The sequence below is a fragment of the Carettochelys insculpta genome, unplaced genomic scaffold (genome assembly GCF_033958435.1).
Source record: "Carettochelys insculpta isolate YL-2023 unplaced genomic scaffold, ASM3395843v1 scaffold_0039, whole genome shotgun sequence".
Lineage (NCBI taxonomy): Eukaryota > Metazoa > Chordata > Testudines > Carettochelyidae > Carettochelys > Carettochelys insculpta.
The window spans coordinates 119096-188278 of NW_027439076.1; the positions used below are offsets into that span (position 1 = coordinate 119096).

At 54.5% G+C, this 69183-nt stretch overlaps 1 protein-coding gene and 6 non-coding genes across 7 annotated transcripts; all 7 read right to left on the reverse strand.

The window, feature by feature from the left end:
- Positions 1-26993: 26993 nt before the first annotated feature.
- LOC142006073 (C-signal-like) lies at positions 26994-33146 on the reverse strand. The gene is made up of 6 exons (XM_074983154.1): positions 33000-33146; positions 31929-31980; positions 31044-31231; positions 29111-29269; positions 28047-28166; positions 26994-27191 (listed from the first exon to the last, which is right to left on the reverse strand). Exons 1-6 carry the CDS (start codon positions 33144-33146, stop codon positions 26994-26996), a joined length of 864 nt encoding a protein of 287 aa, XP_074839255.1.
- A 4897-nt stretch (positions 33147-38043) lies between these two features.
- Positions 38044-38117, reverse strand: TRNAN-GUU (transfer RNA asparagine (anticodon GUU)). The gene has a single exon. It is a non-coding gene; the product is annotated as a tRNA-Asn (tRNA).
- A 3549-nt stretch (positions 38118-41666) lies between these two features.
- On the reverse strand, positions 41667-41740 carry TRNAN-GUU (transfer RNA asparagine (anticodon GUU)). Its single transcript has one exon. It is a non-coding gene; the product is annotated as a tRNA-Asn (tRNA).
- A 3549-nt stretch (positions 41741-45289) lies between these two features.
- Positions 45290-45363, reverse strand: TRNAN-GUU (transfer RNA asparagine (anticodon GUU)). Its single transcript has one exon. It is a non-coding gene; the product is annotated as a tRNA-Asn (tRNA).
- Positions 45364-52550: 7187 nt separating this feature from the next.
- TRNAN-GUU (transfer RNA asparagine (anticodon GUU)) lies at positions 52551-52624 on the reverse strand. Its single transcript has one exon. It is a non-coding gene; the product is annotated as a tRNA-Asn (tRNA).
- A 10738-nt stretch (positions 52625-63362) lies between these two features.
- Positions 63363-63436, reverse strand: TRNAN-GUU (transfer RNA asparagine (anticodon GUU)). The gene has a single exon. It is a non-coding gene; the product is annotated as a tRNA-Asn (tRNA).
- Positions 63437-66976: 3540 nt separating this feature from the next.
- TRNAN-GUU (transfer RNA asparagine (anticodon GUU)) lies at positions 66977-67050 on the reverse strand. The gene has a single exon. It is a non-coding gene; the product is annotated as a tRNA-Asn (tRNA).
- Positions 67051-69183: the final 2133 nt, after the last annotated feature.

Consider the following 69183-nt stretch of genomic DNA (forward strand, 5'->3'; position numbering starts at 1 on the left):
ACTGTATGCTAATGAGGTGTGGGGAATTTGCATCTGCACCTCATTAGCATATTTTGGGCCATGTATTACCATGCCACTTTCGAAGAAAGTGGCCTGTGGAGAAACGGCCTGGGTGTAGTATTTCCCCAAGCTTAGGCCATATGATTTTTCGGACTCTTTCATTAAAAGCTTATTTTTTACACTCAGACTCTGTGCTTGTGAGTGGGGAAGCATTCCCTAAGCTAGGCACCCAGGGGTGTGTGAATTTCCCAGGCTACTGGGTGGGGACTCCAGCCGGTTCTATGTGAGATGGATGAAAAGGAACCCCTCGATGTTGAACCTGGCCCTGGCTGCTGCTGACTCATTCTGACAAAAGGGTTACTTTACACAGCTGTAGATCCTCTTATCAGACTGAGCTCCTTCATGAGTTCCTCAGAAAATTGAAAGGGTGACTATGCTCCAGTCTCTTTCACAGAGTACTAGAACTGGAAGGGACCTCATGAGGTCAACAAGCCTAGTTCCTTGCACATTACCTTGCATAGCCTCCCCAAACATCAAATCAAAACTGTAGCAGCTTAAAGGCAACATTAAAATGCATTTTTCCCCAAATAAAGATCAGTTGCATGTGTTTGGAGGTGGTATTGGTACAGGAGTCCAGAAGTGTTACAAAAGAAAAGAGAAATTCCAATCTAATTCCTAAATGCTGAGCCAGACTGGAAGGATTCCCTTCCCCATAACTTCTAGCAGTTTGTGGTTACTGGGATGCTTTTCCAGTTAGGCCAAGTCAAAGGTTTTTTTCCCTTTCCAACATTGTTGCTGCCTTCAGTGTAGGTGCAGGAGGAGAGGAGAAATGATGATATCATCATCCTTTGTTTTACGCTTTCCTCTGGGTGCCAGAAAGATCCATGGTGTGTCCCAGAGCCAGGCAGTTCATGGTGTACAGCCCCTTGAGCAGCTGCCTTTCATGGGAATTGTGAACCTGTTGCCTACATCTCCCTTACTGGTGAAGGGTCAGGGATGGTGACTTAACAGCTGACTGGCTGTGGGTCACTCCTTTGTTGTTACTGCAGAGTTAGTCCCTGGGCATTTCTCACATTCACAGGAAAGGAAGAACAAGTACAAAGAAAGAGCAAAATTTTGTTTTCCCAAGTAAGCAATATACATTTGTGAGAGAGAATTTCCTCCCTCTGTGCTTTCCCTTAAGAGAGTGGCCTAATGGGTAAGGTGTTGGTGCTCTAAAACAAGGAGCAGGGATTCAAATCCTATCTGGGGTGAAGGCTACCTTCCCTAATCTGAGTCATGAGATGTATGGGGAGAAGTGATTTTCAAGATCAGGGCAGTTTTTTTTCAATGGGCCCCCAGCTCCAGGGTTAGCATTTCTTTCATTTTTGACGTGCTTGTGGATGCCTTTATGCTAATGAGGTGCTGCATATTCATATCACTGCCTCGTTAGTATCTTCTGAAGTACAACACTATCGTCAGAGTTGCAACCAGCGCGGTGCTCTGCTCTCTCCAATATATCACTCGGCTGCGTGCGTGTGTTCCCTCTGTGTGCTGCCCCAGCTCTGCAGATAGCTGACACAGCAGACTCGAAGAGAACCCCCAATGACCACAGAGTCTAGTAAGGTGCGAAGGCACGTCGGCCAGGTTTATTGCCGTATTGGATACAATAGTAGTTCCCTGTAGATTTCTTAGTCTAAGTCAGGGCATACTACAAATATGCACCCACGGTCAATGGACTCGGCTCAGTCAGTGGCGGGACTTTCCACTGCCCCCTCGGCCGGACCCAGACCACATCCGAGGATTACATTCTTCTACACAGGTACAAACAACTTACACATCACTCCTGACGTATTGAGGTACACCCCTTCTACGTAGTTAGGTGCCGCCTCCCCCTTTGTACATGTCGGTTTGAACAAAACAACTCTATCCATCACATTATCCTTTTGCCCTGTTAGCCGGTGGCCAGGTAATGTGCGGTGAGGTACTCCCCTGGGTCCTAAGCAACCCAGTTTTTTACTGTTAGAGCAGGCAGCTCCTAGCACACTCACCCACGGCCAGGCTGTAGTAACCAAATGGTTAAAGTTCTTTTGTTGTGCCGGCTGTGTTGCAGTGACAAAAGGGTTAACAAAATGGTTAGGCTCAGAGCTTAACTAGTTACAAGTTTATTAAGCTACAGTTATAAGCGTGTGGTTACAAAAGGCTATTGTTTACTTCTTATATGCTAGCAAAGTAGAGGTGTTAACAAGTTACGTTACAATCCAATACAAAGATATCTGTTACCATCTAACACAATGATATCTTGGCACAATGACATCTAGTTACAGAGCTCTAATTCTTTAGCTGTGCACAAAAAAGTCAGAGACCTAGCATGGGTGTATCTTACCCTCTCTGCGTCTCTCGATACCAGCGTAGCCAAGCTGGATCGGTCACTCAATTCCGCGGAAAGACGAATACGAGGTTGGGCGTCCGCAGCTGTGGACCTCGGGAGGCAATCACCTGACCCGACCAGCAGGTAGTTGGTGGAAATGCACTCAAAGTTAGAGTTCTGCTGGACCCATCTTTTATACCCCTTCTGGGTTACGTATTCTCTTTCTTATCTATGGTGCCAGATCATACTGGTCTGTCTTTGTGATGCCAGTTTGTTACAAGGGCATTTCTACTTAGTTTGCACTTGTAAGACAAGAGATAAGCAATTTAGGAGTGCAGGACATTCTTTTGTGCGGGCGGGGCACGTCCCCTTCTGGGTGATTGTGTGTGCGCATCATATTGATCAATGCCAGCTGGGGTGATTTCTGTGGGTCCCCCCCCCCATGTTGACAGTCTGGCCTGTTAGCCTTCTAGCTGTACTTTCTGCTTCTCAGGGTCACGATAAGCCAGCATATCTGGGCCTCAATGAGGGCATCAAAGACTGTGCTGTCAGCAGCCGTTTCCATGCCCTGTGTGCTCCTCAGTGTGGGGGGGCAACGAGCAAGCTGGCTTGTAAGGGGGAGACTTTGTCTGGCTACATGCCCCTGTCATTGGGATGTATTGGCCATTCTGTCTTACCTGGGGGATGTTCCAGGGTAGGGAGTTCTGGTACCAGGTACCTGCCATACTACCCTTTTGCCTCTGTCATTGGGATGGATTGGCCTATTCTTTCTTATCTGTGCAGTGTTCCGGGGTAGGGAGTTCTGGTACCATGTACCTACTTCAATATTCTAGGTAGATATGTTTATGCACCAGCAACCCTCTTCTTGCCAACTTCTGTGAGCAATGCATTCCTTGAGCTCACAGCTGCACTTTGCTTTCTGTTAGCAAAGTCTTGACCATTACTTTGGTTCAGGCCTAAGGCCTCATACTGGGCCTGTACTTACTACAAATGCTACCACAGTATGGCCACAGCCTGTGTGTATCAGATAGAAGTGGGGTTGTGGGGAAGGAGAGTGGAGCTGCTTGAGGAAAAAGCTGATCTGGAAAGTGGGCCACACTGGGAAAGGAAGACATTCAAATCTGTGGGCACTCAGGAGTGTGAGGCTCCTGCTACCACCTTCCCTCAGCCTGCAGGAAACTGATGGAGTGAGCTCTCTCCCCTCTGTGGGAGCACGAGCACCTGGTGGCCGGGCCTCACTCGCAAGGCAGAATGACCATACACTCCATCTTGGAATGCTATCATACAGCGGCGGGAAGGTCTGAAGTCAGGCCAGGAGAAAGAAATCAGAAAGTTGACAAGTAGTTGGAGAGTCCCCAAAGAGAACATCCTGACAAGCAGATAGTAAGCCCCCAAAAAGAACAGCTGGGGCTAGTAGCTGGAAGCCCCCCAAAGAGAACATCTTGGTTGTACAACATCAGAGGGTCTCAGGGGAGGTTCAGAAAAAGACCAAGGACAGAGGAAATCTTGTAACATGTTCTAACAGGCCGGGAGGATAGAAAGCCCAAATTAGGTAACAAACGCTTTAATTGGCCAGGTATCGAACCCCCAAGTAAGAAACAGTATAAAAGGTGATTTAGCAGGAATAAGGGGGTGGGCTCCTGGACACAAGGCGGAGGCTAGCAACTTCCAGTCCGGACAGCAGACCCCGGCCTGATCACCCGGACGTCACCACCACGAAAGGTCCCAACCAAGCCGTATCTCTGACTTGAAGGGCCGCTGTAACGTAGTTATTGGTGAGATGTGGGAGCATTGGATGTTATTGGTAAGTCACATGTAATTATATATAGTTATATGTAACCTAGTATTTAGCTTATGCCAAATAAATAACTATCTATATATATATATATATATATAACAAGTGTTAAGTAATTGTAGTTACAAATAAATAAATAAATCACTATTGGTAAATACCACTAGCTGGTCTAGCTGGGTCTGTATAGAGAATTATTGGGACTTAGAACAGCCACAGGGCATTGTGGTGTTCACAATCGGAGTGTTATTGTTTCTGGTACTCATAATACTGTGGAAACCTAGGTTTTAAAGTGAATACACTGAATCACATATTGCTGCTACACTATATCAGGCTGCTATAAAGGTGGGGTGGTTGGTCCTGGGCCACCCGACTCCCCCCGCTGTATCACACCCCACGCGCACCCACGGGACCCGGAGTAGGTCGGCACATCGTCATGGCGTCACGGACAGGATGTCAAGGGTCTTATCCCTTGGGACGTGGATGCCCGTGGGAGTCAACAGGGAGGGAGTCAAAGCCTGAGGAGTTATTTTATCATGCTCAGTTCCATACATTGGAAACCGAGCAGGGAGGACAAGAGGGACTTGATGTATGTCTGTTTGATAAGGGGGATGACAGGAAGTATACTATGAGAGTGTCAGTTGAGAGACTGGCTTGTGTCTTAAGAAAACACCCAGGGTTGAGGTTTTATCCCAGGGAGGAAAAGAAGCAGTTGCAGTTGGAAGGGATACAGAAACCGCTGGATCCCAAGCAGAATCAGATGCATGCTTATAAAGTGTTTTTAGGATGTGTAGAGAGAGCTACAAAAGAAAAGAACCCGTGGTTTCCGAAATATGCCTTGGAAGACGGGGGACAAGCACATAGGTTGCTGGTAGAGACAGCTGAGGAGTGCTGGGAAGCGCGAATAGCTCATAAAGTAAAAGCAGATGATCATGACCCAAGGCGATTGTTAAAAATCGTGGCAGAGAAATTTGTTAAGTTATTATGCACCCTAGACACATCAGAAGGATTGGCTAGGTCGTTGGTCAGGGAACAGGAAAAGACATCTGCTCTGGAGAAAAAACCAGGAGGACTAGGGGAAGTAGAGAAGGGGGGCACCCAGATCGGGGAGTCAGCTCCTCTTAGAGAGCCACCCCCCCCATATCCCCCAGAGGTGATTGAGTCAGCGGTCCCCTCAGCCCCGACGTTGTATCCAGATTTCAGGAAGCTGAAGGAAAAGGGGGAAGGACCGAGTAGCATAGGAAAAGGGGAACGTGAGCAGACTATGGCTGAAGGGACAGGAGTAGTACAAGGATTTCCTATAGCAGTCACACGAACAGAGCATGATCAAACCGGGGGAACAACTACTAAGATTGTGTTACGGACCCGGACCCTGGGGGAACGGAAAGAGTTATTAGACAGCACTAGCAGAAAACCCGGTGAACCGTTGCCTCAGTGGTTAGGTCGGTTAGTATTACAGTTTGGATCAGATCTAGTAGATAAAGAAGAGGCTAGATATTTAGTGCGAAACTCTCGATGGTCAGGGGGTGTTGCGAATAGCCGGGAGATAGAGGATAACACCCAATGGCCCGTCACTGTCCCAGCTGTCGTCTCCTTGATGACAGAAGGCACGTTACAAATGTTTAACATACCGTTGGGATCAATTAGGACTGAGGAGGAGCTGATAAATACCATTGCTGGCATGTCATTTATCATGTGGCAAGCTCGCCAACACCCCTTAGGACTAACTGCAGCTCAGGCTAACAATCCCCGTCCTTATTTGTTTTTGGCAGACCCGTCTCAAGTACCCGTTAGTGCAGTAGCTGTTGAAGGGGCTGGTGAGGCAGCAGGGGTTACAGCAGGAGATCTCATGTGGCTGCAGACAGTAGTCGGACGTCCTTTGGGTACTTTGTTTACGGTCACAGGCAAACTCAAGTTTCCAACAAGCGTAGGGGAAACAAAAGTCCTAGCAGCAAGCGAGAGCAGGCAGAACCAAAAGCAAGGAGAGGGAGAGCAAAAGTTTTCCCCCCTTGAAAGGGCAGTATTTGGGTTCTTGCTGAATAACAGCAATCTTACAAGAAGTAAACTGAGAAAATTGAGTCCGGAGGAGCAATTCACCTTGGCAAAATCGAAGGGTTTTGTCCCTTACGGAGACAGTGAGAAGGGGAAGAATGGGGCAGACGACAAGGCAAAAAACGATTAGGGGTTGCTTCAGACAGGGCCGTATCTGAAGTAACCGAGCTTAATCGAGACACAAGGCCCTACACTAAAATACATATAGAAGGGGAAGTAATCAGATTTTTGTTAGACACGGGTGCACAGGTTTCAGTAATTAAGCCATCTGTCCCACACACTAAATTAGGGAAAAAATTATGGGTCCAGGGACTGCACAAAGTAAAAGCCGCAGAAATGGCTATGGTTAAGGTTAAAAGGGGTAATAAATTTTATAAGGTTAGAGCTATTATAGGGCATGAAAATTTACTAGGGGTAAATGAGATTCGACGACTGGGCCTGAAGACATTAATATGGCAGGCCTTACCAGTAAAATTAGAAAGTGCTTCAGTGCATAGTCCAAAAGTAGTTAACGGGAGTCCGTGGAAGTTCAAACTAATTCCTACCCCAGAGGAAGGGAAAGGGCATATAAGAACTTTATTAAAGAAATTGCTGTCAGAACAAAAAATAGAGTTAGTACCAGAGTCAAGGTTTCTGTCTCCCGGGTGGGGAATAAGGAAGCCAAGTGGTGATGGGTACCGGCTGGTGGTGGATTACAGACAGGTTAATGCACGAGTAGAAAGGGTACAATTTACAACACCATACACCTTACCGGAACTCTGGAAGATGTTACAGTCTAAGAAACTAAGATATGGGGCGAGTATTGATCTTAAGGACATGTTTTTTCAAGTCCCCCTAAGGGATGATCAGGGCATCTTAAACTTTTCAGTGTTAGGGAAATTATATAAATGGAAAGTTTGCCCTCAAGGCTATGTTAACTCCCCAGCAGTGTGCAGTTTAAAGTTGACGGAGACTTTAAGTAAGATAAAGGAGGAACCGGGAACGGTTGTGTTAAATTACGTAGATGACATTTTAGTTGCCGGAGAGGAGAGGGAAACCACACAAAGGCTTCTAAATAAGGTATATCAACAGTTAAAACTGAATGGATGGCAGGTCAGTGAAGATAAGTCGTCCAAGGTCGTGCAAACAGAGTTCTCTTTCCTGGGCCTGCAAATAGACTCTGATGGCATTAGGCCAAGGGAAGGAAAAGACAGACGATTAAAGGAGTGGGAAAATAAGCATCCTGAGAATAAACAACAAGTACAACAAATCTTAGGAGAATTAAACTATATTCGACAGTTTCTCCCCCTAGAAATTAATTGGCAATTAGGCTATTGCAGAAAAAAGTCACTAAGAAACACCCATTTTATTGGACCACAGAGGATTCAGAGGCGTTGACAAAACTTATTAAAGTTAGTAACCAGCCGTTAACCCTATCCAGGGTGAAACAGGAGATTCCCATAACTATATGGCTGGCATGGACCGCAGACCATTTTTTAACCAGGATAACTCAAAGGGGCAAGATAATACATTTGGAGCAATGGAGCATAAATGGATCAGAACGAAACTATGGGCCGTTAGGGAAGCTGTTGTTGGGACTTGCACACTTGCAATTCTGGTCAAAGGGGCATGTAGGAATTATAGAAGCTCCTTTAATAACTGCATTAAAATGGATTACACCGGACTGCCCTGCCCTGGATTTTTCCGGGACCCTGCGCACCTGGGCACAACTAACAACACAGGCCCAATATTTTTGGGGAAATTGGGAGCTTAAGGATCAAATTAATGAAATGGAGGATATAACTACCCGCCCTGTGTTTTGCGAAGCAGTAGGGCAACTGTGGATAGTTACAGATGGGAGCACAAAGGGAGAACAGGATAGAGCAGCAATGTACTGTGTAAAGTGTGAAGCCGTAAAGGTTAAAGCATTGCCTTTCAAGCACGGAGCTCAGCATGCAGAAGCTGAGGCATTCTTTATGGGTGTAGAACATGCATTGGAGAAGCATTCACCAAAGGAGGGGTTAATTATGGGAGTTGATGCACACTATATCATCCTTATAGCTACGGGTAAGGGAACTGCAGATTTAAATCGAGATAGGTGGGGAAAAATGTTACAAAGTGTTAGGGAAAGGTATCACCGAGCATATATAGTGCATATACGGTCCCATAGGCCAGATACCTACTGGGCTCATAAATTTGTGGACGAACAGGCACAACAGCCCATTGTAGTAGGGGCTAATAAGGTTCCAAAGGAGGAAGTGCAATGGTTAGCAAACTGGCTACATAATGAATGGGGACATTATGGGGCTAGAAAGAACTATCACCGATACCAGCGGGAGATAGTGGGGAAAACGGAGATACCGCTGAATATTTGGGAACATGCAGGACGGCAGTGTTTTGTGTGTCAATCAGAAAAATCCATGGGGACGATCGCCCATGACAAAGGTGCTTTTGCAGCTGAACAATTCAAACTGGGAACAGTTTGGCAGGTTAATCTAATGGGACCATTAGAAGGGGCCCGTCAATACCCCAAGGGGCTGGTAATAGTCGATCTGGGAAGCAGACAAACATGGGTCTTGCCCTTGCGAAGGACAACAGCCAAGGAGGTAATAAGAGGCCTTGAAAAGGCAGTGGCACATTGGGAAATACCCACAGAAATTCAAACTAATGGGGGACCACTGCATGCCAACTAAAACAGTGGCTTACATTTTATAACATCAAACATCATGTTCATTTACAATACCATCCCCAAAGCAATGGTGTAGTAGAACGAAAAATAGGGGTACTGAAATTAAAAATTAAAACAGAAAACAAAGGAAAAGGTTATAAGGGATGGGATTTAATTTTGCCAAAGGTACTTATTAATTTAAACCAGCAAACATCAAGGTGGCCAAATTTGCGGCCCAAAATCCCAATGCCGTGGCAAGGAAAGTTTGCGGCAAAAGAGTCAGTATGGGTTCATATACCCCAATTGAAAGGATCAATCCCAGAGGAGGAAAAGATAATACGACAGGCCCAATACCCTAATACCTATTGGGTAACTCGCTTACAGCACAAAGGGGAAGTGCTGGTGCATCACAATTGGCTTAGCAGAAGATAATTTGTAACATATAATCTAACCATATGGCCAGGATAATTTTCTGAGCCTAATGTGTTTTATTACAGATCAGCCTAATTCATGCTGGGAGCGGCAATCCCATATGGAAATCGGCAGCACGAAACTCCACCAATACTGTTAAATTATGGGCAGCTGCATTCGCAGTTTTAGCCAATGCCACTGAATGTGTAGTTTGTACTAACAAAGTACCCTCTGCTAATGAGGCTCCATTTCGATTGGACCCTGTGTTTATAAACAGTTCTAATTTCAGTTCTACTAACCTCGGATATTTCCCCAATTATCAAGAAAGAAATTCCAGAGCAAGTACACTTATAACGTTGGCTATAATGGATACCCCTGCCCCAGAAGGAAGTTTTTGTTGGGACTTTCCGCGTTTACATGAGACAATATATCAATGTATTGGAGAACAGCAAGAAGATTACAAGCCAATTTTTGTTGGGTTTCAACAAAACTGTAATTTGACGCTTTCGCTGTTTAAGTTATATAATCATTCAAATATAAATGTAACCGATAATTTTGTTAACAAGAATAATACCCATTGGTTATCGCTTGCAAATGTGTGTAATAATGATAAGTCGCATCCAGCATTTTTTGCAGCCAACGGGGTTTTTCGGCAATTGGATATGGTTGAACGGGGGTGTAATATTACCAAATACTCCACTAAGCACTTTAATGCTACCATCATAAACCCCATGACGTGTTTGGGTCACTCACCCAAAAGTAAGGCCAAAAATATGCAAAATCAGGGTGTGCTGGGCAGATGCCCATGGTGGCACAGGTTTAATAATACACGGCCACAGGCCAAAGTTCCTGACCACATAAGTGGATAAAACAAAACAGCTTACCCCCAGCCTGGTTTTGGATTTGTGGGAGTCAGGCTCATTCAACGTTGCCGAAGTACCCTATCAGTCGCTGTACTATAGGAAAACTAGCAATTTCTGGTGGCACCATTTATACCAGAAAGAATTCCGAATCACAATTTATAGGCCGGAAAAAGCGAGGTTGGACATCGGATGGTTGGGTTGCTTTTAAAACTTGGGTATCAAAAACAGCCCAAGCTATTGTTAGCTTTAATCCATTAGGTAACCTAGTTATGCAGGAGCAAATATTAGCTTTAGGCGTAAGTATAGAACATTTAGGAAATAAAACTGCAGAAGTGTTAGGGTTAACAAATGATAAAATGGAAAAAATTCGTACCTATGTTATGCAAAATCGCTTGGCATTAGATTATTTATTTGCTAAAGAAAATGGGTTTTGTAAATGGCTAGGTAACAAGTATCCACAATTTAATAAACAATGTTGTTTTAAAATTAAGTCAATCAAGCAAAATGTAAGTAATATAATCCAGGATATAAAACAAATCGGTCAACAGGCCAGAAAGGCGGCATCTTGGTGGGACAAATGGTTTGGTGCTATCCCATCCATATTTGGATTGGGAGGGTTAAAACAATTATTTTGGTCTATTTGCATAATACTCATAGCATTATAACTTGTCGTTTCTTTGGGGTGTCAACTTATACGCAGGATAACCTCAATAGGGACTCAGGTCAACTCTCTCGCCCTCCACGCAGATACTGAGCCGTTGTTAGCTGCTAATAGCAGTAGTGATGTGAAGGTATAGGTCCTGCTCGCTCGGCCACGGCCAAAGGGGCATGTGGGAGCACGAGCACCTGGTGGCCGGGCCTCACTCGCAAGGCAGAATGACCATACACTCCATCTTGGAATGCTATCATACAGCGGCGGAAAGGTCTGAAGTCAGGCCAGGAGAAAGAAATCAGAAAGTTGACAAGTAGTTGAAGAGTCCCCAAAGAGAACATCCTGACAAGCAGATAGTAAGCCCCCAAAAAGAACAGCTGGGGGCTAGTAGCTGAAAGCCCCCCAAAGAGAACATCTTGGTTGTACAACATCAGAGGGTCTCAGGGGAGGTTCAGAAAAAGACCAAGGACAGAGGAAATCTTGTAACATGTTCTAACAGGCCGGGAGGATAGAAAGCCCAAATTAGGTAACAAACGCTTTAATTGGCCAGGTATCGAACCCCCAAGTAAGAAACAGTATAAAAGGTAATTTAGCAGGAATAAGGGGGTGGGCTCCTGGACACAAGGCGGAGGCTAGCAACTTCCAGTCCGGACAGCAGACCCCGGCCGTCACCACCACGAAAGGTCCCAACCAAGCCGTATCTCTGACTTGAAGGGCCGCTGTAACGTAGTTATTGGTGAGATGTGGGAGCATTGGATGTTATTGGTAAGTCACATGTAATTATATATAGTTATATGTAACCTAGTATTTAGCTTATGCCAAATAAATAACTATCTATATATATATATATATATAACAAGTGTTAAGTAATTGTAGTTACAAATAAATAAATAAATCACTATTGGTAAATACCACTAGCTGGTCTAGCTGGGTCTGTATAGAGAATTATTGGGACTTAGAACAGCCACAGGGCATTGTGGTGTTCACAATCGGAGTGTTATTGTTTCTGGTACTCATAATACTGTGGAAACCTAGGTTTTAAAGTGAATACACTGAATCACATATTGCTGCTACACTATATCAGGCTGCTATAAAGGTGGGGTGGTTGGTCCTGGGCCACCCGACTCCCCCCGCTGTATCACACCCCACGCGCACCCACGGGACCCGGAGTAGGTCGGCACATCGTCACCCTCCACAGCACAAGCACTCTCCTCTTCCTGCCATGGGCTTTGCCATCCCTCTGCATGTAAGTGACAACTGGTATCTTTTGAGTCATTGATCTTCAACCCCAGCTGGCAAACCCTGCTTCCCCGGGTCCCTTTCCTCCTCCAGTCCAGCATGGATTTACAAATTGAATTTAATTAAACTTTGTCTCTCCAGGTGCACTCCACAGCTTGCCCCCCCATTGACCTGGCTTCTCCCACCCACAGAGCTACCGCTGTTAGGGGAGGCAGATGATTTGTGTGTGTAGGACAGCTCTGTCCCATCTGCCTGGAGCCTCATCAGTGATTACAAAGAAGTAGGAGAGAACCTACAGAAGAATGCCACGTAATTCATCAGGTGTTGCCGGGTTTGTATTCAGTGTCAGTCACTCCTCTATCGGTGCGTCTACAATAGACCCCCTCCTTCCAATGGGGTATGCTAAGCAGGCATGTCGGAGGAGGCTAATGAGGTGCTGCAATGCATATGCAGCACCTCATCAGCATAATGGCCACCCTGGGAACTTCAAAGCTGCTAACTTTGAAGCACTGAGAGGCAGTGTACCATGGGCTCTTCAAAGTACCTGCCGAACTTCCAAATTCCCTCACTCCCAAAAAGTCGACTGCAGTTGCTAGTTCATGGTTCAGAGGTATGGATATTTTGAGTGTGGTATTCCGGTTCCACTGCCTCTCGTTGTGAGAGGGTTAACAGAACCTTTGAAATAGGCCCCCCGTTTGAGATAAGGTATCTCCAAATATGCAAATTGTGTAAGTTATTTTGAGATACAACTGCAGCCTTTCTCTCAGATACAACTGCTTTTCCTTTCAGGGCCTTTTCTCTTCCTAGTTTTTTTTGCCACTTCCAAAACAGCCCATACAGAGCAGAAAGCAGCTGGCCGTACAACACCTGTGTTAGGTGTGGCTGGTGCAAAGTCTCTGTCAAGTCCCACCTGATACTGTATGTGCAGCAAGCAGCAGCCAAACTAGAGCATGTGCCTGGAGCCAGCCCCAGAGCCTCTCAGAGAAAGTGAAAATCCAGCAGAGAAGATGACTAAACTGCACCTGAGGCACTTTGGCTGCACTTGTGGTGAAGACAGGTGCTCAGTGATCCATACTTCTGAGAGTTGTAAAGCTTGTGTAATAAAGTGGTGGTGGTGTAAAGGTTAGGAGGGCTACTTGTCAAGCAGTTTGTCTGGGTTTGAGTCCCAGTTAACACAGCCTACTCTCCTTCCTTCTGTTAGAACTGGAATTGGCATTTTGGGAGTAGATGACCCCCTCCACGGGCCAATGCAGAGTGTGTTGGGGTTCTCAGCTATGAGGCCAAAGCTTGTGGGCAACTTTTAATGGAACACACAACTACTTTAATCTGGCCAAATGGGCCCAGGAAAGGGGAGAATGAGTTCACTGATCACTACGAGCTACAAGAGCCCACCCAGCAGGGAGGTGGGTGTGAATCCCCTGCACATGCATACAGGCAAGTGAGAAGTGGGGAGGACAAAAGGAAACTCAAGCTGCCTTCTGGGGACTGAGATTGCTCGGTTTCAGTGGTGTAATGGTCAAAATACTTTTGCCATTTTCCTGGCTGTGCCTCTCACTGACAGTCAGGGATGGTCTTTGTTGCTGCCCTTTCTCACTTTCCTACTTCGGATCTTTCCCCTCCCCTGGCCTAGAGTCCATCAGTTATGTTTTCCCACCCTCTGTCCCAGGACTGGCTGGGCTGGGCTGGGCTGGGCTGGGCCGGGCCACGCCTCACCCACCGCGCAGAGCTTGTGAAGTCACCATTCGCAGTGTGTGAACAATGAAAAAGTAGATCACAAAATGAGAAGCCTTTCCCCTTTGTCACAAGGGACAGGAGCAAGAGGAGCTGCCTGTGCAGGGCAACCTTCAAACAAACCCAGAAACACTCCTGGGCAATCTCTGAGCTGGCCACACAGCATCACTTTTCCCTTTTCACAGCACAGTTTTCCCATGACATCTTTTAGCACTGACGCTCCTGTTCTTCTTCCTGTGCTGAGAACACCAACTCTGAGCAACCCCCCATTACCTAACTGCCCTCACCCCTTCATATTCCAACCACTGGAAGCTGATGTGAAGAAGAAACAGAAACTGGGCTCTTGGCACCACCACCATTTCTGCACACTCAGAGGAGGAGGCCAGAGCCCTCTCCCAGCAGGCTGGAGACCATTGCCACCCGCTTCTCGTCCTTGCTCACAGCTGTGCACTAAGTGAGAACATTGGACTCTCCTAAGTCTACCAAGTGGCCAAGGTTGGTTTAAACCCACCACCCTCTTGTTATTTGCACAAAGAACCAAATAGCTGAGCTAGCCAGGCCACCTGAAAACTACCTTGGAATTGGCACTTGCAAAAAGGATTCAGGGGCAGAGAAAGGCTCATTAGGAGCTCAGGAACAAAGTGGGTGGGTTAGGAGAGTTGCTCCCCTGTAGAGGAGTTAGGTCAAGTGGCAGAGTGCTCAATCCCTTGTCGTTGTATAAGTGAATAACATGAATTCCAATCTCTTCATTTCTTGGCTGTGTGAAGCTCATTTACAGGCCAGGGCACAGATGGAGCTGATGTGGAAAGACATGCTACTACAGAGTGCTCACGGGCAATAGTCAGCTGGCACAGGGTTATTTTCTCTCCTTTCTGGGCAGGTGGGGATAGAACTGAAGAGAAGGAAATCCTCTTCTGCTCTCTGAGGGTGACAGATACATCAATTGCTTCCCTGTAGAGCCGAGGACAAGAAAAGAGTTGTCTTGCATAAGGCCAGGATCTCCAAGGAAACACAGAGAGAGAGAACAGAGCCCTGGCTGGACATCTCTTGGGATCATGATTCTAGCTATTTCAAAAAGCCATTTTGAAATAGGTGCCTTAAAATGTGCTCCATTGTTTGTAGATGCTGTGTGGCAAAATAGCTGGGCAATATTTTGCCATCCATGTTGTGTGTAGCTGTGCAATATCAGAATCAGCTGTTCTGGAACGGCTTATTGAGGAATAATGCTGCTTTGCAGGCTTTGCTTTGCCCTGTGGAGATACAGCTCTGCCCTGCAGCTCTAGAACTCCTGAGGCTGAGGTGATTCCCAACACAGAAACAAGAGCAGCTTCTGTGGCAAATGAGATTATCGCAGGTCCCTTCCATGATGTCCCCCATCAGAGTCCTGCCAGCTGGTGTCATTGGAGGTAATGATACAATAAAGCACTCCCCATATTTCACACACTCTCATGTGATGCCTTTCTCACAGCTTCACCTCAAACCCGCAAGTCTGGTCCTTGCACTTGAACTCTGCTATGTTCCTTGTCCCCCGGTGCTGAAGGAAGTAGGCCCAGGACCAGGGTGACAAGTCAGGGAAGAGCAGGAGGGAGGAGTTGTCACAGGCTGCAGTCCACTACAATTTTCCTCCTCTGCACACCTGGAGATGGGGGCAACTAGTGTTGACAACTCCACGGAGAGACTTAAAACCCACAGAGCACCAAGGGGAGGGGAGGAACATAGCTAAGCCTGGCTGCAGACAGCCACAAAGACACCCCCCATCTGTTCCTAGGCATTTCAAATAAGGGGTCCCTGTCCCCCCACCCTGGTACGTGCTCCTGGCTAAGTCTTGTAAAGCAGCACATGATAAGCCAGGAGTTGGTGGCTAGTTATCATGGCTTAGAGTAGAGCCAAGGTCACTGCAGCTGCAACACAGAGCACTAATCACTCTAGTGTCAGAGTGGCTCTGGAGAGAGGTGGGTGTGAGAGCCTCAGGCACCTGAGCAGGAACTTCCTGTGTGTGCCAGCCTGCCAAAAGTTATGGGTGCCTGGAAATGGCACAGATCACACATCCCATGGTGTAATGAGCAGCATGCAAGACTCTGACTCCTGCAATGTAAGTTGAAATCTCAGAGGGACCTTATAGTCCTGGGTTGGTTTGCTGTAAAGTCCTGCAAGGATCTGGGCCTCTAGCCATAGCCCTTGATTGTGCTTCTTTTTAGAGGAATAGATTAATGTGGTAATAAAGAAATTGCTTAAATATATCGACTGGGATACAGGTTTTGGTTAAAGTGACTGTGGAGTATTCGTTCGGTGAAATTCTGGAAGTTCTATTTTCCTGGGTTGGTTTCCTGTCCTGTCTGGTAAGTATTTCTAAGCTGTTTGTCATTATTTCTCCTCTCTTTTACTAAGCCATAGCATGGGGAAGCACAATCATTTCTCAGCATTCCCAGTAAGTGAAAAGAAGAAGGAACTAAAGTAAAGTCAAACGGCCCCTGTGTTATTTTCTCTTCATGGTGGTTGGATACGTGGGTTTCCTTACCTGTCAAAGTGCTCCCTGTCCCACTGACAGGCATGGGGTGAGTTGTGTGGGTCAGTGTTGCCAGACAGAGTTAGAACTCCACACTCAGAAGGTTCTGGAATTGGAGGGTTTAGATGTGGGGTGCTGCTCCCAGGGGCTCTGTGTCTGTGGATGGATTCAGACTCCAGGCAGGACAGCAGACAGGGCAGCTGCTGTTCTCAGGCCATGTGCCCAGGGTGCACTGGGGTAGCTGAGCTCAGGGGCAGGGGGCAGGCTGGGGTCCCTTTGTCTGAAGCCTGTTGCAGCGGGTAGTGGTGGTGTTCCCCCTCTTCCAGGGAACATGGGCCATGTTAAATGTCGTAATCAGGGGCTCAGGGCAGGCAGAGGGTAGGCAGGATCTGAGGGAACACCCAGCCAAGGTCCCAGGCAGTGGGCACCAATATCTGCAGGGATACACGGCTATGGCCCAGAGGAGTGGGGATGGGGGAGAAGTGATAAGGGTTCAGAGGACACACAGCAGGGACCCAGGACAGCAGGTGAGGGGCAGCAGGAACCAAGAGATCTCCTAGCCAGGACTCAGCACAAGAGGGAATGGGTCACAGAGTCTGTGGTGAGCCCAGGCTGAGTTTCAGGATGGTGGGGGAGGGGGTGAGGTGACACCCTGCTGGGATTCGTGGCGGCGGGGGGCAGCAATCTCTTTCCAGAGGCCATTCCAAGAGTCATTTGCAGTGGTCAGCTAGCTTGGCTGCGTAGCGCATGGGGCGGCTAATACCAAGTCCGTGTATTCAGGCCCAGTGCTGACCAGTAGACAGTAAGAGGGTGTGGGTGTGTTTTCCTTTCCTTTCCTTTTCCTTTACTAGGCAGTAAGGACAAAAGCCATAAAGGAAAAGGGCTGAGCGGCTGGCAGTGAGCAGGCCAGAGACCTGGTGAGAGGAGACTCCAGCATGCACAGGCCTTGTGCAGGGCCAGCCAGCTGGGAGGGGACACCGGCCACCCTCTTTCATAGAATCATAGGGCTGGAAGGGATCACAGGAGGTGACCTAGTCCAGCCCCCTGCCCAAAGCAGCATCAACACTATGTAAGTCATCCCAGCCAGAGCTTTGTCAAGCCAGGACTTAAAACCTTGAGGGATGGAGAATCCACCACCTCCCCCGGCAACACCTTCCAGTGCTTCACCACCCTCCTGGGGAAGTAGCTTTTCCTAACATCCAACCTACTCCTCTCATTCGCTTTCCTCCCCTCTCTCAGCTACTTCCTTCACCTCAGGACAGAAGAGGGACTTGGGCCCTGAGCCCAGCCTGGCCAGCCGCCTTCCCCAGTGGCAACAGGAGATGCATTGGGCAGAGCTCTCCTCTGCCTCATTCGCCCCATTGGGTTGACCTGATGGCCTAAATTCTTACCACCTGCGGTATCCACCCAAATGTTCCCTACAGGCTGTCCAGGCCAGGGCACAGAGGAAGGCTTCATTGTCACCGCTCCAGGCTGAGGAAGTGACCTAATGCACCACACCAAACACCTCACACAGAAAGGAACAGCAGGAGCACTCCCCAAGGCACCAGCCCTCTACAGCAGCTCCATGGGCTTTCTCTGCTCCTCATTTCTCCCCAGTCCTTCTGGCCTCACAGACCCCCTCCCTGGGCAGCAGGGAAGACACACGCACTGAGCTCTGCTGCCCCAGCCAAACATGTACCCCCACATTTGGCAGAGGCTCTTGTGGCATTCTAGAAATCCCACTCAGCCCTATTCAAGCTCCTGAGTTTTACTTCATCAGGCTCAACATGGAGAGCAGGCAACTGTGTTATGGCCAACACTCTGCTCCCAGCTCACCTCCCGCATTCGCTCCTGCCTCTAGTAGGGCAACTCACAAACACACACATTGGGATAGTTAGTGACATTACAGATGATCCTGACTGCTCCTGCCACCTCTGCCAGAGTAGCCACCCTTGGGAGCAGGCCTGGCATGGGGAGGGGCTGAGGGGTAGCTGGGCTGGGGGAGCCAGGAGGTCTCAGGCCCTGAGGCTGCTGCCAGCTCTCTGGAAGTTGGTGAGGATGGTGCTAGATACAGTCATTGGCAACTTCTTTGTGAGTTCTTGGACACCCAAAGGAGCCTGTGAGATTCAGGAACCACTGACTCTTTCCAAAGAGCTTACACCAGCCCCTCCATCCCCAGCTTGAGGGGTCCCCTTTTCTGCCTCCTGCCCCTCCACTTCCATAGGGTGCTTTGGGGTAGATACTATTGGTGGTCAGAATTCAGGCCATAAGAAAAAGCAATTGGAGACAACAGGGCAAAACAAGGCCCCTGCCATAAGCATCTTCTACCTGTGGTGAGGGCTGTAATTAAGGAATATATTTCCCATTGAACTCTTGGTAACAGTACAGATGCTCCAGTGCCACCAGCATGCCAAGGCCATTAGGGTGTTGTGTAAGATTGCCGGGCCAGAATAACTAACACAACACAGATTTGAACCTCTGCCTCTCACCTTGTGGCTTAATTGCAGAATCTGCTTTTTTCCTTGGACACCCCCATTCCCCTTCCCTGAAGCCCACCCCTTTCTGTCTGGTACACCCAGTGATGTTTTAGAGCACTGGGTCCCAAACTTCTTTGCAGCAGGCGCCCCCCCCCCCCCCCTTGATTTTTGAGAAACCCTCACATCTCCACCTCTTCTTTACCATCAGCTAGCCACCCTTTCAACAAAAAAAAATTCAGTTCATCCACACCAGCCACCCACCTGCCTGAGAGCTGCACAGCCAGAGCCACCCACCCAAGCCCCTCACCACTGGATACAGTCACCCACCTGCCTGCCAGCAGCCTGAGCCCCACACTGCCAGGGCCAGCCACAGACCCACCTACCAGCCACAAAAACCAACTGCTTGCCCTCCAGCTGCCCACTTCAGCCATGGGCCAGCCACTCACCCAAACCCCATGCTGCCACAGCCAGCCCCCTGCCCACCATCCTGACCCTTCCAAGCCCCACACTGCTGGGACCAGTCCCCTGAGCCCCATGCTGCTGGGGCCAGCTACCCGCCTTCCAGCCCAAGTCCTACCCTGCTGGGGCCAGCCAGCCAGCCAGCCAGCCAGCCACTAACCTGAGCCCCAGACTGCCAGAACCAGCTGCCAGCCCAAGCCACCTGAGCCCTGTGATGCTGGGCCAGTCACCTAATCCCCACAAGTCCTGCAGGCTAACTGACCTGAGGCACATAAGCCCTGTGAGCCACCCACCTGAGCTTCTCCCCTCCCACAAAGCCAGGCACCACCAACCTCCCCACTCTTATCCCCATCCCCCTCACCTAAGCCAAGTACCCTCAGGCTCCCATCTAAGCCAATCCTCCTCCTGCTCCTCCACCCACCCACATGCACGCACACTCACCTACCTTTGCAGGAATCAACTAGCTTCTTATGGGTGGTTGCTGGTTGCCTGCTTTTTATAGCTGCTCTTGTGGGGGGGAAAAGGAAAAAGAAAAACTGCTGTAAGGGTTAAAATTGTTACTTTTCCACAATAACCAGACCCCCCTCTGTGAGAGGATATTAGGGGGGCATCTGCACCTCTTTGAAGTTGTTACCTTGTCACTTAGAGACAATTTACCCTGAAGACTCCTTTGTTTGGTCATCATGTACCTTTGTTGGGTAAACTGAAGTCAGCAGAGCTGGTGTTTGCAGACAGATCTCAGGAGAACTTGGCTGAGACTTTGGTATGTTAAAGAAGACAATTAACTACCAAACTATCTAAACAAACTGTATAAAAAGGCCTGAAAACTGATTCTCAGGGCTCCCACTTCTCTGGAAGCTGGCAGCCTGCATATATGCAAATAAACTTTCCTTTTGGATCTCTCTCTTGCCTCACTGCTTTGACCTCCAGCCTCGGACCTTTGGGGAACTCTGTACCCCAGGGAAAAGTGGCTTCCCCGACACTATGCAGGGTCACCCATGTAAAATGGCAGGGGCTGAGAGCTGGAAGCAAAGGCCTGTTCTTTGTTCAGGTGGGGAGAATGATGGGGGAGGCTGGGTTGCCTCCTCCCCCCATGAATTTCTTCATACCCCCCCCCCCCCCCCCCAGTGGAGCACATCTCCAGATTTTGGAAAACGATGTTTCAGAGCAAATGTTCCCCCTATGCTCTACTCTCAACCTATCACTAGCGATGACTCGAGCCAGCTCTTGTTCAATGGAAGATGACAGCTCTGAGGGATCCTTGCCAGCCCTTCCAATATTATCAGTGTCCATGGGAAAATTAGCCTCAACTTCATCAGGAGGTGATAGCAATGAGAGCAGCCTTTACCCCAGGTGGGACTTGAACTCACACTTCTTAGCTCAGGAGGCCACTGGGGCATCTACTAAAGCATGTGAAGAATAGAAATTCTCTCTTACATACATATAGTTTTCAAAGCTCAGAAGAGAAAAATTGTTCTCTGGTGATGAAATATGTTGTGAGCCTTCCCCTAGAGCTGTCAGTACTAGCAGTGGGAGTTCACCTGTGCAAGCATGTGAGTGGGTGTACTTGAAAGCTAGGACCCCTAGTCCTTTAATCCAGCAGTGGTATTTAATTCAGTACACCTGAGTGTAACCCCGGGGTGGTCTGTAAAGCCAAAAGGTAAAAGGAAGAGTCCCAGGCTGGAACCCAGCCACCTTTCCTCCTCTGGCACCTGGAGCAGAAAGCAGCTGGTGCTGACAGCTCCAAGGGCAACTTAAAAGCCACAGAGCAGCAGAGGGCCAGGCAAGAAGAGAGGAGGACTATGCCTACACCTGACCTGCAGATAGCCACAAAGAACCTGACTGGCTCACTTCCTACCCCCTGGAACAGCCAATATTGACCCAAGACCTCCCACCAACCAGCTCACAGGGAAGCTGCTGCGGCTGTGGCTGTGGCTGCGGCTGCTGCTGCTGCTCTGTGACCAGCCTTAGGAGATGGCAGAGAAGCAGGGACAGACACCCTAACAGCTCTCTCACTGCTCCCACTCAAAGGATTCAGAAAAGAGGCAGCTGCCCATTTACTGTATGCACTGTCTGGCCTCCATCCTCTTCCTGTAGAGAGTGAAGGCTTCAGTGGACTTTTGCTGGAGTCAGGCCATTGCTTGAGGTAAAAGAGCCCATATTAGGCCTCAAGGCAGACCCAATACAACTGTAATCCATCAATCTTATTATCTAAAGTAAGGCACCATAAACATTAAGCCACAGGTGACAGCTTCTTTCAGACAGGCAGACTGTGTGCTTCTGGGTCATAGAGCCGTAAGGCAGAGACTGTTTGGGAGTAAGAAGCAGAGCTCCCAGTGAGATGTGAATCCCAATTTTAAGGAGCAAGTGCAGGGCACAGCAGCTTGGCAGGGGGCTGTGGGTGGGGCATTGGGGTTCAGGGACAGGCCAGCTGTGGAGGTTGAATGGTGCTCAGATGCCAAAGGGGGAGGACAAAGTGGAATTCTCCTGATGGGCAGAGGATATGTAGCAAAAGCAAAACAGTTAGGATTGTTGGCCTGTTGCTTCCTCTTGTGATGGGAGGGTGGGGACTTTTAAGGAGCCTAGTCAGTTCAGTCAGCAGAGCTCCAGGTTCTACATCTGAGGGACCTTTTCCCTTTTGGTTTTCCTGTCTCTGGGGTCAGCTAAAGGACAACAGGCCGCTTTTGTGCCAGTGACCAGTTTGAATGCACACTGTTGTTATTGCTAACACCACAGTATAACCAGCTGAGCTAGCTGGCATCACAAGGGGCCCTTTCCGGAAGGAAACAGGGGTGGCTGCAGGGATATTGTGGGCTCTGGAATCATCTGGGTGCTCAGGAAAAGTGTTCCCAAGGAGCAGAATTAGCTCAAGTGGCAGGTGGGCAAGAAGGAGGTGTGTTTTCCTGGGCACCAAGAATAATCAAAGTTGTGTTTCTGCCTGGTTTTGTCGCAGGTACCTTTTGTGTGTTAAGTAAATGTGAGAGGCACTACACTACAGGAACTCTCACACAGGCACTTCCCCCTCCCCTCAATTCCATCCCCAAGGCACCACTTACCCTGGCACACAAGGCTGAAGGCCTTAGAGAAATTGGAGGGAGCCCATCACAGGCTCAGCTGCTAGAGCAGAGGACTGCAGCCTGCTCTCAGGCTGGTTGTTTGACTTCTCAGAGGAGGGGAAAATCTCATCCTCTCCCAACTTCCCTTATGCAGATACAGAATAGGATCCTTCATCCATAAAGGTCATGTCTTCAGAGGCTGTTCTAGGAGTTGCTTTGTCTTTGTAACTCTTGACCTTCACACACGAGTGGCCCTGCCAACCTCAGTCCCCTTCCCAAAAGCTTGGCCACCAGCAGGTCATACCAGGATCCTGGCGCCAAATGGAAATTAGGTGGTTGGATCCCCTTGCAGCCAGGGTGTTGCATCCCATCTTCTTACCCATCAGCAGCATCCTGCAGTCCCCTGCGGCCACCAGGCCAACCAGGGAAGTAAGGCAAAATGATGTAAAGAAGTGAGTAAAGTTGAGGGAAGCAGGTCATACTCATCTTGCTTCACAGGGTCACTGGCCATAGTTTATGTCTTGCCAGCCATAGTTAAGAAAAATATCCCGGGGAGAGTTTTGATAGCCCCAGATGTACCTAATTAGGTGCTACGGTAGCTCATTTGAGAGAGTCTTAGACTGATGATATAAAAGTCCTGGTTTAATCCCAGACTTCAGCAGATTTCTTCATTAAAGAGGCTGTGGACCAACTTGTAAGTTCTTGGGGCACCACCACTGCTTTCTCTGATGCTGGTCAATGCTCATGAAAAAAACAGTCAGCCTTTTCTGTGGTGCCTACACGCTGGCATCCTATTCCTTTCTTTTACTCTTCTTCAGCAAGGGGAGGAAAAAGAAGACCCATTTGCTGAAACCTGAAGCAGAGAACTAGGGCATGTCTACACAAGCACAAATCTTCGAAATGGCCATGCAAATGGCCATTTGAAGGTTACTAATGAGGTGCTGAAATGCATATTCAGTGCCTCATTAGCATGCTGCCGGCCGCGGCTCTTCAAAATAGCTTTTCGAAAGTACCTCCATCTGGACGAGCCGCGCAGCAGCTAAACACGGCAGTTTCAAAGAGCCGCAGCTGGCGGCATGCTAATGAGGAGCTGAATATGCATTTCAGTGCCTCATCGATAGTCTTCAAAATGGCCATTTGCATGGCCATTTTGAAGATTTGTGCTAGTGTAGACATAGCTGTAAGGAGAAATTCCTGAACACTCCCAACAGTCCTTTGTGCTACCAGCTGAGCTATGGAAGTCAGCACTTAGCCCTCTGGCCACTCCTGTACCAGGTTAACCATCCACATGTCAGGGCAAAGAAGAGCCCAGCTGAGATTCTTGGGGCACTGCATGTCACAGAAGTTCCCCCATTGAAACCAGCAATAAACACAGCATCTCGTTTCTATCGTGGCACGGATTCCTGCTTCTAAGGCTGGCTTGTGACTCAGCATTCCCTGCTCCCATGAGTTCCTGGACTGAGACAGCCCGTGGTACCTTTCAGTGAGAAACACAAACATCAGCCAGCAGCCTTGGTCGGGGTAGCCTGTCCTGTCCTCACTGGCTGCAATCGACAGAGAGGCCAAAAGAGGAACACGTCGAGTGGTTTGCAGAGAGCAAACTAAAGCTCTGATGGAAGGCAGCTCCAGCATGTGGTAAGGAACATAGCCACAGCGTCTCACTCAACCCTGCTGTGCTTTAGCTCACTCTAGAGCACAATGGCTCTGCTCCCGGGGGTGTACTGGCAGGAGGGGCTTGATGCCCTCTCAGCTGTAGGGCAGGTCACCCACATGCCCCTGAGCTCAGAGCATGCTGGAGGCAGCGAGACAGCTTAAGCAGCACACAGTGTCAGATGGGGGTATATAAATACAGTTGGGGAAAGGGTCCTGAGTCCTGCATCCGATCCATGAGTTTCATCCAAGGCCCTGACTTCCTCTTTTAAATTCGGCCTCCAGATCAGAGCTGTTCCCTTTCCCACTGGGACGGGGAGATGCTACAAAGTGATCTCTTGTGCCATTGCACACGGCTAACTACAGAGAGAACCAAATCCCCCGTGTGCTATGAGCCAGAGTGCTGTTTGAATTTTGTATTGCCAATGATATGAGGCCTGGGCCCTGTGATGGTTTGCCAGTGTCTCTGGCTTTGGGACAGTCCCACTCTCTCAGCTGTGATGGCCAAGTGGTTAAGATATTGGACCAGAAATTCAACAGGTTTCCCTGCTCAGGTTCAACTTTTGCTTGCAGCAAGGTTTGTGTTTCAGTTACAGCCCCCCCTAAGATATGCTGTGTGGGCAGCATGTGTGAGAGGGGAGGCTGAGCTTGTCACTCAAAGGCTGTCCTTGCTGGGGAAAACACTGAGGCTGTGGCATGGTCACTGCTCCGCGCACATGCTGGTTGCTGCCACCGTTTGGGACCCAGGGGTGAAGTTCCAGCCAATTGGTATCCCCCGTCATTCCCCGTCTGCTCTACCTTTGAAATGGTGTCCTGCTCTGCTCTGTCCCCGCCTCCCCCCTGATGCCCTACAGGGGTCTGCCTCATGTCCTCCCCCAGGCCACCTCCTGCTCCCCTCAGGCAGGAAATAGTGGCAGGTGCCTGGCCCCTTGGCTCTGGTAGCTCCACTGACGGGGCAGGGCGGGGGGAGCCAGAGGTGGGGCAGTGGAATCTCAGAGGAAGAGCCCAAGAGCAGCAAGGAGCAGATGGACAACAGACAGTGGGGGCTGTGGGGTGGACAGAGGTAGAAGCTGGGATTTGGTTGGCTGAGCTGTCTAAGATGTTGTCTTCTGGTCACAGCCTTCTCTGGAGGTGGAAAGTTAAGATGCTGGATGAGGAGGAGAGTGGGACAGACTGGTGAGTGGCTCAGGCAGGGGCAGGCTAGGCCCAGTGGGAAATAGCGGGTGACAATGAAGTTCATAATTAGCTGCATTTTTCCAGCCCATTTGGTGCAGCACCAGGTTTGGGGGGCTGCTGGTGGGGAAAGGTAGTGCAAATTAGGAGGACCCCCTCCCTCTACTAACAGCCCATCCACTTCCACACTATCAAAACAAAAAAAGCAGTTCAGTAGCATTTTAAAGACTAAGAAAATAATTTATGGGGTGAGCTTTCATGGGACAAAAGTGGGTCTGTCCCACGAAAGCCCATCACCTAAGAAGTTATTTCATTAGTCTTTAAAGTGCTACTGGACTGCTTTTGTGTTTTGATAGTATATAGATTAGCACGGCTTTCTCTCTGATGCACTTTCACGCTGTGTCTGACAGGCCTTTCAGGGGCTGGCTCAGTGGGAGGTGAGCAGGAGGGTATGAGACACAGCAGTAGCTGCCCTGACAGCAGCCGGGCTTGGTCCAGTGGGGAACAAAGGCCAATTTCAGGGCATCCAGGACCTGCCCCAGTTTGTGAGCCCGTTGGCAACAGCTACATAGGCATCCCGGACCTACCCAAGCTTGTGAGCCTGCTGGCTGACAGCTACCCAGGAGCCCCAGACCAGCTTGAGCCTACAGCCCTTGTGTCAGTCCACTACCCAATGATGTGGACATGTCCGAATTTCTGGACCTGCCGGCGGTTACTTACCCGGAGGACATAGAGCTGCCCGGTCTCCCAGACAACCTTCAGTGGGGCTCTGAGCCAAGGAAGGTGGAGGTAGGAGGCAGCTTGGGGACTGTGCCCCCAGAGCCCATGTGGGTGTGTTTTGGGGGATCCCCACAGACCAGCTGTGGCGTGAGCTGTGGTTTGGGCCTTGGGCTGGGGCACAGTGGAGGGGGTGTGCCTGTGCCCCCTCCCCCTCTGCTTTGCCTCTCCCAACCTGCACTCACTGCTCTATACCGCTTCAGGGAAAACCCACTGGTACAATGTGTGAACCCCTCATCCCTGCCCCTGGGTTCAGGCTCATGTACTGTTCATGGGCTCAGCCCAGCAACTCAGCGCCGGGGCCCGGATATTGTTTGGACTGCTCAACCCTGCTAACAAGGTGCTGAGCCTGATTAACGGTGACCCAGCCCTGCCCCAGGGCCCCTACACAGACTGTGTGAGCTCTGCTCTACTGGAAGGGCTGAGCCTGACTAGTGAACTGCAGCCCTGCCCTGACTTAGGGCTGGGGCTTAGACTTTGATTGCCTGTTTGGGCTGCAGCCAACCCTGCCCTGGGGCCTGGGCCCATATGCTGCCTACCTGCAGCCCTGTTCAAAGTGGATTCGGTCCTGTAGACGGTGCTGCCTGTCCAGAACCAGACAATGTCTAGAGTTGAAGGGGTCTTGTGGCCTGCTCCACCCCAGAGGGGGCACACATCCCTGGCCCACACCTCTATACCCTTTTTAAATCAATTTGCCTTGATTTGGCTCTCTCAGCTGTGCCCAGAGAATCCTCCTGTATAACAGACACGTGAAGAGAGAGATCCAGCGTATACAGAGGCTCCTGCCCACCCCATCCCAGAGCCTTCTGGGGTGCTTTGGGGGTAGGGGCTTCTTGGCCCAGGTTAGACAGCATCAGCCGGGGTAGCTCGGTGTGGCTAAATCAATACTCTGCATGAGATTGGGAGAAGGGATGTCAGTGCCTATGGGTTCTCTCTGGGCCTCTTGCCTGAAGCAGTGAAGTCCTGGGTGTTTTCCCCACCCCTGGCTGCCACCACCAGCCACCCCATCCCAGCAGGCCACCCAAAGGTCGTCCCTTGCAGGCCAGCTCTGGTCTTTGGCTGTGGGGGGAGGAACCAATGATCACATGGCAGCTCCACCCGGGCGCAGCTGGTGGCTTCCAGGAGAGGACAGAACATGCCAGTCTCAGTCAGGGCTGCTGCCTTAGCTCAGTGGGTTTATTGAGGACACAGGCATGGCTGACAGCGTGGTGCCTGGAACAGGCTGGCCTGAGGCTCCTGGAGCAGGGCTGGGAACATCTCATCAGGGATGAGAACTTTCCCTTCCCAGGCCACAAAGTCCCCGTTGTCCTTCTCGGAGAGCGTGGAGAGCACTTGCAGCATCCCTCGGACACTCTCGTCCACCGTAATTGGGTGCTGTGGGGGGAAAGCAGAGTGAGTGGGGGCGAGCCTGCTCTGGGAGTGACCCAGAGCACCAGGGGCCCACAGACAGGGTCCAGCTGGTGTTCCCTTGAGCTTTCCCTCCCCTCAGTGGCATGAATTTTCTTATGTGTCTCAAGGCAAAGGGAAGTGCAACACGCAGCTGTTATGTGACACCTCACCTGCACCCTGGTGCACATAACACAATTCATGTGGTGAGAGTGGAGGCAAGAGGTCTGAGTGAGGGAGGGGCTCCAGGCTGGGACAGAGGGTTGGGGTGCAGGAATGTGAGGGCTGTGGCTGGGAGTTCAGGCTTTAGGGAGATGCTGGAAATTAGGGATTTGGGTTGCCAGAAGGGAGCGCTGGGTGTGGAAGGTGCTCGGGACAGGGGGTAGGTGTGAGGATGGGGGTCCAGGCTGTGGGCTGGAGCGCTGGAGTGGGTTTAGGCTCTGGGTTGGGAGTGGGGTGTAGAAGGGATCCAGGGTCCAGGCTGGGAGTTGGGATTTGGGGTACATGAGGATACTAGGTGGAGATCACAGATTGGACCCCCATGCCAGTATCTGTGAGATGATGCCCATGACAACAAATTCCTACTGTCCAGCTCCCCACAGCAGCAGCTCTGCTCCCCTTCACTCTGGGATGCCAGCATCTTGAGGAACTAAGCAAGCGGCAGCAGGAGGTTGGAAGCCCAGGGCACAACATTAAATCCCTGAGGGAATCTGAGTGGGACACAATCCCTCCACAGAGGGCAGAGGTGGAGGGCAGGACAGGTTCCAGCATGACCATTACCCCTACAAAGAACATCTGCCTCAACATGTGGCTACCACTGGCCTCTCCCAGCAAGGTACTGACCTGGATGGAGCTGAAATTCCCCATGTCTGTCTGCACCCAGCCAGGATGGACAGCAACACTCAGGATCCCATCTCTGCTGTACCTCAAGGCCTGGCACTTGGTGAGCATGTTCAGAGCCACCTGAGGACAAGATGCCATGAGCAGAGATAGCAGAGTGTGGGGGAGGTCATGCATCCTGTAGGAAACGACCAACACTCCTGAAGGGAGAGGTGGGACAGACAGACAAAGGGGTGAGAGCAACATTCCTTTTAATTTCATCTTTCTACATGCAGAATAAATTTTATGTACACTGAGGCATGTGCAGATGGGCACCGCCAATAGAAACACATGCTGCCAGCTGCGGGTGCTCTGCTAATCAGCTGGGCAGCATTTGAATTTCTCCTGGATGGCTGCCCAAGCACTCAGCTCGTAGGAAGCACTTGTGAGAAGAAAACACTACTGTGAGCTGCACTCTCTTGTGCTCTCAATTATGACAGCAAGCCATAGAGATGCGGGTGTAGCTGCACTTTGATAAGCCACTGATGCTGAGGCCTCCAGTGACCTGTGACAGGTGATCACACCTGAGAGCCGTGCTTAAGCTGCTCTTGGATATGCAGGATCTGGGCCAATAGGGGAAAGTGGAACTGTGACATCGATGCTCCTTTGGGTTCCCTCACAACTCTTGCAGGCACCGTGAGGATTTGGCCCCCTGGAGCTGAACTGGGGTTGGTGTCTAGATGGGGTATGTCCACCCCGGGAGGGGGTAGAATTAAGAGCTCTTCAATGGTTCTTCCCTGAGCTGAGACTGGCTAGACGGGGTCTGAGCTGCTCCCAGCCCATCACAGTGTGGGGATTTCTCCAGCGGGATACAGGCACAACAGAAACTTCCTCACCGGATGGGAGCTCTGCGCTGAAGTCTAAGTGAATTGCAGACAGGCAACAAACTGCCGGCCCTGCCCAACACGGGACTGGAGGCTGGAGTGGTGGAAGTAGGATGGGGAATAAGGGGAACACACCAAGCGACGCGAATTTGTGTAAGTAGCAAACCCAGCCAGCGGTCAGGCCCTGCTGGGTGTGCCCTGTACCTTGCTGCAGCGATAGGAGATGATTTGGACCATTTCCCAGCCACAGACATTCTGGATGGAGCCAGCCATGCTGGACATGTTGGCGACGGCCGCCTTGCTGCAGCTCAGCCCTCTCTGGGGGCTTCCCTGGGCAGCCTGCTTCAGCAAGGGCAGGAAGGCCTGGGCAGTGGGGAGAGCAGAGCAGCCATGGGGTCAGAAAAGGAACCAGCATCATGCTCGTGAGGCAGGGCACCAGAAGGGAATGGGTCTCTGCTCTTCCGGTTGATGCCCAGCCCCTGGCCAGGCCAGAAGCAGGAGCCCCACCCAGGCAGGTGTGCAGAGCTGTGGATCCTATTCATACCCTGTAGGGGCCAACAACGATCCCCAAGTCATGTCCCTGTGTTCAGAGTCCCCATCCAGGGCAGATGGGGGAGTCTGTGGTTCCCCACAGCTGCCCACATGGCTCTGACCATGGCTCAGTGACGGATCTTCAGCAAGGAGGCTTTGCCTGGGCCTGGCTGAAAGTCAGAGCCAGGGCACAGTAAGAGTCATGTGGACACCTACGGGGACCCTCACTATGTCCTAGTCAGGAGCCCTGAGGCTCAGAGACTCAGGCTAGATGCTGCTCCCCCAACCACCTACTTTGGGGAGGAGGAAGGGTCCAAGATGCCCAGCCAGGAGCTAGGGTGTGGGGGGAGAGGAGTGGAAGGATGAGGACCAGGAAGGGCACAGAGCCTCCCCACAGCCCTGCCGGGGGTTGGAAGAATCTCTTTCCCCTGTTGTGAGGCACCTGCCCATCGTCTGCCCTTGGCATGAAGCTAACGTCTGTGCTGGCTCTGGATCAGGTGCCTGAACCCCCCCGGCCTCTGGCCACACAAGCCCTGCTTCCCTGGCCTGTGCCGGACTGGGTCTCTGCACACAGGCCAGTGACAGACCCACCCTGCATGGAGCCTCTGAGCCTGTCCTGCCCCCCAGCCCCTTCTGCTCCACCACATGCAGGGTCAGCAGGCCTGCTGCTCACAAGGCAGCCTAGGTGAGCCCTCCTGGGGACCATCACTCTGCTGAGCACCCAGCACTGAGATGGCTTTGTAGTGAACACATGGGGAAGCTCATTTTTGGGCCGTCGAGTTAGTGCCAGTTCCTCTTGCAACTGACTCAAAAATTCCCTCAGGGTGGGGCTGAAGTGTGAGTGGGGGGGGTGCAGTGTGGGTGGGGCATCAGGGGAAGAGGCTGAGTGGGGGCAGGGCATGGGGAGGACAGCTGCCGGTGTTCAGACCCAGACCTCCATTCGTGAGCATCATGAGCTGCCCAGGGGGTCCAGGGGCCTTAGACAGATGCTCACAAGCACTCAGTGCCTTGGTAAAAGAGGGAAACAGCCCTGATAGCCCCTTCCTGCTGCTCATCCCACTGGGGCCTATTCGTCAAGGAGAAAAGATATGTTTCTGCTCTCACGGGTCCATGACCCCTAGTTCCTGGCTGTGGCCCTGTGCCCAGGAGCCTCAGCCCGGGCAACCAGAGACCATCTTGCAGCTGCACACTGCAATCATCCTCGTCCCCTGAGGAGACAGGTGCCCTTCTGCCAGCAGGGCCCCAGCTGTGGGGTGTAGGGAGAGCCACAATGCCACACATAATGGTGGGATTGGGGAGACAAGAGGTCTCTTGTATGAGGTAACAGGGGCCTCATGCATGGCACTGTCCTTGCACTGATGCTCTGGATGTTGAAAATTGAGGGATTGAAATGCTGTGTGCTGTAGAGCCAGGGCCATACAGCGATCTGGGGGTGAGGTTTCATTTCTGAGTGGTTCAAGTCCCATAATGCACTTGTAGCCTTTGTGCTACCAGCCAAGGCCCCACATTGATCCAGTTACCCAAACCTAGGGAAGGGAGGACTCCTGGCCCAAGCACAATCAAACCCTGGTGCATCTGGCCACGTGCTCCCTGTCAGGACCCTTACCTGGCTCATCAGCAAGGGCCCAATCACTTTGGTTGAATACACCAGGGCCACGTCCTCTGGTGTCTCCAACTCCAGCATGTTCAACTTCAGTATCCCAACGTTGTTTATCAGCACACTGAGCCCCGAGCCTTTCAGGTGTACCTCAACTCTGGGTGCTGCCTCCTTGATGCTGGCTGGGTCTGTGACTTCTACGTTGACAGATCAGGGGGTCAAGTGCATGATTCCTCCTCTCTGATGTCACTCCCACCAGAGCATGTCTCCCTGGGCCAGAGGGCTTCTTACATTGGGCTCAGAGGTGGGAGAGGGGTTGGGGAAGGGAGTTGGGGGGTGGGGACTGCTGCTGGGTCCAGGCATGGGGAGCTGTGCTGGAGCAACAAGAGGAAAGGCTAATTTAGAGAGACAATTATGACCAGTTCCTTGGCCAATCTGAGTAGCCTAGAAAATGTAAATGTGCTGGAGTTAATGATTAGTTCCTAAATGTGGCGTTGGTCTGACTTAGACAAAGGAAGTGGATGATTTAAAATTGTTTGTGATGCATTGTAGGTGAGAGCAGTCCCCAGCTGGACTGCAAGGCTCCATCCCAGGGGTAAGAATGCTGGACAGAGCTGCCCATGTGTGATTCTCACATGAGAGGCCTGCCACAGGGTATCCCTTGGGCTTTCCAGCCTCTCCAGAGCCAACCTACCCAGCCAGACTCTTCACTCACCCCTGCTCCTCTGGATCTAGGTAAGGTCAATGGGATCTCAGTGATTATTGACTCTGGTCCTGTTCTTCTCACTGGGAGCGGGAGGGCCTGGAGACAGGGACATGGAGGGGTATAGGAATGGGAAGAACATGCCGCGGGGAGAGGGAACCTCAGCTCTGGGCCTGGAACTGGGCACCCACTGAGCACAACGATCACCAGGTTTGGAAGTTTGGCTGCTAGGTTGTGCAATTCCTAAAAAAGAATAAAGTTCATGGTTATGGACATTGGGCCCACACCCAGGGCCAGGCCGGGCACAGTCCAGATCCCCTCTGACCCTTGGCACCAAGTCAATGTCTTACTGCTTTCCTCTGCCAATACTTTTTGTGCAGTGTCCTGCCCTGAGGTTATAGGACCAGAGGAGCATTCTAATCGCCCCTGAACATTTACACTGCCATCATGTAATTCAGTGAGATGGAGTCATGGACCCAAATCACTTCCCCATCACAGACACACCTGTGTTCCTTCAGTGCCCTCTGCAAATCTGTGTCCCATGACTAGGCCAGGCACACAGACTGTGCAGCACGGGTGGGCCATTGGGAATGGGGATGCTGGGGAGGAGCAGGGCATGGGGGAGCAGCAGGCAGGGCTAGGAATTGGACGGGAATGTGGAGGTAGGAGGGAGACTGATAGGGATTGGGAGGAAGGTGTTGGAGGGCAGTTCCCTCAGGGGTGGTAAAGGGAGTCCCCTCCCAGCAGCTGGTGGCTGCCAGTGTCACAAGCTCTCATCAGCTGGTTGTGAGTGGGGAATTTGTCAGCTGTGGAAGGAGCTGATGCCATGACCCAGAAGTTACTCGGAGCCTACAGTTCCCCAGGCTGGGTGCGGGAGCAGAGCTGAGAAGGCAGAGGGCTGAGGTAGCGGCAGACAAGGGAGGGGTTGAACTCATAATCTGGGCTCTCTGGAGGCTGGCAGGACTGGGTATAGCTGTGCTATAGTCACTAAGTACCTATGCTGGGCGAGCCTGTCCACAGCCCCTGGGTAGTTAGCCCAGGCCCAGCCAGTGCTGCCACATCCTCGGTGCTCTGGGATTTGAGCTGCCAGGTGTAGAGGTAGTTTGGGTGCAGCTGCGCACCTTCTAGCCAGAGCAGTGTCTGCAGTCACGGCCTGCTCTGGTGTGTGGGTCCCGGCACCCCTGAGACTGGAAGCCCCTTAAGCAGGTTCCGCTTCCCCTTCTAGCTACTACTAACTCCATCTCCCCTTGTGATGTTCTCACCTGCATTCGCTCTCCCACTGGGTCCCGGCAGGTGGCAAACACCCACTCTGGTGGGTTCCAGTTCCTCAGAAGCTGCTTGATGAGTCCCAAGCCGATTCCTTGATTGGCCCCGGTCACCAGAACGCCGCGGAGATTCAAGCCAGCCATGGTCCCTCACTGGCCTCTGCTCAGTGAGAGCTGCACTAGTCAGAGCCCCGACTTCCCTGCCTGCCCACAGCTGGGGTTGCATAATGATACCTCCAGGGAAATTACTCTGCTGCGTTCAGGTGACTAGACAGGAAGAGATGGAATGAGCCAAACCTTATTCATCTATTTGTTACCCCTCCTCTCTGGGTGAGTGGATCAGCTGGTTTGGCTACTACTTACTAACATTTCGGTGCAGGGCCAATCAAGTGCTGGCCACCTTACTGTGCCGGAGGGCAACACCCCTGTCCTGATTGTACCCTGAGCGAGGAGTCACTGCAATCATGATCTGCGTTCCACAGCTGTCAGTGGTGCTGTACGCAGAGGAGGGAGAAAGTGGGAGAGGGTGAAAAGCTGGAGAAGCATGTGGTTGGAGGTGAGGATTTTGCTGTAAAGTTCTATGGCTTGTTAATTTTGGCACTTAAGTAGAGGGCAAGACTCTGAATGGCTAAGGATGTAGACGCGCATTTGTAGAGGTAATAACAATCGGTCAGGTGCTTGTATCCAGCCCTGCTAGAGCTGGAGAAGACTGAACACTGTTGTAAGCGGCAAGGTAGGGGTCTCTTCCACAATCCAAGGCAGCACCTTCCCTAGCGTCACCATGTTTTCATTTGCTGAATATGGGACACCTGGCAAAATTACTCAAGTTTGAGCAAGTTCTGTAGGAATCCAGCAGAACACAGCCTGCAGGGTCACACATCATGCCCAGATTTATGTCAGGGTTTGTAATCTGTGTGGGAGGGAACGGACAGGAGCTGCTTCCAGCTGCAGCATATGGGGTGGGTTTGAGGGATGACTTGGTCCATGACTTTGCAGAGCCTTTCTTTTCTCCCCACCCTCCTCTGTTGCTGGAAACAAGTTGTCCTTTCTTGCCCACACAGAGTCAAAAGACAGCTAACAGCTCCCGGCTCCTGCTGGCCACCAACATTAGCCCGCCACCTCCTGTGCCCAGCTACAGTGTGGGCAGGCAGGGATTGAAACCTAACGCTGCAGTGTGCACCAGGGCCCAGAGGACCTGAGCGGGTGGGGTTCAGCTGACTCAGCCAGGAAGGTGGCTTCACAGACAATCCATAGAGCAGCCCCTTGGACATTGGGACAGGTCTTGGAGAGGGGCTTGGGAGTGTGTGAAGAAGGTCTTTTTGGGGTGCAAACAGCCTGGAGGTGAATATCTCAGGCAGTTCCCACTCAGCAGCACAATGGGCATAAAGCAGATTCCCTGACCGCTCTAGCTCCATGCTACCCCGTAAGTGAACGGGCTGGAGGTTCTGAGTGCTGCCAGCATCCATAGGCATCACCCCAAATTTCTCAGTGTTTTGTATGTTCACATCAGAATGCAATCATGTCACACCTTGCCCCAAGGCCGGACCAGTCTGATCTTTCTATCTGTGGGGAGTATGCTGGTGGGAGAGAGGTGAGGGGGAGGGGTGTTCTGGCAGGGCTCTGGAATAGGCTTGCATGGCTTGGGCCTAGTGCTTCTGGGACATTTTTCTGCAATATCCGCCCAGTTCTGGCCAGAGTCCGGGAACAGGGCCTGCCTATGGCCCACAACCCGACTACTTTAGCAAGTTTTGCCCCTTTCTTTAGCCCAGGCCTTAGCTTGCACAGCAGGCCTCTGAAATACAGGCTGATGTTTCAGGCTCCCTTCCAACTACGGGCTCTGCTGACACCTGTGATTGCAGCTTCTGCATGTGCAGCCAAGGGAAGTTTAACCCAGCTAACTGGGGAGCAGAGCAGGGCAGGTCAGACTTCCATGTGAGCCAGCCTGGGAGCAGTTGCCAAGGTCTCCAAGTGGGATAGTACAGGCTGTGCTGGAGCACACACTGCACGCTTTCCACACTTGATTATCTGCACCAACTAAACTAAAGGTATCTCCTCCAGCTACAGTCCTGCCCTGGGATTGTGTAACTGCCAACAGGTGGATTCAAACCTGGAATCTCTGGACTTTAAGGGATGAATCTCAGCAGCTTGAGCTAAAAGCCTGTTGTCTAAGGAGACTCAGGCTTTTTCTGTGTAACTGCCATTACATGGGGGACTGAAACATACCTCTGGGTGTGTGGGTTACAAATACACCCTGTGCTGAATGGACTAGCCTGCATAAAGCTCCCTAACACGGGTAGATTGTAGTGCAACTGGAACATCTGGAAGTGGCTGCTGAGGTTGTAAAAGGTGTGGAAAATGCAGTGTTCCTATAACCTCATCTAAAGGAGTCTCTGATGTCTCCATGCTGACAGCGGAACTCCAACCTTTTTGCCACTCTTGCTGATTAATGTCCTTTAACCACATGTCCCAAGGGGTATCTCCTGGAGAAAGCCATAGGAGCCCAGAGGAGAAAAAGAAAGGTAGAAGCCCTGCTGCCCAGCAAACCTTCTGGGGTCCATTGTTCCCAGCTGGGGACCTCGACACCTCCCTTTATGTTACCCCCACCTCTGGGCCAGTATTAGGGGACCCCATGTGACATTACTGGTCTGTAATATGAACGTGTGACTCACTGTTCTCTGGTTCACCAAGTCTTCTACCAAATGGCCAGGTGAGATCTGTGTGAAAAGCTGAGTGGCTCATTCTGTCTGTACTGTCCATGCGCCTATATCATTTGTGTGTTTCCAGTTTCCATATGCTGCTTTCCACATTGGGTCTATCATAAAGGCAGCATATTGTCTTCTGCACTGGGAAAGATCCCATGTGCTGCTCCTAAGCCAGTGTTTCCCAGACTGGTCTCGGGAGCACTGGTGTCCCACGTGATGTGAATGGGTGTTAAGGGAAAGAATTTCCATGCTAGTGATATTTTTCTTTCTCAAATATTAAATAAGAAGTGACATGTTTATAAAAATATTGATGGGTTTGAATAGCATTTAGGATGTCTGGGACCAGCAACTTTCTGCCCTTCATGGGCTTGTTTTAGTGGGGGGCTACCAAGTCATAAGGGGAAAGGGGCACTAGAAGCACTTAGCCCTTGGCCTGACACTGCCTTGAAGAAGAACAAATAAAAACACATCTCCCCCTGGGGAACGTGGGCATTAATACCACTGTCTCTCTCATGCTAAGCAAGCTCTCTGCCACTTGAGCTAACTCACTTCTAGCTGAAAGAGCTCTTCTGACCCACTGAACTCATTCCAGAGACCACAACTTCCCTGCAGCTGCCCCATAGCTCAGGCTCAGGGACACAAAGGCTACATCTGCAAAGCAGCATTAGTCCTGAAGTTTGGTGCAGTACATATCAGTACATCTAAAGAAGCGGGTCTTTGTGCACAGAAGCTTATGACTCAAAATATCTGTTAATCTATAGGGTCCCACAGGACTACTTCTTGTTTGTATCAGCAACTGGCTATTTGGTCAAATGTGGTTCTGAAGAACACCCAGCACCTCTTTTCTGAGGGTCATTTCAGGGTATGATTCTTGCTTAGGATAAGAAAGCTCCCAGGTTCCAAAACCCAGACAAGCCCTTCTTCTGCCTTTCTCTGACAGTGTGTCAGGACAAGTGAGGGGCTGGTGTCCATGTGCGTGTTCTTCTTCTCTTCATTTGTTCAGTGCAATGGAGCAGCAGCTCACTGCTGGATGGCTTAGCTGAGGCATTAGCTCTATCAAGATGAGGCCCATGCTCTGACTACACCCCTCCTGTTCGCTGTGGCAGCACCTCTTGCCGGCAGAAGCTACAATTGTCCAGCTTCTGACTCAGGATTTGTCCGGGTAACTTGGCATTTCCCCACTTCTGGGACACACTCCTTCAATTCTCTGTCACTCCCACAGTGACCCAGGCAGTTGTCTCATTCCCTGTCAGAGGCCCAGTCTATACCATACCCTCAGTGGCTGGTGATGGAACCTAGGCCCATTCTCCCTCTGGTCCCAGCCCAGGAGGGACCTTATACCCAGCACTCCTGGGCTTTCCCCTCCCAGCTCTCACTGGACTGCTTCCTACAACTTCCCCTTCATTTGGCTGTACTGGCTCTGAACTGGCTCTGAACCCTCAGCCACTCAAGTGTCACTCTGTGAATGTCTCATCCCTTCATTCTCAGGGCCACCTTCTGATCCATGGCAGTATTGCTGGTGTTAGCCTGGCCCACTCATGTCTAGATTTAGGGGGTTCTGGGCCAATGCATGCAGCCAGTGCATGCCCAGCTTCCCTGTACACTCACTGCCATGTGGTGTGTGTGCACCCAGGAGCAGGATTTAAGTGTGGGGGGGAGGGGTTTAGTAATACGACTGTAAATGATTGTAGAGGGACAGTGGAGCTTTACAGGCCAGAGCCCAGCCTGAGGCCAAATCTCTCCCTCTGGAGGTTGGCCACCAGCAAAAGAGGCAGAGGCCCAGGCCAGGCAGCCACAGGGGCATTAGCTCAGCACAGGTGTCCACTAAGTGTGTGCCTACAGGACAAGGTGAGGACAGGGGAGGAGCAAACAAGTGCACAATAGCACAGGGGACCTTTTTAAACAGCCAGACCTGCCCCTCCTGTGTCCCCAGCCAGCCAGCGAGTGGCAGAAAGATTCCTGGCAGTGCTGTCTCGTGGAAGCTCTGTGCTCTCAACTGAGCCCAAAAGACCTTCGGAGCCACGCTAAATGAGGAGGAGGAGGAGGAGGAGGTCAGAGACCTGTTTAGCAAGCGGGCTGTTTACTCTGTCTGTTCTACAAGCCTGCATCAAAATCCTTGCAATTGGGGTCTCTCATTTGTTGGCTCGAACCGTTTGACTGTCGACCTTTTCTCCCGCTGTTTTATCTGAAGAACGCTGTGCAGTTTAGATGGTGAAGGACTGGCCCAGCATGCTCTTCTGGGGAAGAGGCCAGAAGGGAAGGCTGGTGGTGGTGGCGGCGGCAAAAGGAGGGGGGTTGCAGTAAGACAGGGGCAGACAGCATCAGGCACCTAACCGCGCCGCCTCCGGGTGGGCTCGAACCACCATCCTTTCGGTTAACAGCCGAACGCGCTGACCCATTGCGCCACAGAGACACCTGCGGGCAGCTTGCGCCACCTCCGAGCACAGTGCTCGCCTTGCCGTCAGGCAATCGGTGCAGGAGAAGCACCAGGCTGCCCGCTGGGCCCCAGCCCCTGCGCTGAGCAGAGTGGCGCAGCGGGAGCGTGCTGGGCCCATAACCCAGAGGTCGATGGATCGAAACCTTTCTCTGCTAGCCCTGCCTCTCGTGGCCTTTTGATTCAGGCTGAAGCCCACAGGCGGCCAAGACTCTTGCCCCAGCGCTGGGCACTGCAGGCGAGCAAACAGGACGCGGGAGTGACCCTCCTTCGTCTGCGTGAGCCACAAGAGGCTTTGAAGCCAGGTGGTCTCCTGCCAGAGGCTACTTTTGCTCAATGCCCTTGCCTCCTGAGGACTTGTGGGGTGTGCCCATTCTTCCATAGCAGCCCCTAGAATGGAGGCGGAGGGAGCACACGGCTCTCAGCCTCAGCGTGGTGCGCAAGGAACGTGCATCTCTCTCGACGTGTCCTTGCTTTACGTGCGTGTCGCTTGCCTAAGAAAGGTGGGAAGAAAGAGGAGGTTGACGGAAACCAGTGGACTCTGGCCATCCTGCGCATGGGCAATTGGAAAGAGAAGGTCTGATGGGACGCGCGTGGAAGCCCAGGGGGCGGCCTGTGACCGGCGGGACACAGCTTGTCAAGCACTGCCCGAGGCCCTGAAGTGGTGTGGCTGCTTGCCCACAAGTCAAGCGCACCCGTGAGAGATGAAGGCCTCCCGTCTCCCTCTCCGTCTCCGTCGCCGTCTCCGTCTCCGTCTCCGTCTCCTCAAGCGTCGTGAAGCAAGAGAGCTTCCTCATCCCCTTTTCCCACGCAGAAGGGGGAGCGGCTGCACAGGGAGTGCACCAAGGAGGGAGGCTCTGGGAGCTCGAGGCCAGAAAGGGGAAGCACAGGCCCTCTTTCTGCCCATTTTCCATCAGGGCTCCTTTGGCATGCCAAGGGCACGCCACCATCGGCTCGATTGGTGGGCTCTTTCGCCCCGCCTGTCCAATGCCATTCATTTGCGTGCCATTGGTCCTGACACGTGCCCGTGATGGCCTGCTGGAAAGTCAAGGGCTGATGTGCGAGAGGTCGCAGCCTCCTGGCTCCCTGGCCGGCCCGAAGCATCACTGGTTGCCGGCTCTCTTTTCCTGCCCAGAAAGGTGGGCGGGCCCCTGCTGAGGGAACACACCAGGGAGGCTCTTGCCATCGTCCTCATCAACCATGGGCTCAGCGCCCGTTGGTGTCCAATGCCCGTCTCACTAGCGCCTTCCATCTTTCCCTCTCGAGCGTGGAGCGCCCTGCTTGCTGTAGACGAGCTCCGTGCCAAGCTGATCCATCGGCTCCCTGTTCTCTCTGGGCTCTGCCTCTCCTATTCGAACCCACCGTTATGCCCAATACCGGGCTCTCCATTTTTCAAGTCGTCCTTCCTCTGGCAAATAAGCCCGGAGACCTGGAACTTCCACTGGGGGAACCTTCTGGAGCAGATTCCCTTTGGGCTGAATCTTCCCATACAATTCCTCCTTGGTGACCTTCTGCGCCCAGCCTATTCTCAGCATCCTGCTCCAACAACTCCTCTCCAACGCCACGAACCTTCTCGCTGAAACTTGCCTTTTCACCCACCTCTCCCAGACGGACAACATGCTGCTGAGCGCTCCGCTTTCTGCCTTTCGCTTTGCCAGATCTGATCCGTCGCCTTCAAACTCGCTCTTGCTTTCACGCTCCTAGGCGCTAGTTTCTTCTTCCAGTCCACATCATACGTTACGCCCCTAGCCGGATGCGTGAACTTCTCTACGTTGTCTCCTTCGAGCCCCTCGCCGCTGATCTTCCTCCCTATTTCCTTATCGCCAATTACCAAGCGATGGTCAGAATGGGCCCGTGCCCTTTCCCTTCCCCGCTTAGCGCCTGCACCCTTCTCCCTAGCTTCTCTTCATCTTCTTCCACGATGACTACCTCACCCGCCGACCGCAACTTGGTGTTTTTCTTGACCTGCACAGATAGCCCTTCTCCCTCTTCCTTGATCTTGTCCATCGCTCTCTCGAGGGGGCGTGATGAACTCGCACGGCGCTAGGGGAGCGCCTTCTCTCGTACCTCTCCTCCTTCTAAACCAACTTCCCATCTCTGCGCGCATGCTCGCCGCTGCCGCCTCACCCTCCTCCGTATCCTCCAGCAACCGTATCAGTCTGCCGTCCACTCCGGACGACCCCAACACCTGACGAGTGACTTTCTCATCTCTCCTGTCAAACGCCTTCCGAGAAGGGACGAGGCGACTGTCGACGTGCCGGTCCTTTCGTCCAGCTCTCTGCGCTCTCAGGCTCGCTTGCCATATCGGCTGTCTGCTCCTTCTATCTTTCCCGAGTCCCGCTTGCTCGTCCGCCAGCAGTTCCTCGCGCTGCGCTCTCCATCTCGCCTTCGGTATCCTTGTCAGCCCCTCGGGTACATGGCCGGTTAGGGCACTCGTCGTCTTGTTCTTGCAGTCGGATGCGCTTGCTTTCTTGTGTCTTGTCACTGGCTCTTGGGGTGCTAGGCAGCTCTGCTTGGCCCTGAGGGGCACGGGATGTGGCGCCCCCTTCACTCTGCCCTTGGCCCGCCTGGCTGTGCGCTGGCTCAGCCGGGAGGGGACTCAGGCTTGGGCGGCATGGCCGCGCTTCCCTGGCAAGGCATGAGACAGGGATGACGTTCTTCGATTGTCACAGGGAGAGACACATCGTTGCCGCAACTCCTCTGTCTGCACCAAATCTTGGACCAAGTGGCTGAAGGAAGCGGGAGAGGAAAGAGCCTGACGATTTGCTGACTTTCTTGCCACTCCTTCCAGGCACGTCTCATTTTTGGAGCTGAAGTTCTGAGTTTTGGCTGCGGACAAGCGCTTCAAAGGTTTGCTTCCGGCCGACTTGGCAGGGCTTGGCTGACTTTTTCTTTGCACAAGCCTGCTGCTCAAGCGACTGGCAAAGGCCTCCAGAGGTGCCAGTCCCCTTCTGAGGAATTTTGCTGGGAACGTTGAGATGAGCATGTAAACAATGGCTGCTCGCTCCGAAGGACTGTGTCATGCGTGGAGAAACTCCTTCGTGGAACCTCCTTTCACACAAGGAAAACGAGGCAGTTCCCTCCACACGAGCTCGAGAGCTGGAGGAAGGCCCTGTCTGGGCTTCCACATTGCTCTTCATTCCAGCTCCTGTCTCGTGGAAGCTCTGTGCTCTCAACTGAGCCCAAAAGATCTTCGGAGCCACGCTAAATGAGGAGGAGGAGGAGGAGGAGGAGGAGGAGGTCAGAGACCTGTTTAGCAAGCGGGCTGTTTACTCTGTCTGTTCTACAAGCCTGCACCAAAATCCTTGCAATTGGGGTCTCTCATTTGTTGGCTGGAACCGTTTGACTGTCGACCTTTTCTCCCGCTCTTTTATGTGAAGAACGCTGTGCAGTTTAGATGGTGAAGGACTGGCCCAGCATGCTCTTCTGGGGAAGAGGCCAGAAGGGAAGGCTGGTGGTGGTGGTGGCGGCAAAAGGAGGGGGGTTGCAGTAAGACAGGGGCAGACAGCATCAGGCACCTAACCGCGCCGCCTCCGGGTGGGCTCGAACCACCATCCTTTCGGTTAACAGCCGAACGCGCTGACCCATTGCGCCACAGAGACACCTGCGGGCAGCTTGCGCCACCTCCGAGCACAGTGCTCGCCTTGCCGTCAGGCAATCGGTGCAGGAGAAGCACCAGGCTGCCCGCTGGGCCCCAGCCCCTGCGCTGAGCAGAGTGGCGCAGCGGGAGCGTGCTGGGCCCATAAACCAGAGGTCGATGGATCGAAACCATTCTCTGCTAGCCCTGCCTCTCGTGGCCTTTTGATTCAGGCTGAAGCCCACAGGCGGCCAAGACTCTTGCCCCAGCGCTGGGCACTGCAGGCGAGCAAACAGGACGCGGGAGTGACCCTCCTTCGTCTGCGTGAGCCACAAGAGGCTTTGAAGCCAGGTGGTCTCCTGCCAGAGGCTACTTTTGCTCAATGCCCTTGCCTCCTGAGGACTTGTGGGGTGTGCCCATTCTTCCATAGCAGCCCCTAGAATGGAGGCGGAGGGAGCACACGGCTCTCAGCCTCAGCGTGGTGCGCAAGGAACGTGCATCTCTCTCGACGTGTCCTTGCTTTACGTGCGTGTCGCTTGCCTAAGAAAGGTGGGAAGAAAGAGGAGGTTGACGGAAACCAGTGGACTCTGGCCATCCTGCGCATGGGCAATTGGAAAGAGAAGGTCTGATGGGACGCGCGTGGAAGCCCAGGGGGCGGCCTGTGACCGGCGGGACACAGCTTGTCAAGCACTGCCCGAGGCCCTGAAGTGGTGTGGCTGCTTGCCCACAAGTCAAGCGCACCCGTGAGAGATGAAGGCCTCCCGTCTCCCTCTCCGTCTCCGTCGCCGTCTCCGTCTCCGTCTCCGTCTCCGTCTCCTCAAGCGTCGTGAAGCAAGAGAGCTTCCTCATCCCCTTTTCCCACGCAGAAGGGGGAGCGGCTGCACAGGGAGTGCACCAAGGAGGGAGGCTCTGGGAGCTCGAGGCCAGAAAGGGGAAGCACAGGCCCTCTTTCTGCCCATTTTCCATCAGGGCTCCTTTGGCATGCCAAGGGCACGCCACCATCGGCTCGATTGGTGGGCTCTTTCGCCCCGCCTGTCCAATGCCATTCATTTGCGTGCCATTGGTCCTGACACGTGCCCGTGATGGCCTGCTGGAAAGTCAAGGGCTGATGTGCGAGAGGTCGCAGCCTCCTGGCTCCCTGGCCGGCCCGAAGCATCACTGGTTGCCGGCTCTCTTTTCCTGCCCAGAAAGGTGGGCGGGCCCCTGCTGAGGGAACACACCAGGGAGGCTCTTGCCATCGTCCTCATCAACCATGGGCTCAGCGCCCGTTGGTGTCCAATGCCCGTCTCACTAGCGCCTTCCATCTTTCCCTCTCGAGCGTGGAGCGCCCTGCTTGCTGTAGACGAGCTCCGTGCCAAGCTGATCCATCGGCTCCCTGTTCTCTCTGGGCTCTGCCTCTCCTATTCGAACCCACCGTTATGCCCAATACCGGGCTCTCCATTTTTCAAGTCGTCCTTCCTCTGGCAAATAAGCCCGGAGACCTGGAACTTCCACTGGGGGAACCTTCTGGAGCAGATTCCCTTTGGGCTGAATCTTCCCATACAATTCCTCCTTGGTGACCTTCTGCGCCCAGCCTATTCTCAGCATCCTGCTCCAACAACTCCTCTCCAACGCCACGAACCTTCTCGCTGAAACTTGCCTTTTCACCCACCTCTCCCAGACGGACAACATGCTGCTGAGCGCTCCGCTTTCTGCCTTTCGCTTTGCCAGATCTGATCCGTCGCCTTCAAACTCGCTCTTGCTTTCACGCTCCTAGGCGCTAGTTTCTTCTTCCAGTCCACATCATACGTTACGCCCCTAGCCGGATGCGTGAACTTCTCTACGTTGTCTCCTTCGAGCCCCTCGCCGCTGATCTTCCTCCCTATTTCCTTATCGCCAATTACCAAGCGATGGTCAGAATGGGCCCGTGCCCTTTCCCTTCCCCGCTTAGCGCCTGCACCCTTCTCCCTAGCTTCTCTTCATCTTCTTCCACGATGACTACCTCACCCGCCGACCGCAACTTGGTGTTTTTCTTGACCTGCACAGATAGCCCTTCTCCCTCTTCCTTGATCTTGTCCATCGCTCTCTCGAGGGGGCGTGATGAACTCGCACGGCGCTAGGGGAGCGCCTTCTCTCGTACCTCTCCTCCTTCTAAACCAACTTCCCATCTCTGCGCGCATGCTCGCCGCTGCCGCCTCACCCTCCTCCGTATCTTCCAGCAACCGTATCAGTCTGCCGTCCACTCCGGACGACCCCAACACCTGACGAGTGACTTTCTCATCTCTCCTGTCAAACGCCTTCCGAGAAGGGACGAGGCGACTGTCGACGTGCCGGTCCTTTCGTCCAGCTCTCTGCGCTCTCAGGCTCGCTTGCCATATCGGCTGTCTGCTCCTTCTATCTTTCCCGAGTCCCGCTTGCTCGTCCGCCAGCAGTTCCTCGCGCTGCGCTCTCCATCTCGCCTTCGGTATCCTTGTCAGCCCCTCGGGTACATGGCCGGTTAGGGCACTCGTCGTCTTGTTCTTGCAGTCGGATGCGCTTGCTTTCTTGTGTCTTGTCACTGGCTCTTGGGGTGCTAGGCAGCTCTGCTTGGCCCTGAGGGGCACGGGATGTGGCGCCCCCTTCACTCTGCCCTTGGCCCGCCTGGCTGTGCGCTGGCTCAGCCGGGAGGGGACTCAGGCTTGGGCGGCATGGCCGCGCTTCCCTGGCAAGGCATGAGACAGGGATGACGTTCTTCGATTGTCACAGGGAGAGACACATCGTTGCCGCAACTCCTCTGTCTGCACCAAATCTTGGACCAAGTGGCTGAAGGAAGCGGGAGAGGAAAGAGCCTGACGATTTGCTGACTTTCTTGCCACTCCTTCCAGGCACGTCTCATTTTTGGAGCTGAAGTTCTGAGTTTTGGCTGCGGACAAGCGCTTCAAAGGTTTGCTTCCGGCCGACTTGGCAGGGCTTGGCTGACTTTTTCTTTGCACAAGCCTGCTGCTCAAGCGACTGGCAAAGGCCTCCAGAGGTGCCAGTCCCCTTCTGAGGAATTTTGCTGGGAACGTTGAGATGAGCATGTAAACAATGGCTGCTCGCTCCGAAGGACTGTGTCATGCGTGGAGAAACTCCTTCGTGGAACCTCCTTTCACACAAGGAAAACGAGGCAGTTCCCTCCACACGAGCTCGAGAGCTGGAGGAAGGCCCTGTCTGGGCTTCCACATTGCTCTTCATTCCAGCTCCTGTCTCGTGGAAGCTCTGTGCTCTCAACTGAGCCCAAAAGATCTTCGGAGCCACGCTAAATGAGGAGGAGGAGGAGGAGGAGGAGGTCAGAGACCTGTTTAGCAAGCGGGCTGTTTACTCTGTCTGTTCTACAAGCCTGCACCAAAATCCTTGCAATTGGGGTCTCTCATTTGTTGGCTGGAACCGTTTGACTGTCGACCTTTTCTCCCGCTCTTTTATGTGAAGAACGCTGTGCAGTTTAGATGGTGAAGGACTGGCCCAGCATGCTCTTCTGGGGAAGAGGCCAGAAGGGAAGGCTGGTGGTGGTGGTGGCGGCAAAAGGAGGGGGGTTGCAGTAAGACAGGGGCAGACAGCATCAGGCACCTAACCGCGCCGCCTCCGGGTGGGCTCGAACCACCATCCTTTCGGTTAACAGCCGAACGCGCTGACCCATTGCGCCACAGAGACACCTGCGGGCAGCTTGCGCCACCTCCGAGCACAGTGCTCGCCTTGCCGTCAGGCAATCGGTGCAGGAGAAGCACCAGGCTGCCTGCTGGGCCCGAGCCCATGCGCTGAGCAGAGTGGCGCAGCGGGAGCGTGCTGGGCCCATAACCCAGAGGTCGATGGATCGAAACCATTCTCTGCTAGCCCTGCCTCTCGTGGCCTTTTGATTCAGGCTGAAGCCCACAGGCGGCCAAGACTCTTGCCCCAGCGCTGGGCACTGCAGGCGAGCAAACAGGACGCGGGAGTGACCCTCCTTCGTCTGCGTGAGCCACAAGAGGCTTTGAAGCCAGGTGGTCTCCTGCCAGAGGCTACTTTTGCTCAATGCCCTTGCCTCCTGAGGACTTGTGGGGTGTGCCCATTCTTCCATAGCAGCCCCTAGAATGGAGGCGGAGGGAGCACACGGCTCTCAGCCTCAGCGTGGTGCGCAAGGAACGTGCATCTCTCTCGACGTGTCCTTGCTTTACGTGCGTGTCGCTTGCCTAAGAAAGGTGGGAAGAAAGAGGAGGTTGACGGAAACCAGTGGACTCTGGCCATCCTGCGCATGGGCAATTGGAAAGAGAAGGTCTGATGGGACGCGCGTGGAAGCCCAGGGGGCGGCCTGTGACCGGCGGGACACAGCTTGTCAAGCACTGCCCGAGGCCCTGAAGTGGTGTGGCTGCTTGCCCACAAGTCAAGCGCACCCGTGAGAGATGAAGGCCTCCCGTCTCCCTCTCCGTCTCCGTCGCCGTCTCCGTCTCCGTCTCCGTCTCCGTCTCCTCAAGCGTCGTGAAGCAAGAGAGCTTCCTCATCCCCTTTTCCCACGCAGAAGGGGGAGCGGCTGCACAGGGAGTGCACCAAGGAGGGAGGCTCTGGGAGCTCGAGGCCAGAAAGGGGAAGCACAGGCCCTCTTTCTGCCCATTTTCCATCAGGGCTCCTTTGGCATGCCAAGGGCACGCCACCATCGGCTCGATTGGTGGGCTCTTTCGCCCCGCCTGTCCAATGCCATTCATTTGCGTGCCATTGGTCCTGACACGTGCCCGTGATGGCCTGCTGGAAAGTCAAGGGCTGATGTGCGAGAGGTCGCAGCCTCCTGGCTCCCTGGCCGGCCCGAAGCATCACTGGTTGCCGGCTCTCTTTTCCTGCCCAGAAAGGTGGGCGGGCCCCTGCTGAGGGAACACACCAGGGAGGCTCTTGCCATCGTCCTCATCAACCATGGGCTCAGCGCCCGTTGGTGTCCAATGCCCGTCTCACTAGCGCCTTCCATCTTTCCCTCTCGAGCGTGGAGCGCCCTGCTTGCTGTAGACGAGCTCCGTGCCAAGCTGATCCATCGGCTCCCTGTTCTCTCTGGGCTCTGCCTCTCCTATTCGAACCCACCGTTATGCCCAATACCGGGCTCTCCATTTTTCAAGTCGTCCTTCCTCTGGCAAATAAGCCCGGAGACCTGGAACTTCCACTGGGGGAACCTTCTGGAGCAGATTCCCTTTGGGCTGAATCTTCCCATACAATTCCTCCTTGGTGACCTTCTGCGCCCAGCCTATTCTCAGCATCCTGCTCCAACAACTCCTCTCCAACGCCACGAACCTTCTCGCTGAAACTTGCCTTTTCACCCACCTCTCCCAGACGGACAACATGCTGCTGAGCGCTCCGCTTTCTGCCTTTCGCTTTGCCAGATCTGATCCGTCGCCTTCAAACTCGCTCTTGCTTTCACGCTCCTAGGCGCTAGTTTCTTCTTCCAGTCCACATCATACGTTACGCCCCTAGCCGGATGCGTGAACTTCTCTACGTTGTCTCCTTCGAGCCCCTCGCCGCTGATCTTCCTCCCTATTTCCTTATCGCCAATTACCAAGCGATGGTCAGAATGGGCCCGTGCCCTTTCCCTTCCCCGCTTAGCGCCTGCACCCTTCTCCCTAGCTTCTCTTCATCTTCTTCCACGATGACTACCTCACCCGCCGACCGCAACTTGGTGTTTTTCTTGACCTGCACAGATAGCCCTTCTCCCTCTTCCTTGATCTTGTCCATCGCTCTCTCGAGGGGGCGTGATGAACTCGCACGGCGCTAGGGGAGCGCCTTCTCTCGTACCTCTCCTCCTTCTAAACCAACTTCCCATCTCTGCGCGCATGCTCGCCGCTGCCGCCTCACCCTCCTCCGTATCCTCCAGCAACCGTATCAGTCTGCCGTCCACTCCGGACGACCCCAACACCTGACGAGTGACTTTCTCATCTCTCCTGTCAAACGCCTTCCGAGAAGGGACGAGGCGACTGTCGACGTGCCGGTCCTTTCGTCCAGCTCTCTGCGCTCTCAGGCTCGCTTGCCATATCGGCTGTCTGCTCCTTCTATCTTTCCCGAGTCCCGCTTGCTCGTCCGCCAGCAGTTCCTCGCGCTGCGCTCTCCATCTCGCCTTCGGTATCCTTGTCAGCCCCTCGGGTACATGGCCGGTTAGGGCACTCGTCGTCTTGTTCTTGCAGTCGGATGCGCTTGCTTTCTTGTGTCTTGTCACTGGCTCTTGGGGTGCTAGGCAGCTCTGCTTGGCCCTGAGGGGCACGGGATGTGGCGCCCCCTTCACTCTGCCCTTGGCCCGCCTGGCTGTGCGCTGGCTCAGCCGGGAGGGGACTCAGGCTTGGGCGGCATGGCCGCGCTTCCCTGGCAAGGCATGAGACAGGGATGACGTTCTTCGATTGTCACAGGGAGAGACACATCGTTGCCGCAACTCCTCTGTCTGCACCAAATCTTGGACCAAGTGGCTGAAGGAAGCGGGAGAGGAAAGAGCCTGACGATTTGCTGACTTTCTTGCCACTCCTTCCAGGCACGTCTCATTTTTGGAGCTGAAGTTCTGAGTTTTGGCTGCGGACAAGCGCTTCAAAGGTTTGCTTCCGGCCGACTTGGCAGGGCTTGGCTGACTTTTTCTTTGCACAAGCCTGCTGCTCAAGCGACTGGCAAAGGCCTCCAGAGGTGCCAGTCCCCTTCTGAGGAATTTTGCTGGGAACGTTGAGATGAGCATGTAAACAATGGCTGCTCGCTCCGAAGGACTGTGTCATGCGTGGAGAAACTCCTTCGTGGAACCTCCTTTCACACAAGGAAAACGAGGCAGTTCCCCCCACACGAGCTCGAGAGCTGGAGGAAGGCCCTGTCTGGGCTTCCACATTGCTCTTCATTCCAGCTCCTGTCTCGTGGAAGCTCTGTGCTCTCAACTGAGCCCAAAAGATCTTCGGAGCCACGCTAAATGAGGAGGAGGAGGAGGAGGAGGAGGAGGAGGTCAGAGACCTGTTTAGCAAGCGGGCTGTTTACTCTGTCTGTTCTACAAGCCTGCACCAAAATCCTTGCAATTGGGGTCTCTCATTTGTTGGCTGGAACCGTTTGACTGTCGACCTTTTCTCCCGCTCTTTTATGTGAAGAACGCTGTGCAGTTTAGATGGTGAAGGACTGGCCCAGCATGCTCTTCTGGGGAAGAGGCCAGAAGGGAAGGCTGGTGGTGGTGGTGGCGGCAAAAGGAGGGGGGTTGCAGTAAGACAGGGGCAGACAGCATCAGGCACCTAACCGCGCCGCCTCCGCGTGGGCTCGAACCACCATCCTTTCGGTTAACAGCCGAACGCGCTGACCCATTGCGCCACAGAGACACCTGCGGGCAGCTTGCGCCACCTCCGAGCACAGTGCTCGCCTTGCCGTCAGGCAATCGGTGCAGGAGAAGCACCAGGCTGCCCGCTGGGCCCCAGCCCCTGCGCTGAGCAGAGTGGCGCAGCGGGAGCGTGCTGGGCCCATAACCCAGAGGTCGATGGATCGAAACCATTCTCTGCTAGCCCTGCCTCTCGTGGCCTTTTGATTCAGGCTGAAGCCCACAGGCGGCCAAGACTCTTGCCCCAGCGCTGGGCACTGCAGGCGAGCAAACAGGACGCGGGAGTGACCCTCCTTCGTCTGCGTGAGCCACAAGAGGCTTTGAAGCCAGGTGGTCTCCTGCCAGAGGCTACTTTTGCTCAATGCCCTTGCCTCCTGAGGACTTGTGGGGTGTGCCCATTCTTCCATAGCAGCCCCTAGAATGGAGGCGGAGGGAGCACACGGCTCTCAGCCTCAGCGTGGTGCGCAAGGAACGTGCATCTCTCTCGACGTGTCCTTGCTTTACGTGCGTGTCGCTTGCCTAAGAAAGGTGGGAAGAAAGAGGAGGTTGACGGAAACCAGTGGACTCTGGCCATCCTGCGCATGGGCAATTGGAAAGAGAAGGTCTGATGGGACGCGCGTGGAAGCCCAGGGGGCGGCCTGTGACCGGCGGGACACAGCTTGTCAAGCACTGCCCGAGGCCCTGAAGTGGTGTGGCTGCTTGCCCACAAGTCAAGCGCACCCGTGAGAGATGAAGGCCTCCCGTCTCCCTCTCCGTCTCCGTCGCCGTCTCCGTCTCCGTCTCCGTCTCCGTCTCCTCAAGCGTCGTGAAGCAAGAGAGCTTCCTCATCCCCTTTTCCCACGCAGAAGGGGGAGCGGCTGCACAGGGAGTGCACCAAGGAGGGAGGCTCTGGGAGCTCGAGGCCAGAAAGGGGAAGCACAGGCCCTCTTTCTGCCCATTTTCCATCAGGGCTCCTTTGGCATGCCAAGGGCACGCCACCATCGGCTCGATTGGTGGGCTCTTTCGCCCCGCCTGTCCAATGCCATTCATTTGCGTGCCATTGGTCCTGACACGTGCCCGTGATGGCCTGCTGGAAAGTCAAGGGCTGATGTGCGAGAGGTCGCAGCCTCCTGGCTCCCTGGCCGGCCCGAAGCATCACTGGTTGCCGGCTCTCTTTTCCTGCCCAGAAAGGTGGGCGGGCCCCTGCTGAGGGAACACACCAGGGAGGCTCTTGCCATCGTCCTCATCAACCATGGGCTCAGCGCCCGTTGGTGTCCAATGCCCGTCTCACTAGCGCCTTCCATCTTTCCCTCTCGAGCGTGGAGCGCCCTGCTTGCTGTAGACGAGCTCCGTGCCAAGCTGATCCATCGGCTCCCTGTTCTCTCTGGGCTCTGCCTCTCCTATTCGAACCCACCGTTATGCCCAATACCGGGCTCTCCATTTTTCAAGTCGTCCTTCCTCTGGCAAATAAGCCCGGAGACCTGGAACTTCCACTGGGGGAACCTTCTGGAGCAGATTCCCTTTGGGCTGAATCTTCCCATACAATTCCTCCTTGGTGACCTTCTGCGCCCAGCCTATTCTCAGCATCCTGCTCCAACAACTCCTCTCCAACGCCACGAACCTTCTCGCTGAAACTTGCCTTTTCACCCACCTCTCCCAGACGGACAACATGCTGCTGAGCGCTCCGCTTTCTGCCTTTCGCTTTGCCAGATCTGATCCGTCGCCTTCAAACTCGCTCTTGCTTTCACGCTCCTAGGCGCTAGTTTCTTCTTCCAGTCCACATCATACGTTCCGCCCCTAGCCGGATGCGTGAACTTCTCTACGTTGTCTCCTTCGAGCCCCTCGCCGCTGATCTTCCTCCCTATTTCCTTATCGCCAATTACCAAGCGATGGTCAGAATGGGCCCGTGCCCTTTCCCTTCCCCGCTTAGCGCCTGCACCCTTCTCCCTAGCTTCTCTTCATCTTCTTCCACGATGACTACCTCACCCGCCGACCGCAACTTGGTGTTTTTCTTGACCTGCACAGATAGCCCTTCTCCCTCTTCCTTGATCTTGTCCATCGCTCTCTCGAGGGGGCGTGATGAACTCGCACGGCGCTAGGGGAGCGCCTTCTCTCGTACCTCTCCTCCTTCTAAACCAACTTCCCATCTCTGCGCGCATGCTCGCCGCTGCCGCCTCACCCTCCTCCGTATCCTCCAGCAACCGTATCAGTCTGCCGTCCACTCCGGACGACCCCAACACCTGACGAGTGACTTTCTCATCTCTCCTGTCAAACGCCTTCCGAGAAGGGACGAGGCGACTGTCGACGTGCCGGTCCTTTCGTCCAGCTCTCTGCGCTCTCAGGCTCGCTTGCCATATCGGCTGTCTGCTCCTTCTATCTTTCCCGAGTCCCGCTTGCTCGTCCGCCAGCAGTTCCTCGCGCTGCGCTCTCCATCTCGCCTTCGGTATCCTTGTCAGCCCCTCGGGTACATGGCCGGTTAGGGCACTCGTCGTCTTGTTCTTGCAGTCGGATGCGCTTGCTTTCTTGTGTCTTGTCACTGGCTCTTGGGGTGCTAGGCAGCTCTGCTTGGCCCTGAGGGGCACGGGATGTGGCGCCCCCTTCACTCTGCCCTTGGCCCGCCTGGCTGTGCGCTGGCTCAGCCGGGAGGGGACTCAGGCTTGGGCGGCATGGCCGCGCTTCCCTGGCAAGGCATGAGACAGGGATGACGTTCTTCGATTGTCACAGGGAGAGACACATCGTTGCCGCAACTCCTCTGTCTGCACCAAATCTTGGACCAAGTGGCTGAAGGAAGCGGGAGAGGAAAGAGCCTGACGATTTGCTGACTTTCTTGCCACTCCTTCCAGGCACGTCTCATTTTTGGAGCTGAAGTTCTGAGTTTTGGCTGCGGACAAGCGCTTCAAAGGTTTGCTTCCGGCCGACTTGGCAGGGCTTGGCTGACTTTTTCTTTGCACAAGCCTGCTGCTCAAGCGACTGGCAAAGGCCTCCAGAGGTGCCAGTCCCCTTCTGAGGAATTTTGCTGGGAACGTTGAGATGAGCATGTAAACAATGGCTGCTCGCTCCGAAGGACTGTGTCATGCGTGGAGAAACTCCTTCGTGGAACCTCCTTTCACACAAGGAAAACGAGGCAGTTCCCTCCACACGAGCTCGAGAGCTGGAGGAAGGCCCTGTCTGGGCTTCCACATTGCTCTTCATTCCAGCTCCTGTCTCGTGGAAGCTCTGTGCTCTCAACTGAGCCCAAAAGATCTTCGGAGCCACGCTAAATGAGGAGGAGGAGGAGGAGGAGGAGGAGGAGGTCAGAGACCTGTTTAGCAAGCGGGCTGTTTACTCTGTCTGTTCTACAAGCCTGCACCAAAATCCTTGCAATTGGGGTCTCTCATTTGTTGGCTGGAACCGTTTGACTGTCGACCTTTTCTCCCGCTCTTTTATGTGAAGAACGCTGTGCAGTTTAGATGGTGAAGGACTGGCCCAGCATGCTCTTCTGGGGAAGAGGCCAGAAGGGAAGGCTGGTGGTGGTGGCGGCGGCGGCAAAAGGAGGGGGGTTGCAGTAAGACAGGGGCAGACAGCATCAGGCACCTAACCGCGCCGCCTCCGGGTGGGCTCGAACCACCATCCTTTCGGTTAACAGCCGAACGCGCTGACCCATTGCGCCACAGAGACACCTGCGGGCAGCTTGCGCCACCTCCGAGCACAGTGCTCGCCTTGCCGTCAGGCAATCGGTGCAGGAGAAGCACCAGGCTGCCCGCTGGGTCCCAGCACCTGCGCTGAGCAGAGTGGCGCAGCGGGAGCGTGCTGGGCCCATAACCCAGAGGTCGATGGATCGAAACCATTCTCTGCTAGCCCTGCCTCTCGTGGCCTTTTGATTCAGGCTGAAGCCCACAGGCGGCCAAGACTCTTGCCCCAGCGCTGGGCACTGCAGGCGAGCAAACAGGACGCGGGAGTGACCCTCCTTCGTCTGCGTGAGCCACAAGAGGCTTTGAAGCCAGGTGGTCTCCTGCCAGAGGCTACTTTTGCTCAATGCCCTTGCCTCCTGAGGACTTGTGGGGTGTGCCCATTCTTCCATAGCAGCCCCTAGAATGGAGGCGGAGGGAGCACACGGCTCTCAGCCTCAGCGTGGTGCGCAAGGAACGTGCATCTCTCTCGACGTGTCCTTGCTTTACGTGCGTGTCGCTTGCCTAAGAAAGGTGGGAAGAAAGAGGAGGTTGACGGAAACCAGTGGACTCTGGCCATCCTGCGCATGGGCAATTGGAAAGAGAAGGTCTGATGGGACGCGCGTGGAAGCCCAGGGGGCGGCCTGTGACCGGCGGCACACAGCTTGTCAAGCACTGCCCGAGGCCCTGAAGTGGTGTGGCTGCTTGCCCACAAGTCAAGCGCACCCGTGAGAGATGAAGGCCTCCCGTCTCCCTCTCCGTCTCCGTCGCCGTCTCCGTCTCCGTCTCCTCAAGCGTCGTGAAGCAAGAGAGCTTCCTCATCCCCTTTTCCCACGCAGAAGGGGGAGCGGCTGCACAGGGAGTGCACCAAGGAGGGAGGCTCTGGGAGCTCGAGGCCAGAAAGGGGAAGCACAGGCCCTCTTTCTGCCCATTTTCCATCAGGGCTCCTTTGGCATGCCAAGGGCACGCCACCATCGGCTCGATTGGTGGGCTCTTTCGCCCCGCCTGTCCAATGCCATTCATTTGCGTGCCATTGGTCCTGACACGTGCCCGTGATGGCCTGCTGGAAAGTCAAGGGCTGATGTGCGAGAGGTCGCAGCCTCCTGGCTCCCTGGCCGGCCCGAAGCATCACTGGTTGCCGGCTCTCTTTTCCTGCCCAGAAAGGTGGGCGGGCCCCTGCTGAGGGAACACACCAGGGAGGCTCTTGCCATCGTCCTCATCAACCATGGGCTCAGCGCCCGTTGGTGTCCAATGCCCGTCTCACTAGCGCCTTCCATCTTTCCCTCTCGAGCGTGGAGCGCCCTGCTTGCTGTAGACGAGCTCCGTGCCAAGCTGATCCATCGGCTCCCTGTTCTCTCTGGGCTCTGCCTCTCCTATTCGAACCCACCGTTATGCCCAATACCGGGCTCTCCATTTTTCAAGTCGTCCTTCCTCTGGCAAATAAGCCCGGAGACCTGGAACTTCCACTGGGGGAACCTTCTGGAGCAGATTCCCTTTGGGCTGAATCTTCCCATACAATTCCTCCTTGGTGACCTTCTGCGCCCAGCCTATTCTCAGCATCCTGCTCCAACAACTCCTCTCCAACGCCACGAACCTTCTCGCTGAAACTTGCCTTTTCACCCACCTCTCCCAGACGGACAACATGCTGCTGAGCGCTCCGCTTTCTGCCTTTCGCTTTGCCAGATCTGATCCGTCGCCTTCAAACTCGCTCTTGCTTTCACGCTCCTAGGCGCTAGTTTCTTCTTCCAGTCCACATCATACGTTACGCCCCTAGCCGGATGCGTGAACTTCTCTACGTTGTCTCCTTCGAGCCCCTCGCCGCTGATCTTCCTCCCTATTTCCTTATCGCCAATTACCAAGCGATGGTCAGAATGGGCCCGTGCCCTTTCCCTTCCCCGCTTAGCGCCTGCACCCTTCTCCCTAGCTTCTCTTCATCTTCTTCCACGATGACTACCTCACCCGCCGACCGCAACTTGGTGTTTTTCTTGACCTGCACAGATAGCCCTTCTCCCTCTTCCTTGATCTTGTCCATCGCTCTCTCGAGGGGGCGTGATGAACTCGCACGGCGCTAGGGGAGCGCCTTCTCTCGTACCTCTCCTCCTTCTAAACCAACTTCCCATCTCTGCGCGCATGCTCGCCGCTGCCGCCTCACCCTCCTCCGTATCCTCCAGCAACCGTATCAGTCTGCCGTCCACTCCGGACGACCCCAACACCTGACGAGTGACTTTCTCATCTCTCCTGTCAAACGCCTTCCGAGAAGGGACGAGGCGACTGTCGACGTGCCGGTCCTTTCGTCCAGCTCTCTGCGCTCTCAGGCTCGCTTGCCATATCGGCTGTCTGCTCCTTCTATCTTTCCCGAGTCCCGCTTGCTCGTCCGCCAGCAGTTCCTCGCGCTGCGCTCTCCATCTCGCCTTCGGTATCCTTGTCAGCCCCTCGGGTACATGGCCGGTTAGGGCACTCGTCGTCTTGTTCTTGCAGTCGGATGCGCTTGCTTTCTTGTGTCTTGTCACTGGCTCTTGGGGTGCTAGGCAGCTCTGCTTGGCCCTGAGGGGCACGGGATGTGGCGCCCCCTTCACTCTGCCCTTGGCCCGCCTGGCTGTGCGCTGGCTCAGCCGGGAGGGGACTCAGGCTTGGGCGGCATGGCCGCGCTTCCCTGGCAAGGCATGAGACAGGGATGACGTTCTTCGATTGTCACAGGGAGAGACACATCGTTGCCGCAACTCCTCTGTCTGCACCAAATCTTGGACCAAGTGGCTGAAGGAAGCGGGAGAGGAAAGAGCCTGACGATTTGCTGACTTTCTTGCCACTCCTTCCAGGCACGTCTCATTTTTGGAGCTGAAGTTCTGAGTTTTGGCTGCGGACAAGCGCTTCAAAGGTTTGCTTCCGGCCGACTTGGCAGGGCTTGGCTGACTTTTTCTTTGCACAAGCCTGCTGCTCAAGCGACTGGCAAAGGCCTCCAGAGGTGCCAGTCCCCTTCTGAGGAATTTTGCTGGGAACGTTGAGATGAGCATGTAAACAATGGCTGCTCGCTCCGAAGGACTGTGTCATGCGTGGAGAAACTCCTTCGTGGAACCTCCTTTCACACAAGGAAAACGAGGCAGTTCCCTCCACACGAGCTCGAGAGCTGGAGGAAGGCCCTGTCTGGGCTTCCACATTGCTCTTCATTCCAGCTCCTGTCTCGTGGAAGCTCTGTGCTCTCAACTGAGCCCAAAAGATCTTCGGAGCCACGCTAAATGAGGAGGAGGAGGTCAGAGACCTGTTTAGCAAGCGGGCTGTTTACTCTGTCTGTTCTACAAGCCTGCACCAAAATCCTTGCAATTGGGGTCTCTCATTTGTTGGCTGGAACCGTTTGACTGTCGACCTTTTCTCCCGCTCTTTTATGTGAAGAACGCTGTGCAGTTTAGATGGTGAAGGACTGGCCCAGCATGCTCTTCTGGGGAAGAGGCCAGAAGGGAAGGCTGGTGATGGTGGCGGCGGCAAAAGGAGGGGGGTTGCAGTAAGACAGGGGCAGACAGCATCAGGCACCTAACCGCGCCGCCTCCGGGTGGGCTCGAACCACCATCCTTGCGGTTAACAGCCGAACGCGCTGACCCATTGCGCCACAGAGACACCTGCGGGCAGCTTGCGCCACCTCCGAGCACAGTGCTCGCCTTGCCGTCAGGCAATCGGTGCAGGAGAAGCACCAGGCTGCCCGCTGGGCCCCAGCCCATACCCTGAGCAGAGTGGCGCAGCGGGAGCGTGCTGCGCCCATAACACAGAGGTCGATAGATCGAAACCATTCTCTGCTAGCCCTGCCTCTCGTGGCCTTTTGATTCAGGCTGAAGCCCACAGGCGGCCAAGACTCTTGCCCCAGCGCTGGGCACTGCAGGCGAGCAAACAGGACGCGGGAGTGACCCTCCTTCGTCTGCGTGAGCCACAAGAGGCTTTGAAGCCAGGTGGTCTCCTGCCAGAGGCTACTTTTGCTCAATGCCCTTGCCTCCTGAGGACTTGTGGGGTGTGCCCATTCTTCCATAGCAGCCCCTAGAATGGAGGCGGAGGGAGCACACGGCTCTCAGCCTCAGCGTGGTGCGCAAGGAACGTGCATCTCTCTCGACGTGTCCTTGCTTTACGTGCGTGTCGCTTGCCTAAGAAAGGTGGGAAGAAAGAGGAGGTTGACGGAAACCAGTGGACTCTGGCCATCCTGCGCATGGGCAATTGGAAAGAGAAGGTCTGATGGGACGCGCGTGGAAGCCCAGGGGGCGGCCTGTGACCGGCGGCACACAGCTTGTCAAGCACTGCCCGAGGCCCTGAAGTGGTGTGGCTGCTTGCCCACAAGTCAAGCGCACCCGTGAGAGATGAAGGCCTCCCGTCTCCCTCTCCGTCTCCGTCGCCGTCTCCGTCTCCGTCTCCTCAAGCGTCGTGAAGCAAGAGAGCTTCCTCATCCCCTTTTCCCACGCAGAAGGGGGAGCGGCTGCACAGGGAGTGCACCAAGGAGGGAGGCTCTGGGAGCTCGAGGCCAGAAAGGGGAAGCACAGGCCCTCTTTCTGCCCATTTTCCATCAGGGCTCCTTTGGCATGCCAAGGGCACGCCACCATCGGCTCGATTGGTGGGCTCTTTCGCCCCGCCTGTCCAATGCCATTCATTTGCGTGCCATTGGTCCTGACACGTGCCCGTGATGGCCTGCTGGAAAGTCAAGGGCTGATGTGCGAGAGGTCGCAGCCTCCTGGCTCCCTGGCCGGCCCGAAGCATCACTGGTTGCCGGCTCTCTTTTCCTGCCCAGAAAGGTGGGCGGGCCCCTGCTGAGGGAACACACCAGGGAGGCTCTTGCCATCGTCCTCATCAACCATGGGCTCAGCGCCCGTTGGTGTCCAATGCCCGTCTCACTAGCGCCTTCCATCTTTCCCTCTCGAGCGTGGAGCGCCCTGCTTGCTGTAGACGAGCTCCGTGCCAAGCTGATCCATCGGCTCCCTGTTCTCTCTGGGCTCTGCCTCTCCTATTCGAACCCACCGTTATGCCCAATACCGGGCTCTCCATTTTTCAAGTCGTCCTTCCTCTGGCAAATAAGCCCGGAGACCTGGAACTTCCACTGGGGGAACCTTCTGGAGCAGATTCCCTTTGGGCTGAATCTTCCCATACAATTCCTCCTTGGTGACCTTCTGCGCCCAGCCTATTCTCAGCATCCTGCTCCAACAACTCCTCTCCAACGCCACGAACCTTCTCGCTGAAACTTGCCTTTTCACCCACCTCTCCCAGACGGACAACATGCTGCTGAGCGCTCCGCTTTCTGCCTTTCGCTTTGCCAGATCTGATCCGTCGCCTTCAAACTCGCTCTTGCTTTCACGCTCCTAGGCGCTAGTTTCTTCTTCCAGTCCACATCATACGTTACGCCCCTAGCCGGATGCGTGAACTTCTCTACGTTGTCTCCTTCGAGCCCCTCGCCGCTGATCTTCCTCCCTATTTCCTTATCGCCAATTACCAAGCGATGGTCAGAATGGGCCCGTGCCCTTTCCCTTCCCCGCTTAGCGCCTGCACCCTTCTCCCTAGCTTCTCTTCATCTTCTTCCACGATGACTACCTCACCCGCCGACCGCAACTTGGTGTTTTTCTTGACCTGCACAGATAGCCCTTCTCCCTCTTCCTTGATCTTGTCCATCGCTCTCTCGAGGGGGCGTGATGAACTCGCACGGCGCTAGGGGAGCGCCTTCTCTCGTACCTCTCCTCCTTCTAAACCAACTTCCCATCTCTGCGCGCATGCTCGCCGCTGCCGCCTCACCCTCCTCCGTATCCTCCAGCAACCGTATCAGTCTGCCGTCCACTCCGGACGACCCCAACACCTGACGAGTGACTTTCTCATCTCTCCTGTCAAACGCCTTCCGAGAAGGGACGAGGCGACTGTCGACGTGCCGGTCCTTTCGTCCAGCTCTCTGCGCTCTCAGGCTCGCTTGCCATATCGGCTGTCTGCTCCTTCTATCTTTCCCGAGTCCCGCTTGCTCGTCCGCCAGCAGTTCCTCGCGCTGCGCTCTCCATCTCGCCTTCGGTATCCTTGTCAGCCCCTCGGGTACATGGCCGGTTAGGGCACTCGTCGTCTTGTTCTTGCAGTCGGATGCGCTTGCTTTCTTGTGTCTTGTCACTGGCTCTTGGGGTGCTAGGCAGCTCTGCTTGGCCCTGAGGGGCACGGGATGTGGCGCCCCCTTCACTCTGCCCTTGGCCCGCCTGGCTGTGCGCTGGCTCAGCCGGGAGGGGACTCAGGCTTGGGCGGCATGGCCGCGCTTCCCTGGCAAGGCATGAGACAGGGATGACGTTCTTCGATTGTCACAGGGAGAGACACATCGTTGCCGCAACTCCTCTGTCTGCACCAAATCTTGGACCAAGTGGCTGAAGGAAGCGGGAGAGGAAAGAGCCTGACGATTTGCTGACTTTCTTGCCACTCCTTCCAGGCACGTCTCATTTTTGGAGCTGAAGTTCTGAGTTTTGGCTGCGGACAAGCGCTTCAAAGGTTTGCTTCCGGCCGACTTGGCAGGGCTTGGCTGACTTTTTCTTTGCACAAGCCTGCTGCTCAAGCGACTGGCAAAGGCCTCCAGAGGTGCCAGTCCCCTTCTGAGGAATTTTGCTGGGAACGTTGAGATGAGCATGTAAACAATGGCTGCTCGCTCCGAAGGACTGTGTCATGCGTGGAGAAACTCCTTCGTGGAACCTCCTTTCACACAAGGAAAACGAGGCAGTTCCCTCCACACGAGCTCGAGAGCTGGAGGAAGGCCCTGTCTGGGCTTCCACATTGCTCTTCATTCCAGCTCCTGTCTCGTGGAAGCTCTGTGCTCTCAACTGAGCCCAAAAGATCTTCGGAGCCACGCTAAATGAGGAGGAGGAGGTCAGAGACCTGTTTAGCAAGCGGGCTGTTTACTCTGTCTGTTCTACAAGCCTGCACCAAAATCCTTGCAATTGGGGTCTCTCATTTGTTGGCTGGAACCGTTTGACTGTCGACCTTTTCTCCCGCTCTTTTATGTGAAGAACGCTGTGCAGTTTAGATGGTGAAGGACTGGCCCAGCATGCTCTTCTGGGGAAGAGGCCAGAAGGGAAGGCTGGTGATGGTGGCGGCGGCAAAAGGAGGGGGGTTGCAGTAAGACAGGGGCAGACAGCATCAGGCACCTAACCGCGCCGCCTCCGGGTGGGCTCGAACCACCATCCTTGCGGTTAACAGCCGAACGCGCTGACCCATTGCGCCACAGAGACACCTGCGGGCAGCTTGCGCCACCTCCGAGCACAGTGCTCGCCTTGCCGTCAGGCAATCGGTGCAGGAGAAGCACCAGGCTGCCCGCTGGGCCCCAGCCCATACCCTGAGCAGAGTGGCGCAGCGGGAGCGTGCTGCGCCCATAACACAGAGGTCGATAGATCGAAACCATTCTCTGCTAGCCCTGCCTCTCGTGGCCTTTTGATTCAGGCTGAAGCCCACAGGCGGCCAAGACTCTTGCCCCAGCGCTGGGCACTGCAGGCGAGCAAACAGGACGCGGGAGTGACCCTCCTTCGTCTGCGTGAGCCACAAGAGGCTTTGAAGCCAGGTGGTCTCCTGCCAGAGGCTACTTTTGCTCAATGCCCTTGCCTCCTGAGGACTTGTGGGGTGTGCCCATTCTTCCATAGCAGCCCCTAGAATGGAGGCGGAGGGAGCACACGGCTCTCAGCCTCAGCGTGGTGCGCAAGGAACGTGCATCTCTCTCGACGTGTCCTTGCTTTACGTGCGTGTCGCTTGCCTAAGAAAGGTGGGAAGAAAGAGGAGGTTGACGGAAACCAGTGGACTCTGGCCATCCTGCGCATGGGCAATTGGAAAGAGAAGGTCTGATGGGACGCGCGTGGAAGCCCAGGGGGCGGCCTGTGACCGGCGGCACACAGCTTGTCAAGCACTGCCCGAGGCCCTGAAGTGGTGTGGCTGCTTGCCCACAAGTCAAGCGCACCCGTGAGAGATGAAGGCCTCCCGTCTCCCTCTCCGTCTCCGTCGCCGTCTCCGTCTCCGTCTCCTCAAGCGTCGTGAAGCAAGAGAGCTTCCTCATCCCCTTTTCCCACGCAGAAGGGGGAGCGGCTGCACAGGGAGTGCACCAAGGAGGGAGGCTCTGGGAGCTCGAGGCCAGAAAGGGGAAGCACAGGCCCTCTTTCTGCCCATTTTCCATCAGGGCTCCTTTGGCATGCCAAGGGCACGCCACCATCGGCTCGATTGGTGGGCTCTTTCGCCCCGCCTGTCCAATGCCATTCATTTGCGTGCCATTGGTCCTGACACGTGCCCGTGATGGCCTGCTGGAAAGTCAAGGGCTGATGTGCGAGAGGTCGCAGCCTCCTGGCTCCCTGGCCGGCCCGAAGCATCACTGGTTGCCGGCTCTCTTTTCCTGCCCAGAAAGGTGGGCGGGCCCCTGCTGAGGGAACACACCAGGGAGGCTCTTGCCATCGTCCTCATCAACCATGGGCTCAGCGCCCGTTGGTGTCCAATGCCCGTCTCACTAGCGCCTTCCATCTTTCCCTCTCGAGCGTGGAGCGCCCTGCTTGCTGTAGACGAGCTCCGTGCCAAGCTGATCCATCGGCTCCCTGTTCTCTCTGGGCTCTGCCTCTCCTATTCGAACCCACCGTTATGCCCAATACCGGGCTCTCCATTTTTCAAGTCGTCCTTCCTCTGGCAAATAAGCCCGGAGACCTGGAACTTCCACTGGGGGAACCTTCTGGAGCAGATTCCCTTTGGGCTGAATCTTCCCATACAATTCCTCCTTGGTGACCTTCTGCGCCCAGCCTATTCTCAGCATCCTGCTCCAACAACTCCTCTCCAACGCCACGAACCTTCTCGCTGAAACTTGCCTTTTCACCCACCTCTCCCAGACGGACAACATGCTGCTGAGCGCTCCGCTTTCTGCCTTTCGCTTTGCCAGATCTGATCCGTCGCCTTCAAACTCGCTCTTGCTTTCACGCTCCTAGGCGCTAGTTTCTTCTTCCAGTCCACATCATACGTTACGCCCCTAGCCGGATGCGTGAACTTCTCTACGTTGTCTCCTTCGAGCCCCTCGCCGCTGATCTTCCTCCCTATTTCCTTATCGCCAATTACCAAGCGATGGTCAGAATGGGCCCGTGCCCTTTCCCTTCCCCGCTTAGCGCCTGCACCCTTCTCCCTAGCTTCTCTTCATCTTCTTCCACGATGACTACCTCACCCGCCGACCGCAACTTGGTGTTTTTCTTGACCTGCACAGATAGCCCTTCTCCCTCTTCCTTGATCTTGTCCATCGCTCTCTCGAGGGGGCGTGATGAACTCGCACGGCGCTAGGGGAGCGCCTTCTCTCGTACCTCTCCTCCTTCTAAACCAACTTCCCATCTCTGCGCGCATGCTCGCCGCTGCCGCCTCACCCTCCTCCGTATCCTCCAGCAACCGTATCAGTCTGCCGTCCACTCCGGACGACCCCAACACCTGACGAGTGACTTTCTCATCTCTCCTGTCAAACGCCTTCCGAGAAGGGACGAGGCGACTGTCGACGTGCCGGTCCTTTCGTCCAGCTCTCTGCGCTCTCAGGCTCGCTTGCCATATCGGCTGTCTGCTCCTTCTATCTTTCCCGAGTCCCGCTTGCTCGTCCGCCAGCAGTTCCTCGCGCTGCGCTCTCCATCTCGCCTTCGGTATCCTTGTCAGCCCCTCGGGTACATGGCCGGTTAGGGCACTCGTCGTCTTGTTCTTGCAGTCGGATGCGCTTGCTTTCTTGTGTCTTGTCACTGGCTCTTGGGGTGCTAGGCAGCTCTGCTTGGCCCTGAGGGGCACGGGATGTGGCGCCCCCTTCACTCTGCCCTTGGCCCGCCTGGCTGTGCGCTGGCTCAGCCGGGAGGGGACTCAGGCTTGGGCGGCATGGCCGCGCTTCCCTGGCAAGGCATGAGACAGGGATGACGTTCTTCGATTGTCACAGGGAGAGACACATCGTTGCCGCAACTCCTCTGTCTGCACCAAATCTTGGACCAAGTGGCTGAAGGAAGCGGGAGAGGAAAGAGCCTGACGATTTGCTGACTTTCTTGCCACTCCTTCCAGGCACGTCTCATTTTTGGAGCTGAAGTTCTGAGTTTTGGCTGCGGACAAGCGCTTCAAAGGTTTGCTTCCGGCCGACTTGGCAGGGCTTGGCTGACTTTTTCTTTGCACAAGCCTGCTGCTCAAGCGACTGGCAAAGGCCTCCAGAGGTGCCAGTCCCCTTCTGAGGAATTTTGCTGGGAACGTTGAGATGAGCATGTAAACAATGGCTGCTCGCTCCGAAGGACTGTGTCATGCGTGGAGAAACTCCTTCGTGGAACCTCCTTTCACACAAGGAAAACGAGGCAGTTCCCTCCACACGAGCTCGAGAGCTGGAGGAAGGCCCTGTCTGGGCTTCCACATTGCTCTTCATTCCAGCTCCTGTCTCGTGGAAGCTCTGTGCTCTCAACTGAGCCCAAAAGATCTTCGGAGCCACGCTAAATGAGGAGGAGGAGGAGGAGGAGGAGGTCAGAGACCTGTTTAGCAAGCGGGCTGTTTACTCTGTCTGTTCTACAAGCCTGCACCAAAATCCTTGCAATTGGGGTCTCTCATTTGTTGGCTGGAACCGTTTGACTGTCGACCTTTTCTCCCGCTCTTTTATGTGAAGAACGCTGTGCAGTTTAGATGGTGAAGGACTGGCCCAGCATGCTCTTCTGGGGAAGAGGCCAGAAGGGAAGGCTGGTGGTGGTGGCGGCGGCGGCAAAAGGAGGGGGGTTGCAGTAAGACAGGGGCAGACAGCATCAGGCACCTAACCGCGCCGCCTCCGGGTGGGCTCGAACCACCATCCTTTCGGTTAACAGCCGAACGCGCTGACCCATTGCGCCACAGAGACACCTGCGGGCAGCTTGCGCCACCTCCGAGCACAGTGCTCGCCTTGCCGTCAGGCAATCGGTGCAGGAGAAGCACCAGGCTGCCCGCTGGGCCCGAGCCCATGCGCTGAGCAGAGTGGCGCAGCGGGAGCGTGCTGGGCCCATAACCCAGAGGTCGATGGATCGAAACCATTCTCTGCTAGCCCTGCCTCTCGTGGCCTTTTGATTCAGGCTGAAGCCCACAGGTGGCCAAGACTCTTGCCCCAGCGCTGGGCACTGCAGGCGAGCAAACAGGACGCGGGAGTGACCCTCCTTCGTCTGCGTGAGCCACAAGAGGCTTTGAAGCCAGGTGGTCTCCTGCCAGAGGCTACTTTTGCTCAATGCCCTTGCCTCCTGAGGACTTGTGGGGTGTGCCCATTCTTCCATAGCAGCCCCTAGAATGGAGGCGGAGGGAGCACACGGCTCTCAGCCTCAGCGTGGTGCGCAAGGAACGTGCATCTCTCTCGACGTGTCCTTGCTTTACGTGCGTGTCGCTTGCCTAAGAAAGGTGGGAAGAAAGAGGAGGTTGACGGAAACCAGTGGACTCTGGCCATCCTGCGCATGGGCAATTGGAAAGAGAAGGTCTGATGGGACGCGCGTGGAAGCCCAGGGGGCGGCCTGTGACCGGCGGCACACAGCTTGTCAAGCACTGCCCGAGGCCCTGAAGTGGTGTGGCTGCTTGCCCACAAGTCAAGCGCACCCGTGAGAGATGAAGGCCTCCCGTCTCCCTCTCCGTCTCCGTCGCCGTCTCCGTCTCCGTCTCCTCAAGCGTCGTGAAGCAAGAGAGCTTCCTCATCCCCTTTTCCCACGCAGAAGGGGGAGCGGCTGCACAGGGAGTGCACCAAGGAGGGAGGCTCTGGGAGCTCGAGGCCAGAAAGGGGAAGCACAGGCCCTCTTTCTGCCCATTTTCCATCAGGGCTCCTTTGGCATGCCAAGGGCACGCCACCATCGGCTCGATTGGTGGGCTCTTTCGCCCCGCCTGTCCAATGCCATTCATTTGCGTGCCATTGGTCCTGACACGTGCCCGTGATGGCCTGCTGGAAAGTCAAGGGCTGATGTGCGAGAGGTCGCAGCCTCCTGGCTCCCTGGCCGGCCCGAAGCATCACTGGTTGCCGGCTCTCTTTTCCTGCCCAGAAAGGTGGGCGGGCCCCTGCTGAGGGAACACACCAGGGAGGCTCTTGCCATCGTCCTCATCAACCATGGGCTCAGCGCCCGTTGGTGTCCAATGCCCGTCTCACTAGCGCCTTCCATCTTTCCCTCTCGAGCGTGGAGCGCCCTGCTTGCTGTAGACGAGCTCCGTGCCAAGCTGATCCATCGGCTCCCTGTTCTCTCTGGGCTCTGCCTCTCCTATTCGAACCCACCGTTATGCCCAATACCGGGCTCTCCATTTTTCAAGTCGTCCTTCCTCTGGCAAATAAGCCCGGAGACCTGGAACTTCCACTGGGGGAACCTTCTGGAGCAGATTCCCTTTGGGCTGAATCTTCCCATACAATTCCTCCTTGGTGACCTTCTGCGCCCAGCCTATTCTCAGCATCCTGCTCCAACAACTCCTCTCCAACGCCACGAACCTTCTCGCTGAAACTTGCCTTTTCACCCACCTCTCCCAGACGGACAACATGCTGCTGAGCGCTCCGCTTTCTGCCTTTCGCTTTGCCAGATCTGATCCGTCGCCTTCAAACTCGCTCTTGCTTTCACGCTCCTAGGCGCTAGTTTCTTCTTCCAGTCCACATCATACGTTACGCCCCTAGCCGGATGCGTGAACTTCTCTACGTTGTCTCCTTCGAGCCCCTCGCCGCTGATCTTCCTCCCTATTTCCTTATCGCCAATTACCAAGCGATGGTCAGAATGGGCCCGTGCCCTTTCCCTTCCCCGCTTAGCGCCTGCACCCTTCTCCCTAGCTTCTCTTCATCTTCTTCCACGATGACTACCTCACCCGCCGACCGCAACTTGGTGTTTTTCTTGACCTGCACAGATAGCCCTTCTCCCTCTTCCTTGATCTTGTCCATCGCTCTCTCGAGGGGGCGTGATGAACTCGCACGGCGCTAGGGGAGCGCCTTCTCTCGTACCTCTCCTCCTTCTAAACCAACTTCCCATCTCTGCGCGCATGCTCGCCGCTGCCGCCTCACCCTCCTCCGTATCCTCCAGCAACCGTATCAGTCTGCCGTCCACTCCGGACGACCCCAACACCTGACGAGTGACTTTCTCATCTCTCCTGTCAAACGCCTTCCGAGAAGGGACGAGGCGACTGTCGACGTGCCGGTCCTTTCGTCCAGCTCTCTGCGCTCTCAGGCTCGCTTGCCATATCGGCTGTCTGCTCCTTCTATCTTTCCCGAGTCCCGCTTGCTCGTCCGCCAGCAGTTCCTCGCGCTGCGCTCTCCATCTCGCCTTCGGTATCCTTGTCAGCCCCTCGGGTACATGGCCGGTTAGGGCACTCGTCGTCTTGTTCTTGCAGTCGGATGCGCTTGCTTTCTTGTGTCTTGTCACTGGCTCTTGGGGTGCTAGGCAGCTCTGCTTGGCCCTGAGGGGCACGGGATGTGGCGCCCCCTTCACTCTGCCCTTGGCCCGCCTGGCTGTGCGCTGGCTCAGCCGGGAGGGGACTCAGGCTTGGGCGGCATGGCCGCGCTTCCCTGGCAAGGCATGAGACAGGGATGACGTTCTTCGATTGTCACAGGGAGAGACACATCGTTGCCGCAACTCCTCTGTCTGCACCAAATCTTGGACCAAGTGGCTGAAGGAAGCGGGAGAGGAAAGAGCCTGACGATTTGCTGACTTTCTTGCCACTCCTTCCAGGCACGTCTCATTTTTGGAGCTGAAGTTCTGAGTTTTGGCTGCGGACAAGCGCTTCAAAGGTTTGCTTCCGGCCGACTTGGCAGGGCTTGGCTGACTTTTTCTTTGCACAAGCCTGCTGCTCAAGCGACTGGCAAAGGCCTCCAGAGGTGCCAGTCCCCTTCTGAGGAATTTTGCTGGGAACGTTGAGATGAGCATGTAAACAATGGCTGCTCGCTCCGAAGGACTGTGTCATGCGTGGAGAAACTCCTTCGTGGAACCTCCTTTCACACAAGGAAAACGAGGCAGTTCCCTCCACACGAGCTCGAGAGCTGGAGGAAGGCCCTGTCTGGGCTTCCACATTGCTCTTCATTCCAGCTCCTGTCTCGTGGAAGCTCTGTGCTCTCAACTGAGCCCAAAAGATCTTCGGAGCCACGCTAAATGAGGAGGAGGAGGAGGAGGAGGAGGTCAGAGACCTGTTTAGCAAGCGGGCTGTTTACTCTGTCTGTTCTACAAGCCTGCACCAAAATCCTTGCAATTGGGGTCTCTCATTTGTTGGCTGGAACCGTTTGACTGTCGACCTTTTCTCCCGCTCTTTTATGTGAAGAACGCTGTGCAGTTTAGATGGTGAAGGACTGGCCCAGCATGCTCTTCTGGGGAAGAGGCCAGAAGGGAAGGCTGGTGGTGGTGGCGGCGGCGGCAAAAGGAGGGGGGTTGCAGTAAGACAGGGGCAGACAGCATCAGGCACCTAACCGCGCCGCCTCCGGGTGGGCTCGAACCACCATCCTTTCGGTTAACAGCCGAACGCGCTGACCCATTGCGCCACAGAGACACCTGCGGGCAGCTTGCGCCACCTCCGAGCACAGTGCTCGCCTTGCCGTCAGGCAATCGGTGCAGGAGAAGCACCAGGCTGCCCGCTGGGCCCGAGCCTCTGCGCTGAGCAGAGTGGCGCAGCGGGAGCGTGCTGGGCCCATAACCCAGAGGTCGATGGATCGAAACCATTCTCTGCTAGCCCTGCCTCTCGTGGCCTTTTGATTCAGGCTGAAGCCCACAGGCGGCCAAGACTCTTGCCCCAGCGCTGGGCACTGCAGGCGAGCAAACAGGACGCGGGAGTGACCCTCCTTCGTCTGCGTGAGCCACAAGAGGCTTTGAAGCCAGGTGGTCTCCTGCCAGAGGCTACTTTTGCTCAATGCCCTTGCCTCCTGAGGACTTGTGGGGTGTGCCCATTCTTCCATAGCAGCCCCTAGAATGGAGGCGGAGGGAGCACACGGCTCTCAGCCTCAGCGTGGTGCGCAAGGAACGTGCATCTCTCTCGACGTGTCCTTGCTTTACGTGCGTGTCGCTTGCCTAAGAAAGGTGGGAAGAAAGAGGAGGTTGACGGAAACCAGTGGACTCTGGCCATCCTGCGCATGGGCAATTGGAAAGAGAAGGTCTGATGGGACGCGCGTGGAAGCCCAGGGGGCGGCCTGTGACCGGCGGCACACAGCTTGTCAAGCACTGCCCGAGGCCCTGAAGTGGTGTGGCTGCTTGCCCACAAGTCAAGCGCACCCGTGAGAGATGAAGGCCTCCCGTCTCCCTCTCCGTCTCCGTCGCCGTCTCCGTCTCCGTCTCCTCAAGCGTCGTGAAGCAAGAGAGCTTCCTCATCCCCTTTTCCCACGCAGAAGGGGGAGCGGCTGCACAGGGAGTGCACCAAGGAGGGAGGCTCTGGGAGCTCGAGGCCAGAAAGGGGAAGCACAGGCCCTCTTTCTGCCCATTTTCCATCAGGGCTCCTTTGGCATGCCAAGGGCACGCCACCATCGGCTCGATTGGTGGGCTCTTTCGCCCCGCCTGTCCAATGCCATTCATTTGCGTGCCATTGGTCCTGACACGTGCCCGTGATGGCCTGCTGGAAAGTCAAGGGCTGATGTGCGAGAGGTCGCAGCCTCCTGGCTCCCTGGCCGGCCCGAAGCATCACTGGTTGCCGGCTCTCTTTTCCTGCCCAGAAAGGTGGGCGGGCCCCTGCTGAGGGAACACACCAGGGAGGCTCTTGCCATCGTCCTCATCAACCATGGGCTCAGCGCCCGTTGGTGTCCAATGCCCGTCTCACTAGCGCCTTCCATCTTTCCCTCTCGAGCGTGGAGCGCCCTGCTTGCTGTAGACGAGCTCCGTGCCAAGCTGATCCATCGGCTCCCTGTTCTCTCTGGGCTCTGCCTCTCCTATTCGAACCCACCGTTATGCCCAATACCGGGCTCTCCATTTTTCAAGTCGTCCTTCCTCTGGCAAATAAGCCCGGAGACCTGGAACTTCCACTGGGGGAACCTTCTGGAGCAGATTCCCTTTGGGCTGAATCTTCCCATACAATTCCTCCTTGGTGACCTTCTGCGCCCAGCCTATTCTCAGCATCCTGCTCCAACAACTCCTCTCCAACGCCACGAACCTTCTCGCTGAAACTTGCCTTTTCACCCACCTCTCCCAGACGGACAACATGCTGCTGAGCGCTCCGCTTTCTGCCTTTCGCTTTGCCAGATCTGATCCGTCGCCTTCAAACTCGCTCTTGCTTTCACGCTCCTAGGCGCTAGTTTCTTCTTCCAGTCCACATCATACGTTCCGCCCCTAGCCGGATGCGTGAACTTCTCTACGTTGTCTCCTTCGAGCCCCTCGCCGCTGATCTTCCTCCCTATTTCCTTATCGCCAATTACCAAGCGATGGTCAGAATGGGCCCGTGCCCTTTCCCTTCCCCGCTTAGCGCCTGCACCCTTCTCCCTAGCTTCTCTTCATCTTCTTCCACGATGACTACCTCACCCGCCGACCGCAACTTGGTGTTTTTCTTGACCTGCACAGATAGCCCTTCTCCCTCTTCCTTGATCTTGTCCATCGCTCTCTCGAGGGGGCGTGATGAACTCGCACGGCGCTAGGGGAGCGCCTTCTCTCGTACCTCTCCTCCTTCTAAACCAACTTCCCATCTCTGCGCGCATGCTCGCCGCTG

Excerpts from the sequence above, each read along its gene's own strand:
- LOC142006073 (XM_074983154.1), bottom strand. The coding sequence starts at position 33,146 with ATGGCTGGCTTGAATCTCCGCGGCGTTCTGGTGACCGGGGCCAATCAA. Across the intron at positions 29,270-31,043 it reads GGCCCTTGCTGATGAGCCAG|GCCTTCCTGCCCTTGCTGAA; the intron begins GTAAGGGTCCTG and ends CCCACTGCCCAG. Across the intron at positions 27,192-28,046 it reads GGAATTTCAGCTCCATCCAG|CACCCAATTACGGTGGACGA; the intron begins GTCAGTACCTTG and ends TTCCCCCCACAG.